The sequence below is a fragment of the Thalia democratica genome, chromosome 2 (assembly GCF_965202585.1).
Source record: "Thalia democratica chromosome 2, ktThaDemo2.hap1.1, whole genome shotgun sequence".
Classification (NCBI taxonomy): Eukaryota; Metazoa; Chordata; class Thaliacea; order Salpida; family Salpidae; genus Thalia; species Thalia democratica.
This window is the reverse complement of record NC_139166.1, coordinates 85,142,327-85,214,415: the sequence shown is the minus strand read 5'-3', so window position 1 is coordinate 85,214,415 and position 72,089 is coordinate 85,142,327. Positions and strand designations below refer to the sequence as shown.

General features: G+C 26.2%; 3 protein-coding genes across 3 annotated transcripts in view; 2 read left to right on the top strand and 1 right to left on the bottom strand.

Annotated features, from left to right (window-relative positions):
* The first annotated feature begins 13,592 nt into the window (after nucleotides 1-13,592).
* On the top strand, nucleotides 13,593-15,141 carry LOC145829507 (40-kDa huntingtin-associated protein-like). Its single transcript, XM_082937327.1, has 2 exons — nucleotides 13,593-13,783; nucleotides 14,064-15,141. The coding sequence occupies exons 1-2, from the start codon at nucleotides 13,608-13,610 to the stop codon at nucleotides 14,848-14,850; spliced, it is 963 nt and encodes a 320-aa protein (XP_082793453.1). The 5' UTR covers nucleotides 13,593-13,607; the 3' UTR covers nucleotides 14,851-15,141.
* A 1,361-nt stretch (nucleotides 15,142-16,502) lies between these two features.
* LOC145829495 (large ribosomal subunit protein bL17m-like) lies at nucleotides 16,503-20,124 on the top strand. Its single transcript, XM_082937309.1, has 3 exons — nucleotides 16,503-16,707; nucleotides 18,488-18,613; nucleotides 19,609-20,124. The coding sequence occupies exons 1-3, from the start codon at nucleotides 16,526-16,528 to the stop codon at nucleotides 19,781-19,783; spliced, it is 483 nt and encodes a 160-aa protein (XP_082793435.1). The 5' UTR covers nucleotides 16,503-16,525; the 3' UTR covers nucleotides 19,784-20,124.
* Nucleotides 20,125-53,532: 33,408 nt separating this feature from the next.
* Nucleotides 53,533-72,089, bottom strand: part of LOC145829058 (large neutral amino acids transporter small subunit 2-like) — a 22,177-nt gene continuing 3,620 nt past the window's right edge. The window contains exons 5-13 of the mRNA XM_082936796.1: nucleotides 71,174-71,299; nucleotides 68,698-68,812; nucleotides 67,100-67,144; nucleotides 63,900-64,023; nucleotides 63,090-63,193; nucleotides 62,005-62,101; nucleotides 58,510-58,659; nucleotides 55,428-55,608; nucleotides 53,533-55,056 (exon numbers count right to left, since the gene is read on the bottom strand). Coding sequence (XP_082792922.1) covers nucleotides 54,995-55,056; nucleotides 55,428-55,608; nucleotides 58,510-58,659; nucleotides 62,005-62,101; nucleotides 63,090-63,193; nucleotides 63,900-64,023; nucleotides 67,100-67,144; nucleotides 68,698-68,812; nucleotides 71,174-71,299 — 1,004 coding nt within the window. The 3' untranslated portion in view covers nucleotides 53,533-54,994. The remainder of the gene's footprint in view (nucleotides 55,057-55,427; nucleotides 55,609-58,509; nucleotides 58,660-62,004; nucleotides 62,102-63,089; nucleotides 63,194-63,899; nucleotides 64,024-67,099; nucleotides 67,145-68,697; nucleotides 68,813-71,173; nucleotides 71,300-72,089) is intronic.

The window sequence follows — 72,089 nt, the reverse complement described above, 5'->3', positions numbered from 1 at the left end:
ATTCAACATGCTTGAAACAAGCTTCTCAGTTTTAATGATTTTAGTTGTTAGAATACCCATGCATCGTTATGAAGCATTTTAATTGCTTAATTAAATTAATATTGTGTGTCATTCAATTTAAATTCAATAACAAATGTTAAATGTAAGAGTTTATACATTGAACACAGTAAACCTTTAGTTTATAAATTGAAATTTTATTTGTAACTGACCTCTCTTTTTAAACGAAGTATCAACGAACACTTATATACTTATTTAAATCAAAAACAATTAAAGTTTTTTCAAATTTTCATTTGATGCATAAAAAATAAATTGTTTTCTATAGTTTAATACATCTTAAGAAAAAAGTTATACAATAAAAAACACAACTATATCTGTTCACATGTTTTTACAAGAAACCGCTAATAAGCTATAACATTTATGAAGAAAAATTTTAAAAGCGCGTTGCAAATTCCTACTTTTTTCTGTTCATAGCTTCTTTCGATAATTTGTGCTACATTTAATTTGTTGAATACAAAGCGCTTGCAACAAAATTAGTAAACCACAAATAATTATGTTTTAAACTTCAAAATGTTTTCATAAATTTAAAATTATTGAAATAATCTTTTTATTAACCGATTCTTTCTTGAAAAATTTTTTTTTACAAAATTTTATAAAAGGAACATTTGTATGCGTAAAGCCAAATATGTTTTTCAAACAAAGTAGTTTTTATCGACTAACACTAAATTCTTGTTTTCTTTTCAATAGAAGTACAGTTTAAGTAAAGGTCACTTGGTATCAAAAACATGATAGCATTTAATATTTGAGTTATTAGAAAAAGCTGGCAAGATTAGTATTTTAGTATTGAGAACTTTCAATATTTTCGTTTGATGTTTTAGATTTTTATGCTCCTTTTATAATTTTTAGCTAAGTTTAAACAATCTACGAGAAAAAAGAGCAACGACATACAAACGTATTTTGTTAAGTTTATTCAAATCATCTTATGATAACTGTTTTATTTGCTAAATTATATTACAAAATACGTTGTGTTATAACATTTATAAAAACAAGCACACGCTTCTACTACTAATTACTTGCTATTTCTGGCCAACAGTTTCTAAACAAAGTTTACTTAGTATTAATTGTTTGCAATTTTTTTATGTACTTAAAAAGATATTTTTTGGCTTTATTGGCTTATTTAAAATATATAAACGAGTTTAAAGTCAATATTTAAATTAATATAGTATATTTTATCAATTAAAATTAATTAAAAATGTCTTATTGAACCAAAAAATATCTATTCAAATTAAAAAAATATTAAGAATATGTTTTCAGAAAAAAAAAGTTTTGTTTCAAACTTACATAATGAAGCATTTTAAAATATGCACTTTAAAAAATAAATTCGAGATTAAGTATAAAAATGGTAAATTTTTTAAAACAAAATTTATCTAATATCAAAGCATTTGTTTTTTTAACTCGAAAACTAAAAAAGTTGAATATAAAAAGCATACATTTATCTTAAATGAAAATATAAGTATCCAACTTTGTTTTGAGGCACTGCTCCATCAATCAATGCTAATAAAGTTTATGGTTTATTTTTATAATAAATAGCTCTTATGTTGGCACAGAATAACGATGCTAATTCGCTTTACAAAGCTGCTTTTCATTCATATAAACAACTTAGAATTGTTTTGTTTACTTTTTAAAAGTTTAATTTATAGTTTTGTAACAACGAAATATTTTTTTTTTACTTATATATATGTTATAAAAGCTTTTAATTTTTAAGTAGTTTATTTCGGTTTTAAAATATATCAATTCTTAACTAACTTACTAGTATTATCCATACAGTCTCAAAACAAAAATTTTAAAAATTTTGTTTAACATGTATTTCTATTTACAACTTTTTATTTCGCATATTACAAAAGTGTTATCAGCTAATTAATAAGCTTTAAATATCTGCTTTCAAACACAAAAGCTTGGTTAGTGTTAGGCCTTCATTTGAAGAATTCTTACTAAATGTATTTAGTGCACCCTAAAAATGTAAAGCTTTAAAGTTTAAATTGAATAGTTTCAAAAGTTTTGACGGTTTAAAACCATTGTGTAAAATTAATAGATTTATTAGTTAATATTAATTATATAAGATTGCTTGTTTAACTAATTTTTAGGTAGTAAAAAAGATTTTAGGTAGTTAAAACAATTTACAAATAAGAATAAAAAACTATACACAATTTCATCTACATTATTCTAAACAAAAAAGGGAAATACATAAAAAATTATGTTAATGTTTCACATTCGTAACAAGCTGTAAAATTAAAACTAATTTAAAGACAAAGCGTATACCTAACATATAAATTTAAGGAAAACTTTTTAGTCTACTTAGTTTTAGTTTTTTGAATAGTTTGTTAAAATTAGTATTATTTTAAATATTTTACATATTAAGCAAGGCTCGGCAAACTGCGGGCCGCAATGAAATTTTAACTTTGAATAGGATTTGGCCAATAAAATTTGAAACTTACTTTAGAATAATTCGAGTTTTGAAATTAAGGAAAAAAAGTCTTACGCAAATTTCAAACTAATATGAAACTTACAATACTTTTTAGGTGCTTTATCAAATTTTAAAACTACAACTGCAGTTCGCAACTGTTTGTTTTTTAATTTTGGCTCGCGACCACCAAATACCCGTTAAAATTTTAGTTTTGAAAAAAAATGAAATTTGCAACTAATTTTTTACCAACTATTTAATCTTTTATTTATTTAGAATCTGTTATTTTACTATTAATTCAACTTTACTAGTAATCTTACGAGCCATAAAAAAGCAGCTTTTAACAATTTTTTTTAACTTGAACTTGATTTAAACTTCAAATGCTTTTTCATTTTCAAATTAAAACATTGATAAAAAACGGTGTAGAAATTTGTTTGTCATTTTGTTTTAATAATTCATCTTCAATTGTCTAAATTAAAAAACAGTCTAAACGATGAAAAAATTTATACTACTCGCTCACTACGAAAATAAAAAAACGAAAATTTACTTAAATAAACTCCTTTTTTTTGATAGGTATTGTTTAGTAATCACTTTATTTAAGGACTCCAAATTTTTAATTATTACTTTTTCTTATGAAAATGATCAAGTTTAGATCGTAACAACACTTTTTAACTTTAATTTTATTTAGACCCTTACTAAAAATTTGTTTTGTACTGGTAAATTTATATACTTTTTATATCATTATTATTTTTTTTTTATATGGCTGTAAAACTGATAACTATTAATCATAGTTAGGTTTATTATTTATTATATTAAAAAGTAATGCTGTAGTTAAGAGTTATAATGTTTGCTTACGTAATTTGTCTTTATAAAGTTGAATTTATTAGTATATAGTATAGACCAGGGGTCGGCAGGTAGTTGGCGCTCGCGGGCCAAATTTAAAGTTTTCAAATTCTTCGCGGGCCACAGTTTTAATGATATTTGAATAAATAGTTTTGGTCACACCAGATGTAGTTTTACTTTTATTCACTTTATTACTTTAAATGACTTTTAGCTACACATAGAATGCATATTTAAGATATAAATATCTATTAGAATAGAATTAACATTGTTTAATATACTTAAGTCTTAATAAAATATGTAATTTTTTAAACACTTAATAACTTAAACTTAATAAAATATTTTTATTATTTTACTTACAACCGAACTCTCTATAAAAACTGAGCTTGAAAAAATTTATTGGTCACTTTTATACATTTTCTATATTAAGAACCACCTTTTCATATTTTACAAAATGTTAACTTTTGAAAAAAAAAACTTTGCGTCTTAAATAGTTTGCATTCTTTAGAAAATTCACTAATTAGTTATTTTAATAAATTAATACCTATTTATACTGTAGACTAGGTAAATCAAACTTTTTAACATAATTAATGCTGGAATACTTTAATAAAATACCTTATTAGTAATTAATTAGTCTTTTACACGGTTTCCACTTTAAAAGCAAAAATGTCTGATTATATAAAAAGTTTACTAAAAGTTAAAATAGCTAAAAATGTTTTGTTAGTTAAGGTTGAATACATAACTAAATATCATTATTTAAAAAAAGGACAATATGTATATAGACAAAAAAATTACAATTAGTAAACTACACTACAGTCATAAAAAATATTCTGAAAATTCGACGTTTTATTCAAAGTGTTTGAAATAAAAGTTTCAGATAAACCTGAGTTATATAAAATTTTCTTAAACAGCTTTAAACTAGTCTGAATCAAAAAACATTTTAAATAGCCTGTTTGTTTGGCAACCCTGTTTAAAATAAAGTTTACAAAAAAAAAAAAAAAGAAATACCGAAATTTATTAACATTGAATTAACTATAAAAGTAAAAAAAAATTATCATCAGCTTGAATGGACACTTTAGATTTAAGTCATTTTTAACAAATGTATAAAAATCTATTAAGCTATTAATAAAATAGAAATACTAATTTTTTTATTGAGTGTTATAGCAATTCTTTATCTGCAATAAAAATATTGCATTTAAAATAAGCAAATGTGAATTATAATACGAGCGATAAGAATTATAATACGTTAGTTCGGAGTTATTGCGAGAAACAAAAATAAAATAAAAAACCTTATACGTCAGTTTCAACACGCACATTATTATTTTTAGTAACTACAGACTGATCAGAAAAAACTGTTAAGGCAAGTTATAAAGTAGCAAAAGTAATCACTAAAAAAAGATACCGTTTGTAGTTAAAAACTTATTTCAATAGTTTGTGTTGGGGCTAGTAAAATATTTTTGTTTATATCAACAAGAAGTCGTGTTTAGGAAATTTCTGAAGATTATAAAGCCGCATAAACCAAATTAGGACTTAAATCAATTTCTTAAGATGTGAGAACTGATACAACAGATATTGCTCATTTCAGAATTTTTATTACAGGTGGTTTTACTAATTTTGACATTTAAGAAGAATTTCTAGGTTTAGTTCCAATACAAAACACAAAAAAAAGTAAAGACATTTTAAAAGCAAAAAAGCAATACACCAATATAACACAAATTAAAGTACAACTTTTGCTTCAATTTTTAGTATATAATTAAGTTGAAAGTAACAAAAAAAAATGTATTAAATTATATAGAAAAAATAAAAGATACTGTTAAGCTACTTTAATTGTATTTTTAAATAAGAAATATTTGTATGTTAGGTTTTTTGTGTCAAGTCTAAATTTAATTACTTTACCTGTAAAAATTGTTTAAAATTCCAGATTTTTCGATAATTCTCAAATTCAAGGCTTTTACAGATTTTTAAAGCATAAATTGTCAAATTCCAAGCTTTTCCGGATTTTTTTTCAACACTAATTGTTCACACTTATATGTATACAAATAGTATAAACAATAATTCAAATTATATCAGCTGTAAGACTTAAAATCTAAAATTTATTTTAATTCAAACCAACACTGTGCATTAAACAAAACATACATTATAAATTTAATTTACCACACTTTAAATCAAAAAAGTCAGTCCGAGTGACCAAAACTAGCCTGATATTTTAGCATACAAAAAGCAACTCAAGCCAAAAGCTAAAAGAATGATTTGAAGTCTTCAAATTGTCATAATCTGAGTGTGTGGCAATTTTTCTTTGTTTATTTAATCAAATTAAAACTATTTTGATTAAAAATGTACAAACTTAATAGTTACCATTTCTCAATCTAGTTTGTAATAAATAGCTATTTTCAAAAAACAGCAACTGTTTATATTAGTATGCAACGCATAAAAACTAACTTATTTCGCCAAAAAACTATGTTTGAAAAATCAAAAACTATAACTAACAAAAACTTCTTTAACTTATGTCATATATATTGTTTTAAATATGTCTGTACACACTTAGATATTACATGTAGAATAAATAATGTTAGAATATTATGCATAAACTAAATTTTATCTCGTTAAGTATTAAGTAAAAAGTAGTTTAAAATATGAGCATCTTTGTTCATTGGTGTGCATAGGAATTAATTTAAAATGCTAAGAAAACTTCTAAAAAATCAAAGGCGTCAAAACAAAATTAAATTAATCTTATTTCTTATTATTGTATTGTTATTTTAAATGATTTTGTGCACACTAGAATATAACATTTAGTAATAAAACATCTGTAATAGAAACTTTGGCATAAAAAAAAAAAAAAAAAAATTGTAAAGAAATAACATTTTAGTTAATTACTCTGCATTACTTTGGTACAAAACAGAAAACATTTGCATTTAGTTTTTACCAAATAGGTATTATATAACTATCTTACTAGTTCAAAGCACTTTTTACACTCTTTTTTCGGAAAATAGTTTGATGTTGTAAAAAGAAAGTTATTATGAAACTGAGGAAAAAACACCTGGTGGAATGCTTAACTGTCTTTTTCACATTTTTAATCTAAATCAATAAAGTCTTTAAATTGTTTTAGAATGTTGTACAGGAACTTAAAATCAAAAAATATTCACTTAATATATATTTTTGCGCTCAGCGGGCCACTTTTACATGCTTGCGGGCCGCCAAACTTTCTTTCGCGGGCCGCATTCCATTTAAAAAAATAAGATACTCGCGGGCCGCAGATTTACCCTTTGCGGGCCGCATTTGGCCCGCGGGCCGCAGTTTGCCGACCCCTGGTATAGACTATATATAAATAACACAATTAAAAACAAGTTGATATTCTGTTTTTAAACTAGAATATTTTTCTAGAAATTAAATAACAATTTGCAAGCTAATTTACTTCAAATAAAATGTCATAATGTGTCTTTTTTTATTTTTAAATGTTTGTTTTTCTAATAGGTACAAGTTTGAATGTAAAACAATACTTTTTTTTACAAAATAAAATAAACAAAATAAGTAGTTGGTGTTTAGCTTAAGGACCTAAACGTCTTTTTGCCAACTAGGTCCTTGTAAAATACTTTTGAGCGTTAATTTTCGTCGGGTTAAATAAACTTACTTTGGATTTATAATATTAATATATTAGCTTGTATACATAAACGGTAGACATTTTAAAAGCACAAAAAATATTTTCGGAAAATATTTGTATTATTTAGCCTTTATAATGGGTTGAAAGTTAAGTAACCAAAAAAAGTTTGCTATTTTCTATATACGTAAACAAAATCTTACTGTTATTCATTATTTTACATTAAACTTAAGTTAAGCTTCAAAATAAAATTGTGCAGAAACAACTGAGATTGCCGCTTAAAACTGCGCTTTTTGTAATTAAAAAAAAAAAACAATAAAAAACAATTTAAATGTGTTTTTCAGTACAAAAAAAAACATATTAATATGATCAGAGACCAGAGTTAACAAAAAAACCAAAGTATTTTTTTATAGTTTTACAGTATAGTTAGCTAGGATAAAAAGAATAATAACAAATAAAAACTGCGTGCTTTTAAAATCACATTCAATAATAAAACTGTTTGTTTCGATCAGAAGATTGTTTTTATATTTTTTATTATGAAAGTCTGTTTTAATGCAATAATAGTTTTGTTTTAGTATACTTTAAAACAAAAACAAACAAAAAAAGTTTGAATACCGATTAGAAAAAAGTCCCATTCTGCAAAATTGTTAAAGTGATTTTCAAAACAAGCAAGATAAAGTTTGAAAAAAGTAAAATATTTTATGTGAAAATAGGGGTAGGGAGCACTTAGGTGATGTTTGCTGGACTTATGAATCATTATGATTTGGATGTGTTTTTGCTTCTTTATAAAGATTCTAAAAAAAAAATTAAAAAAAAGCAACTGCTGCCCAAAAAACTAATTTCAACCCCAAAAATCACAAACTTTTTGATTTTTTCACTTAAACAGTAATAAAATCACTTATACATGTCCTAGACTTATATTTTATGTCTTAAATGAAAGCTTATACTTATTAACATATATTTAAAGACATATTAATTGCTTTTTATGTATTATGATGTCATAATCACCCTAAATGTGCAAAATTTGTCTGTAAAACGTAGCGGTAGGTTGTATAGCACATTTTTTGGTCATAATAGTAATATGTTTCGGATGTGGTTTTGCTTAGTTTAAAAGAATCTAAAAAAAACTATAATTTTGCAAAAGAAAATAGTTGCTGCCCAAAAACTGATTTCAACCCCAAAAATCACATATTTTACATTTTTTGACTTAAGTAATCAAATTACTTATTCATGTTCTAGACTTATAATTTATATATTAAATGAAAGCTTATTATAATAGGTTTAATTTAAAGACATTTTAACTGCTTTTGCTGTATTATGACGTCATTATTACACTAAATATGCAAATTTTATCTGTAAAATTCTGACTTTATTTTTTAATAAACAAAGCAAATTATTTTGCTGTTTTACTTTTAGTTTTTGATTTAGAATATGAAATGTGTCAAGTCAGCTAGGCAAAAAGATATTACTGATTTAATGTCATTTCAATTGCATGTTTATATATATATATATATATATATATATATATATATATATATATACATATAATACATTTTAAATCATTTTCTTATTTAATATAATTCTTTATTATAAATTATGATTGTTGAGAGCATTTTATATAAGTAAATACAATAACAATTAACTGCTATAAGTTTAAAGTTAAAGAAGATTTGATAAAAAGCTTTGAAATTAGAGAATTGAAACATTTAAACAAACTAACAAATTTAGTTTTAATTTATTTAGATGTACAATGCTTTACAAACCTTAACTAATAGTAATTTGAAAACAATAACATACTTAAAGCTAATAAAAAATTAATTTGGATAAACATTTATTGTTTAATTAAATAAAAATTCTTAAATTTAAAGAATAAAATTACATTAATTTTAATAAATTTACATGCATTTTCTATGATATATATTTATAGATCTTTTACTGTTAGACAGGTGCTCTCAATAATCATAATTTCTAATAATGGAGAGTGAATTAAAATGTATTTTATATTTATATCAACACGCAATTGGAATGACATTACATCAGTAATATCTTTCTGCCTAGCTGACTTAACACATTTTATATTCTAAATCAAAAACTAAAAGTAAAACCACAGAAGAATTTGCTTTTTTTATTAGAAAATAAAGTCAGATTTTACAGACAAAATTTTCATATTTAGTGTAATAATGACGTCATAATACAACAAAAGCAGTTAAAATATCCTTAATTTATGCCTATACTTATAAGCTTTCATTTAAGTTATAAATTATAAGTCTAGAACATGTATAAGTAATTTTATTACTGTTTAAGTCAAAAAATCAAAAAATATGTGTTTTTAGGGTTTGAAATCAGTTTTTGGGCAGCAACTTTTTTTTTTGCAAAATTGTAAATTTTTTTTAGACTCTTTTTAACTAAGCAAAAACATATCCAAATCATATGTACTTATTTGAATTTTACAATATGCAGGGTTGCCACACACTCAGGGAACTCAGGGAATCTCAGGGAATTTTTAAACTGTAGAAAATCTCAGGGAAACTCAGGGAATTTTGGCATTTTTCTTTTAACTCAGGGAAACTCAGGGAAGTTTTGATTTTTTCTCTAAATTTCAGGGAAGTTTTTGAAAATCTCAGGGAAATTTTTTTCTAGACCTAGAATGAGGTTTAGTTAATCCAGTTTTAATATTTTGTTCAAAAGTAGTAATTTTTATTATTTAAGTGGTTATTTAGAATTTTTTTAGCCTTGCGGCTAGTTCTTCAATATTCTTAGTATTAACATTGTAGTTTTTTTAAGTTTTAAATTTATATTTACTTAAGTAAAATCAAACAGTTTAGAGAAATGAAAGTTGTTGTTAACTATTCATTGAAAAGTTCTAATAAACTTTTTACTTTTAGTTACTTATGTAGTTTAAAAAACACTATGTTGTACTATTAGTTCTTATTTTTTAAATAATAAAGTTATTTGTTATTTGTTTACAACTACTTGTTTTCAGTAAAAAAATTAAAATGAATACATATTAGTGTTGTATTACTTTTGTTTGGAAAATAGAGGTTAAATTTTTGTTTGTAAATAATAATTTCAAAAGTAGTAGCAGTAATGTTAATTAATTTTTTAGTGTGAATATTTTAATATACTTTACAACTTTTTTGCAGATTTAATTTAAAAGCATTTTTAAGTATTATGAGTAAAGTACAGTTTAAAACCTTGTTTAAAAAAAGTTGACTTAACCATGAAGACTTCAAAGATTGGTTACTTGAGGATGTAGACAAAGAGAAGTTTAAATGTAAGTGGTGTGGTGATGATTATCCAACATGGGTATAAGGGCATTGAAATCGCACAGTATGTCGAAAAAACATCTTAAATTGAAAGCCTCTAAGAGTAAAAATAATGCAATTACTTCTTATTTTGGTGGGGCTAATAGTTCAACTAGTATATCAGCTGCAACTTCTTCAACAGCTGCTGAAATTTATTGGGCTCTCAAGTGTACGAAAGAAAATTGGTTTGTTGTATTGAAAAATACTCAGGGAAACTCAGGGAAATTTAAGGTTACTCAGGGAAATTTTTGGTCACTCAGGGAAGATTTTTTGGCTCAAAGAGTGGCAACCCTGAATTCAGGGAAACTGAGGGATTTTCAAGTTATAGAAAATCTCAGGGAAACTCATTGAGTTTCGATTCTTTTTTTAACTCAAGGAAGTTCAGGGCAGTTTTGATTTTTTTAAAAAACTTCAGGGAAGTTTTAAGATTTTTTAGAAAATCTCTGGGAAAATTCTTTCTAGATCTAGGATGATATTTAGTTAATAAAGTTTCAATATTGTGTTCAAAAAGTTAGTTTTGTTAATTTTTAAGTGCTTGTTTATAATTTTTTTAGCCTTGCTGCTAGTTCTTCAATATTCTTAGAATGAACATTTTAATAAATAATAAATTTTTAGAGATTTAAAAACAACTTAGGGAAACTCAGGGAAGTTTAAGGTTACTCAGACAAGTTTCTGGTCACTTAGGGAAGATTTTTTGATTCAAAGAGTGGCAACCCTGAATATGACCAAAAAATATGCTGTACTTTCTACCCCTACATTTTACAGTCATGATACATCAAAAGCAGTTAATATGTCTTTATATATTTGTCAATAAGTATAAGCTTTTGTTCAAGACATAAGTTATAAGTCTGGGACATGTATAAGTGATTTTATTTCTGTTCAAGTCAAAAAGTATGTGATTTTTGGGTTTGAAATTAGTTTTTTGGGCAGCAGTTGTTTTTTTGATTTTTTTTTTCATATTCATTATTAATGAAGCAAAAAGACATCCAAATCATAATGACTTGAATGAAAATTACAATATGACCAAAAATATGTGCTATACTCCCTACCCCTACTGAAAAGAAAAAAAGTTTCCAAAACTATGATCAATTGAATGGAGTAGCAAAAATGTTTTACTTTTTGATAGAAAGACCAATGTTATTTGGTCATAGGAAAAGAAATAAATTGTGCCTAATGGCTTAGGAGTCCTAATGACAGCTTTTGAATCTCTGTAGGTTGAACTTGCAAGATTTAAACCCAGTGTTTGACAGATATACAAAAAAAATCCTTAAGTTTAAAAATAAATTATGAAATCAAAATTTCAAACTGATGGTTTTATTTTAACTCAATAGTTTGGTAACTACCTAGGATGATATCGCACTAATATTGATTCAGTGGAAATTATATTTTTTTCAATGTCTATTTAAACCATAATTTTAGACTAAAACTAATATTTTATAAATACATTAACATAATTTAACTTATTTGTTATAAAATAATAAAACTTGAATTTTTAATGCTTTTATTTTACAATATACAACAATTACATAAATACATTATTTTATATCAAATACGATATTGTAAAATAAAAGTAATTAAACATTTAGATTTTATTATTTTAAGATAAATAGATTCAGTTCTACTTTATATTTATACAGCTTGTTTAAAACAAAGCATCTTTTAAACTTGACATATTAGACTTAAAGTATTGATTTTTAGCCTAAAATTATTTTTGAAAAGACATTAAATATGATATAATTTCAGCTCGATATTTGTGCAACATCATCCTCCAGTTTTTAAAGAATAAAAAATCTTAATTAACTTTTGAGTTATTTTAATTTTTATAAAAAGTTTCCAATACAAACGCATGAACCACAAATTTTTTAGAGTTAATTTTCTTGGAAATTTAAAAAATCACTTAAGTATATTTTCTCCTCATTTTTTGAGTTAGAGACCTCAAATTTTTGGGAAACGATCTTTTTATAATTTAAAAGACTTTGAATGTTGCGATTTTAAAAACATTAAAAAAGTAAAATTTTAAATATAAAAACAAAAAAAAGATGTTTTTTTTTATAAAAACTTAATTTACAAAATAAAAAAAATACTGGATTTAATTTTTTGAAATTTGATAATATACTCTCTGTGAAAATTTGAAGAACATTGCTTAAAAAATGAAGGAGGAGATATATTTTTAGTGAAATGGTCCTATTTGCATTTTTATTTTGCGTCTTCAATTAGAAACCTATTGAGGTCACCAACTTTGATACATATCTCAATAGATACTTTGATTTTTTCAAGCGGTTAATAATGGCTTATAGCTCAGATAAAACTCTATAAAATAAGATCAACTTGTAAAAATCAAGTTAAACCCCCATGTCCTTAATTTTTATTAGTGGTATTAATTTTGTTAAAAAGTTATAAAGTTGTTTTATTGGCTGTGTTTTAGTTTTTTTTCCATTAAATTTTTAACTATTCAAAACATAGCAACGTTTAACCTAATAAAAGTTTACATTTGAAGCAGCTTATTTAAGAAAAATGTTCTAATAAGCTAAAGTTATAGTTATTCAGATGTACAATAAAATCATACAAATACACTAAATGTTTTTATCGTTTTTGTCCAGAGTACAAAAATAATCGTTACTTAGATGTTTTGTAAATTTTTCACTTCTTACAAGATGTTTACAAACAATAAATAACTGTTAAGCAAAATAGTTGTAATGATACTTTGTTGTTATGTTGTTTTTCTTTTCTTTTTAAACAGTCAAAATTAGGCAAAATTGTAATTATGTGAAAATTAATTAAATTCCCAAAAAATGAACTGCTCACAAACTCCAGACAATAGTAAAAATTAACCTGTTTTTTTTAATAAAAATAGTTTTATGAGGTGGCAAAGCTTGTTACAGCATCATAATACTAATAGCTTAGTAGTTTTTTACTCAGTTCAAAAGAAAGTCTCACATGTATTTAGTAAGTAAGTTAAAAAACAAGAGCACAATGTTTATTTTGTACAAATTTAAACAGTTTCATATGGTATATTAAAAAAAACATAATCAAATAAAATGTAAGCTTAAATATGAATAATTTTATTTATTTTGTTTCTATTTCTTTTAAATTAAATATTAAACTTTTGTAAACAAAAAAATATAATTCTAATACTGAACTAGTTTTCGATTATTTTTTAGTACACTAGTAATTATTTATTTTAATATTTTAATGTAAGTTGTTTTATGTTTTACTACATTAAAACTATTTTAATAGAACTTTTATATGTATTTACTTGTTTTGCATCACATTAAATAAAGGTTAAAAGTCTCAAACAAAAATACTAACAGTAGTGCAACATAAATACTTATTCTATTAAAGCTTATATATTTTATATTGTAACAATTTATTTACACTCTTTTCAGCTTTAACATAACAAAAAAGCATTATGGCGTCAGAATCATCGGAGTCATCCGACTTCTTCTCAACATACAAGCAAATGTCAAACAAGTTCAAGAAACGGTTCATGAAGAAGCAGACTTCTACTGATGTGACTGGGGATCTGGAGAGAAGTGCAAGGAAGTTGGAAAACGAAGGATGCCACCACTATGCTGCAACTAGCAGGTTTGTATTAAAACACTTTTTTGTTATTTTAAGTGGTTAAAAACTTATTTGCAGTAGCTTAGTAAATTAATTAAAGATACCACTGGAAGCATAAATATAGTAAGATGGTTGCAGTAAAGCATACTTTTCAAAATAAGAAGCTTAAAGACTTTTTAAATGTTGAATGCTTTTATAAAATGTTAAACTTTAGCTATTGGGTAGATTGATGTTTGAAACTTAATCACAATTAAAATATTTTGATTTATAAGTCTAAAAATTAATATTAATATATTTGATACAGGTTGCAAGTTGCCAAGCTTGAAAAGAAGGCCAACAACATCAGGAACCAAATAGAAGCCATCCTGACTGCCGGAAGGAACTTCATCAAATCTGACCAGTTCACAGACGAACTGAGCTGCCCTAACACCAAGGAGCATTTGAGAATGGCCATCGACTGCTTTGACCAGGCGGTTAAAATATACAAGTACCACAACTACGACCACCAGGCTGGTAGCTTACTGGTCGAAATCGCAGACCACATGAGTTCTAGCGGGTTGAAAAGTGAAGCTCTTGTCAAGTATCAGAATGCTGTGGAGCTGTTCCACAGTTACCCTTATTTATGTGCGGAGACTTTACAGAAAGTGATAGATATCCAGGTGGAGAGCAGGAACTTTGTGAAGGGGTTGGAAAGCTCAACCAGGGCCCTGGAGCTGGTGGAGGAAAAAGGAGGTTTCCATGGTGATGGGAAAACTCTTACAGAGTCCTTCTACCAGCTCCATCAGCATTTCGAACTAACAGTGGTTTTTCTGCTGATGATACTGAATATAAGCCCCCACAAGCTGAAGAAGAAGCACTCGCAGGTGCTGCAGAAGTATGCTTGGAGTGAAGAGGGTGAAAGTAAAGTGGCAAATGAGATGGAAGCTGAACTTTTGATAACTGTAAAGTCGTTTGTCATGAGTTGTTCCAGTCACAACAATAAGTCGCTCTTATTCTTGGAGGAAAAGTTGGAGCAGTTGGTTTCTCCTAGTTTGTACAAACTTGTCAGAATTGCAGTGAAACAGATTGTTGATCCAATTTATATTTCTTAGGTATTTAATTTAACCTTTTATTTTAAATTAGTACCTCAACTACTGTTTGATAGGTATTTGTAACTTTGTATTTCATTTTTTAAAATTAAACAATTTTCTAACAAACTTCCATTTTAAATTAATGTTTTCTGAATAAAAATTCTACCGAAAGTTTCTTACATTATGAACTAAAAAAGTTAATAATAGTTATGTTGAAAAAAAAATTATAGGGTGTTTTTATTGTATGGTTAGTACTTGTGATTAATGAAATAGCATTAAAATTCTTGCACAACAAATTTTTTAAAACTTATTTTAATTTACAAAATGTTACAGTGCAATTTTTTATGTTTATATCTGTAGTTTAGCAGTTGTATGAAGTTTTTTTGCTTCTAAAACTAAAATCAAACGGAAGATTAAAAATTAAAAATTTTATTATAGTATGGAGAATAATTTTATTTAGTCGGTATCAAAAGTTGTTAATAAAAAAAAATCTGTTTTTAAACCTGGTTAATAGTTTTTGAAATTTTTAATTGACCAACTATTTTATACCTTATTATATTTCTGATAGTTTAAAATATGAAAATATAAAGAAAGCAACACACTGATAACTGCATTTTTTTTTTGTATTTGGATTGTAAATTATTAGTATTTATCAATTTTTTCGTATTTTTCGCAATTCTGCTTAGAAAATATTTTTAAAAGTCGCTTCAAAGTTGTTTTAGACAAACATCATCTTAAACATATTTGTAACAATCTTTACATATTTTTTACAATATTATGTTTTCAATAGCTTTATTAAACATTTCGCATTAATGTAACTGACCATTGGATTTTATCATTTGACAGTTTTTGCTTCTGTTGTTATATATTTAACATTTTGATTTAAAAAAGTTGGTATTATATTATTTTTCTAGATTGTAAATCATTTAAAATGTTTTTATACAATAAACGCCTACTCATATAAATAAGCATGAAATTATTAATTACCTGTTTTTAAAAATAAACCCAGGAGCTTAATTTGAGTTTGTAATTAATTTATTTTTTTCATTGAAATTGCATCATTTTATTTTCTGTTTCATTCCTCAGGGTTACCACGCACCAACTACAACTAAGCTAATAAAAAAAAATCAAAACTCAGGCTAGTTTGGATTTTTTTTGTTTGTCATACTAGGTTTTTTGACTTTTAAAAATGTTTACTTTTAAAAATTGTTTTTTTTTTGTTAAATTCATTTTGTATTACTTTGGTATTTTAGGTATTTGTTCTTGTGATTGACAATATCTTTTCCAGATTGTTGCTTCAATTGTTATAATTAAATTTTTGTAAAAACTCAGCTTATTTTTGAACACTTAGGCTGGATTTTTGTATCAAATAGAGTGGCAACCCTAAGTTCCTGTATTTTTTCCACTTAAGATATAAAGTTATATAAAGAATTTACTATCATTTATGGAACAGAGGATAAATTTATTTTAAAATGGAAAAAGTGCTTTAATAGTTTTCAGTTCTAAAGCAAGTTAATTTTCATTATAAATGACGTTACCTTTTTAAAGTTATACCCAAGTCAATTTTTAGTATGACCCTCTAATAGAATGCAACAAATGAGCAAACGAGAAGTCCTTCTTTCATACCTCAAATATACAAAGTAAATAGTTTAAAACCTTTTTTTTTCAGAACCTTTTTTTAACACAAACAAACAAAATGCCCCGAGGAATGCCGCACGGGATGCCGTTCAGGAAGCTCTCCCCCGATGGACCGTGGAAGAGGTTGGAGATTTTGAAGTCGCTGGTGAACGCGCTGGTGAGGCACGAGAGGATCGAGACGACGTTTCCCAAGGCGCACGAGACGCAGAAGTACGCGGAGAGGCTCATTCACATTGCCAGGTGGGTTTTGTTGCAACTTTACGAGCTTTATTTGTGAAAGTTTATACTAATTTTTGTATCACTCAATGTGCTAAAAATGAATTTTTCAACATGTATGATGTTATAATAATTATATGTTGTTTCGCTCATTCAGATTGCAAGGAGTGTTTTTGTTAAGGAGGGTTTTGTTGCAAGTTTCTATTAACTTACTGATTTCAGATAAGTGTAATATTGTTAGCGATATGCAACGTAGTTATGAGTTGACTCATTAAATTTGCAAGGTTGATTTTCAATTTACACATGTGTCAAGTATAATAATGTTATTGATAAGCAAAGTGTAAGTTATTATGCTATAAATTAGGTACGTCAAGGTTGCTGATTTATTGAAGTGCTTTAGCTGAACTTATTGAAATTGCGAGGTGATTTTTAATATATTTTTTATAAGTTTTGAACTAAACCTAAACGTTTTGCTAATAAGTACGCCGAGAGGCACAATGAAATTGCAGTGTTTTATGTATATTTTAAGTTTTAACTTGTATACAAAATAAGCATGTTGCTACTGAATTAGTAAATGTGATTCTTGGGTCAAAGGCTCTTTGAGATTGCAAGGTGATGTTTTTGTATATTTGTTGTATATGTATAAGTTGTTTTGATAAAAATTTATATTGTTAGTTGTATCAAATGATAAGTTAAAAGAAATTAAATAATTTGCACATTGAAATTGCAGGGTGAGTTTTTGTGTATATTAGATTTTATGCTAGTTTTGATTAATAAAGGTTTGTTATATTGTTTGTATACATCGGTTTGTATGTACAAAATGGTAAGAGCTATTTTGGTTTACTACTAGAGGTTAAAAGGTAAATTATTAAATACATTTAATTTAAAGTTTTAAGTTACAATTGTTCAGGTTGTACTGAGTTAGTAATTGGGATCATTTTTTATCTTGTTTTGTTAAAAGAGGTAATGTTAGGGTTGCCATTCCATTGGTTCAATGAACTATTTAAATTTGAAATTATTAAAATATATCTAATTAAAGATGTGCAAATTAAATATTTTATTTAATACCAAGTTTCGGTGGCAAAAAATTGCGACCTTTTTAAGTACAATAAAATAGTTGTATTTAATTTGCACATATTTATTTAAATACGCTCTTTACATCTTAGTATGTTGAGTAATCTTTTTTAGTTTAGACAAATAACTATTTAAAAAGATCTAAGTAAAATAGTTGTTCATATCTTTAAACTACTTGAATCTGACTAGTTGTTTCACTTAAATTTTTTTTATAATGGTTTTAATACCTTATAATAAACTTATACTGTCAGCTATAGTAAAAATGTTTGTTATAAAAATAGGCAAATTTATTCTTAGTTCTGTAGAAAAAAAACAAAAAAGGTTGTTTTTAAACTTATTACAATGGGTCGTTTTAGTTTGCAAAGTTACACACATTACACACATTAACGTTTAAATAAACTTTCTTTTATTCCAGTACTAATTTTTTATCTTTAGCTTATTTGTAATTATTTTGTATAAGAACTAATATTAAAAGTATCGGTGTGTACATTGATACTTTTTACAGCTGTAATAACTGAAACTTACACTGTACTTTTAAAATAATGTTATGTTTTAAATTGCCTAAAGAAGGAAAACTTATAAACTTTTTCTTTGTAATTCAATTGAACTCACGAATCGTAATTTTCATATCTTAATAGCAAATAAACCACTTTAACCGATAAACGTGAGCCATAAAAAAACTGATTATTCTAAATTAAATAAAATATGATTGAATAACAAATTCCATCAGATACGGACCGGAAGACAAGTACTGCCGCGAGATGATGGACTTTTGGACGGAGGACCAGTATGCCAAGGACAAAATTTACAACCATTTGCTGCCCAGGTTCAAGGAACACAGTGACAAGTTCACCAGGTTCGGAATGAGAATTTCAAATATACTTCTCTGAGGAGTAATTAAGTTGTATATAGCTTTAAATTAATTAATTTCTAAACAATTATGCTTAATTAGTTAACTTTTTGATTAATTTAAAGTAGTTTCATTTCAAAATATGTTTTACAAAAAATCAAACATGTTTAAAGTAAATGCATACATAAAAATTATTCACTAAAACAGGGTTGCCAAAAAACCTGGAATCCTAGAAAGCTGGAATTTGAGAAATTTAAAAAAAAATCTGTAAAACCTGGAATTTTTAACAATTTTAACATGTTAAGTAGTAAAATTTTGATTTGACACAAAAAATCTATCATAATTCAGATAAAAAAAATTGCCATCCCCAAATTTTTTTCATTAAAAAACATATTTGAAGTAGCTTTACAGTATCTTTTTAATGTTTTTATACTATTTAACACAGTTTTTTACATTAAACTTGACTTTAAACTAAAAGTAGACCCAAAAATAAGTACTTTTAGAAACCTGGAGGAAATTTTTTAAACCTGGAAAAAAGTTTCCAAAAACATTTGGCAAACCTGCTAAAACAAAAGGCACTAGCAGATTTTTTTAATTTATCACGATTTAAAAGAAATCTAAAAGTAGAAATACTTTTTCTTTTATAACAGGGCTGCCGCAAACCCAGCCAGGTTTGAATAATTAAAAAAAATTAAGCTAGTCTAATTAACTTTAAGTTTATTTTTAATTTTAGATTTTTTTCATCAAAATGTTTATTTTTACTTTTGTTATTACAATGGTATTTTTCCAGCTAGATTAACAATAAGTGTTTTTAGCTATTGGCTTTTTAAACATTTTTAAAATTTGTCTTAGACTTAGGTTGTCTCAGGTTTAACTTTTTGCCTCTAGAAATGGCAACCCTGTTGGAAAACTTATAAAAATAAACAACTTAACTAAGTATTGAGCTGAAATCATAAAAAGGTTGTATATAAATAGTATATGAAAGAAAAAAAAATAAACAGAATAGCGCTGCTGCCGAGGGAAATATCTCACGACGACAATGTGGTCAGGATGGCCGTTTTGGAGCTCAAGGGTAATCCCCTCCCACCACTCCCAAGCACAAACGCGAAAAACCCCAACTCGCTACAAAACGTTCTGCTGAAAGCGGCCAAGCAGGACTGGGAGAAGGCAAAGTAGAAAAATTTGAACGATTAGGAATTTTTATTAGAGATATTTATGTTAGATTTGTTGATAGAAGTGATAACAAAAACTGGTTGATTAAAACTTTAGAAGTAATTTATAAATAATATATAAGTTTAAGTTTTTTACTTTGAAATATTTTTAAGTTTTTAAGATACTTAAGATATAAAATAGTTGGTAATTGTGAATTTGAATATTTTATAATTTAATTTAGATTTATTCCTTTGAGAAGTACTACAGTTTTTTTAGTTTTTAAGAACTCGAAATATACAAAAACTGTTGAGTTTCATGATAATAAAAATACTTTTTAAGGTTTCAACACTGAAATTTTATTTACAATTATCGTTATAATTTTTTATTATTTGTTTACACTATTATAATAACTATGATATTATGCATGTTTTTCAAAGGTTTGAATTAATAAAACTATAGGTTATCAAAAAGTTATTGAACTTGTCTTAGCAACCAAATATTTTTTAAACAAAACAAATAAAAGTAAATTTATTGTAGTTAATAATTTAAATTAAATTCATACTAAAAATTAAATCATATAAAGATATAAATGTACCCTTATTGTTCCTCGAAAATAGTTATTTATAGGCTGATTGAATTAAAACTACATAATTTTTTAGTGATAGTAAATAAATATTAAATTAATTTTTTTTAATAGTTACGTTATTTTAACTTTCATAATTTAGCTGAAAGTTTATAATTTTTCATGTATAAATTTTTAAAGTTTCATATAACAGGTTTAGATCACAAAAAAATTTGAAATCTAAAGTTATCTTCAAGATAGAATTTTTACCAAACTTTTAATGTTTTTAAAAAGTTGATTTGTAGTTTCATATAAAAACAAAAGAAAGTTATGATCTTACTCTTTGTTGAAGATAGGCAGTTTTTTATAAAATACGATGTAAAAGTTTTTTGGCGTGCTACAATATTGAAAAAGTCTTTACTTAATAGTAAAACAGTAGTATAGCAGTAAATATTAATGAAAGAAACGGTAAACAGTTAAATCACAAACAATAAAAGAGCATATTTGTAAGCTTATGAATTATAATCTCTTGAACTTAATATGCCCTAGAAAGAGTCTCTGGCTAAAAATTTTGCTTGGCGACCGCTGCTATGTGTACGTATTAAAAAAATACTGAATATGTTGTTAAATAGTGAGCTTTAAATTTAGATATGTTTCTAACGACCAAATGTACTTTTAAAAGGTATCTTTTTATTTTCGTTATTTAAGGTTTAAACTAAACGGTCAAGAAACTTGTAAGTCGTTTTAAGAATAGTTTTATTAAAACAGCTAGCATCCAGAAATTAAGAATTTCAGATAAGCAATAATTTTGCATGTACAATTTTAATTGTAAATATCAAAGACTATTTTTTACTACTCTTTATTTTCAATTTGAAAACTTTGTGACCATTTCAAAATTGAGTTCTTGCCTGGTTTTTTGCGACTTAAATTTTTCACTGTTACGTTTGCTTTTTCTTGTTTTTTAACAGTTTGAGTATACTTTTTACTAACACTCAAGTTCTTTAAAAATTTGCTGATATAGTAAGTTATTGTAGAGATGGGCATCTTTTATTTAAAGCTTTATATGACTACTTGTCCCTTGGAACTTTTTTTTCTAGTATATATGTAAAATGTAAGAACACATTGAAATTTTATTACAAAGGACAGTAAGTTTTTCATACACTTGTTGCTAAAACAAAAGTTTACTACTTGGATAAGATGTAAGTTCTTAGCTTTAACAAACAATTATAAAAACACATTAAAGCTACGAAAAGTATAAGAAATTGAACTTAAAAACTTCACATACTTTTAAAAATTATACATACTTTTATTAAAGTTACTAAATAAAATATAGACATTTATTTCTTAAATAACAAGATTCTTAATTGTTTGAGATAAACTTTATAGCCTTACACTTAAGGTAACCAATGGCTACTTTAAAATTCAAACTATTTTTAATCTGAAAGGTATTACTAACTTGATAACCGACTAAGTTATTCTACCTTTTTTAAATAAAATTATATATTTAAAACATATACGGTTAGCTTCATTAGAAATTGTTTATATATGCAAGAGTGTAAACGAAAATGAACTGTTAAAAGTTCAAGTTTTTGTGCACATTAAAAAAACATATTAGTGTACCTTTTTTACATTCTGCTAAACAAATAAATAAAAAAAACTTAACAAGAAAAAACAAAATTACTATCATCATCAAATACAAACTCCTTTCTGCAGTGAGGGCAGCTCGGATTTTGATCCAACCATCTGATCATGACACTTTATGGTAATTATGGCCACAACTCAAAACCACCATTTTGTCTCAAAACATAAAATCCCCCAAACAGATCAAGCATCTTTCCAGGGTCCCGTCGTTCTCATTGATTCTCTTTTTCAAACTGATCAAGTGTCTGGTCCTTGACATCTTAAGATTTCCTTGGACCAACCAAGCTTTCTAAAAGTTAAAAAAAAAACTTATCTTTGCATTTCGTATTTGTAAAAAAAAATACTACTCTGATATTAAAACGCTTACAAAAAGATACCAAAGTTCCTAAATCTATTAAACGTATTTTAAAGCTTTCACTAAACTAGCATATACTTTTTCAAACTTTTTGTAGTTTAATACAGAATAAGAAATATCAGATAGGCTATATACTGCATTACAAGTTGTTTTGTTTAAAAAAGCATTTGTTGGTACATTAAAAAATTTGTATTTTGTCTTGTAATCTACTAAATAGTAATAAAAAAGTATTATGAAGTTGTATAATTATTATAAAAAATGGTTTTATTAAAATTTAATATTGATATCTACCTAAAAGTATCTTTAACAAATTTAATTCTTGTTGTTACTTTAAAAAAATAGTAATCTAGTTGTATAGTTAATGTTTTCTTTGTTAAACATTTTTCGTGTTGTTTTGTCTACGTTAAATTTTTAACACAAAAGTAATTTTAAGTATTTTCTATTAGAATTGCGTCAAGATTTGCACAACTTTGTTAACTCAGTATTTTTTTAAATTGAAGTAAAGTATTAAAAATTAACTAAAACAATTTAAATCTACTCAACATGGCTGTAGTTTAGAAAATTTTGAAAGTTAGGTTAATTCGCTTGAATGAAAAGTAGTGATTTTTTGTATAAAAATTCTTTTATACTGTTTTATTATTTTATTATTACTTTCGTTTATTATTTTAATAAACAACAGTTAAAAACAAAAATCAAGTAGCTATTAAAAATGTTCCAATGTATATATAACTTTAATATATGATACAAAATGTCCTGCATTCAATGTTTTATCAAATTACCTATATACGGACTCTTCATCTAAGTTTAAAGAAAACGATTATTATGTGTTTGTGGCACAAAATTGTCATACATAAACATATTAAGAAACATACAATCTTTACTATATTAGAATGTAAATGTTGTTTATTAGATTATTTTTCTTACATCATTCATTTGATCAAACACGCAAATTAATTTAAGTTTCGTTAGTGTAGTACTTAACAAAAATAATTATAATTACATTAAGAATTTAAGCTTGAATTGCAAATTATTGTAACATGATAAATTTATAAATTTGTAAACGATTGAAAGTTTACAAAAACATTCAAATTTGTTTGTTTATATTGCTTGCGAACATGTAGATATATGCAAGGATTATTCCTTGGGCACAACAGGTCTCGAAAAATTTGGTTTTGGAGACAAAGTTAATTTTTTAATTTATTTATTTACAAGGCAACATTGTTTCTCCCCTAAGGGATCTTCAGGCCTGTAAAATAAGATAAACATAAGACGATGGACAACTTAAGAAAATACAATAATGCAAAAAATTATAATTGAATTCAAATTAAAATTAAAAATGTATAGCGCTATTACTAGATAATTAGTTAACAAAATTAAAAGTTTTATAACAATGAAAAAGACTTTTTTGAAATTTTAAATATGATTTATACTTACAATAGATGATTTGTTCTATATAGATCAAAAACAGAACTAAGTGATAGAAAAATTAATACGCTAAGTTTTAAAATAAAATTTCCTAAAGTGCGGGCAGGTGTAGAAGAGCTCTTGTTTTTTGTTTAAAATTCGTTTCTTATTAGCAAGTGCTATTTCTATTTTTTCCAAATTGCAAGTCTTACAGATTTTACCTATATTCTTCATTTCCCTGATCTTGTGCATTATGCTCCATCTTAAATCGTAGCTGGTGTTATTGTTTTTTAGTCTCCAAATGTACTTGGAAAGCTCTGTTCCAAGCTCTGTTCCAAATGTCCTATTGTAAGTATAAATCATATTTAAAATTTAAAAAAAGTCTTTTTCATTGTTATAAAACTTTTAATTTTGTTAACTAATTATCTAGTAATAGCGCTATACATTTTTAATTTTAATTTGAATTCAATTATAATTTTTTGCATTATTGTATTTTCTTAAGTTGTCCATCGTATTATGTTTATCTTATTTTACAGGCCTGAAGATCCCTTAGGGGAGAAACATTGTTGCCTTGTAAATAAATAAATGAAAAAATTAACATGTAGATATTTAAAATAGTTTTATCACAAAACAAAATGGTAAAAAACCACTGATAAATACTGGTAAAAAAGTTAAAAAATATCTGATATTTTTCCTAGCTAAACCTTATTATATAGTGTTACTTTTTAAGATGCTATTTCCGAACTGTTTAGCGTAAAAAACAACATTAGAGCAGTTAAACTTATCATGTAAAAATAAAGAGTTAAAGATAAAATATAAAGTACAGTAACCTCTCGCATCTTTACGCACTCGTGACGTTACGCACTCTCGTTTAGTTACGCATTTTAGAATTCGAAAAAAAAATCAAAAAAAAAAAAAAAAAATATTGCACAAACTAGTTTTTTTATATTTTTAATGTAAAATATGTTTTTAAATACTAACTCACTTCACTATATTTTTAGAATTTGTAAACTTATGTTACTTGACTAATTGATAAACATTTAGTTGTACCTCAGTATATCATAAATTTTGTCACAAATAAGAGGATAAATTAAAATTCTGAAAGAAACATGACTGTGTTAAATAATGAAAGTATAATGAAATAATGAAAGTTTAAAACACAAAAAAATAATACAGCACTCTTGCCCTATATATGAACAAACATCTTAAAAAGAAATCAAATGAAACTTACTAGCAAAAGTAGCAGTGATACTTTATAAATATAGAGCTTACACTTAACAGAAATGCTTAATTATAAATTGAATTTGCTATGTAGGATAGAATATAAATGTAAAGTATCAAATAAATTACATATAAATAAAGATAAAATCTACTTATTATTAAAATAAGTAAAATGTTTCTAAAAGTATTATTATTTTAAATAAATTTAAAACCATGTTTTTAAGTATACGTATAGTTTTATCTTTTGTTTTCATATTTATAAATAAATTAAACAAGATTTTAGAAAGTGAGAAAGTCTGCTTTTAACTAGCAGCAATATCAAAAAAAGCCATTATAGTAAGTATATTTGGTACCTCTCGTATCTTTACGCAATTTTTCTGTGGACACAATGTGCGTAAATAAGCGAGAGGTTACTGTACATACATAACATAATATTGTTTAAGAGGTGACCAAAAGCACTTAAAAGTATTGATCCAAGAAACTTCTGTACGAAAAAACCTTACGTTTATTGCTGTAGAACAAATTAGAAGTTTTTAAGTAAATAAATTTTATTTTTATGTCAGATATAAATTAAACTTCACATTCGTTGCAAAAAATTGTTAAAAAATCTTAGAACTGTTTTGTTCAAAGATTCTTAACAGCTTTAATTACAAGAACTAGCTTGTTTATTTATTTTGTTAAGTTCATAGTTTTCAAACATTTACTTTATAAATGTCGTGTCTAAAACTCCAAGTAAATAAAATAACTTACTATTAATTAAAATTAACTGAAAGTTTTTTTGTGATTTCAGTTAATAAACGGTCTAAGTAAAAACAACTAGCTTGATAACTATCATTTTACATTTAAAATAATTTAAAATGATACTTTAAAATAAACTATTTATTAACTTTTAATATTAATAAGACAATTTAGTGTCATTAAAGCTTATACTTATTCATTTTAACATACCAATACATAAAGTAATGAGATAAAAAAGCAATCGACTAATAAAAATGATAAAGTCAAAAAATAGTTTTTGTTTAGTAGTTAAAGTCTACTAAAAACTGTTATTTAGCACGGTACTAAAAGGATTTTTTCTAATTCAACCACTAATAAAACCTAAATTTAGATTAAATAAGATTAAACAGAGTGAATAAATATTTTACTATGAAGAAAAATAAAGTAGTTTATAAAATTCATATTTAACAAATGATGAAATTCTTAAAAATTAAAAAACAATGTATGTCAACTTAGGTGAGAAAAAAAATATCTTTCTAACCAAATTTCTAAAGTAACGTCAGTAAAATTCTTGTAACTAGTCTTTATATTAATAGCAAACTACAAAAGAACTTCTTATATAATATTTAAAAAGGGTTGTTATCGACACAAAAAATAAGCTCTATGTCAAACTCTTTGTTTACAAATAATTATCTTAAGCAAGGGACTAGCGAATTGAGGTTTGCGGCAGACTCAAAATTTAGTTGTTAGTAATTTATGTACAATGTAGTTTTTAAAACATTTTTCTTTTTACTTATAGGAGTGTTTTTTTTTAACTAATCTGTCGCACTTTTTCTCAAGTTTACTGGAAAAACTAACTTGAAAAAACCGACCAAAAACTTTTTTTTTGCAACTTCGGATTGTTACTAAGAAGTTGCTGACCTTTGGCTTAAAGTTACTAACATACCTTATTACAAAATTATAGATTACCTTTCAGTGATTTTATCATTAACTTTAAATCCAATACTTTATAAAAAAGAAGAAGCACTTTTAAGCACATAGTAAAAGACTGATTTAAATGTTCGAAACAAAATTAAATTTCTATCATGTAAATATATTTTCTTGTTTAAAGTTAGAAAAATTAAATTACATATAACATTAAGTCTGATAGCAAAAGTGGTTTTTTGAAGAAAAACAAAAAAATTCTCAAATTTTTTTGTTTCAAGGACCAAAATACGCAAAAAGACCTCTCGATCATCGAATCACATACCCAACTGTTACATACCCAACAACGATAGGTAATCGAAACAAAAGTTTTGCAAAATTTTTATTAATGCAGAATTGTATTTGAATTTAGTTTAAGTAATAAGTCTTTATAAAAATAAAACAAGTTTATAGATAAATTTTTGAGCTAAATATTAATTTTTTTTACTAACTTTGTAACCAGTAAGCTTAAATTATATATAGTTTTTAAAATTAAAACTACAGTTTAAAGAAATATGACTTTACACACCAATCATTAATATTTTACTTAGTAAGTTATTTAGTTATTTAGTAAGTTAGATAGTTATTTAGTAAGATTTTAAAACTCAAACGTAAAATAAAAACTCGTATAGTTTTAGTTTAAGTAAAGGTATTAGTTAAAACTTATTCTTTTAGAAAATGAACAACTCTTTTTTTAATACAATAAAACTAAAGCTCTTTTTATAAAAGTATATAATTACTAGAACTATCAAGATTACGTTGAAGATTAAATCTAATAAAAAAAATTATTAAATGTGGTTACCAAATTAGTTACAGCTTAATTAGCTCTACTTAAATAAAATAACATTTGAATTTAGAACAGATAAAAAGACTATAACATTTAAGAAAAGGTTTAAGTAGATCAATTTTGTTTTATAAGGTTAAGTCGACTAAAAAATTATATAAAAATAAACAAAAGTAATGGTTATACTTGTTAGATAAACAATTAAGCTTATCAACTGCAGCAAAAGCGAAAAAAAAAACTTGTATATTTTTTATTTATTTAATAATCTTACTAAATTAGCTCATCAGTACAAGTATATTTTTTTTTATTAAGATTTAACTGATTTAAAATAAATTTACTCTTTTGTTATAATATAATAGTCTAAATTAAAATATACATATTTTAGTTATGATAAATACAGTATAAAAAATACAAATGAAACTTCTAAAAAATAACAAACTTTTAATTTCAAGCTAAAACTAGATAAAGTTGACTTATATGATAAATTAATATCGTATGTTTTTTTAGCATAAAAACAAAAACAAAAGATGGATAGCAATTTAGAGGACCTAGATCAGATTGTAAATAAAATGTATAACCGTATCAGCTTAGTTGAGCTTAAAAAGAGAAAAGGTAAAGAAAGCTCTTCGAGTTCTACTAATGTTTTGCAAGCACCCAAAAAGCCAAATAGGATTAAAAATATAATTATGAAGTTTGAAAATCATAAAGAATCAGTTAACTTTGTAAATACGAGAGACTCAGTAAAAATTTTAAATGACAAGGAAAGAGTGGAAGTTTTAAATTTAATAGAAACTGTAAATACAGAAGATTCAGTAGAAGTTGCAAATACAAAAGACAAAGCAGTGGCAAAGAATACAGAGGATTCAGTAGAAGTTATAAATACAGAAGGTACAGTAGAAAATGTAGGTACAGGCGATTCGGTAGAAACAGTAAATAAAGAAGCTTCAGTAGAAGTAAAGAATACAATGGTTAAACTTGAAAAAATAAATACAAAACATTCAGTAGAAGCAGCAAATATAGATGATTCAGTGAATATAACAAACACAGAGGACAAAGTAAATATTTCACCTTTTACAAATATCCTCGTTGAAATGAGCGATTTCAAACAAACTAAGTCAGGAAACTGCGGGCTGATATCTGCCCTTACCGCTCTTTCGCAATCACAAGAGTTCATGGAAGAGGTGATTACTAGATTTGATGAGACGAGCAACAGAGTACTTCTGCTGAACATGTTCAAGAATGGTAAACTTGTAAAAGTAGCAGTAAACTATTGCTCTTTACCGTTGTCTGATGAGCTAATCAGACAGCATCTAGTATATACTAACTTTTACTTTGTAACCTTTTTGAAGAAAGCGTTTAGGCAGGTGATGTGTTCAAATTCTTGCCAACTATCTGAAAACACTTTCTCAATAACCGCTTTTACTGCTTTTAGCAACAACATGACTAGTATGAACACTTATGAGTCTTACCAGGCAAAACGAAATCTTTTTAAAAACATAAAAAATGAATGTGACAAAAAAAGTTCACTGGTGTTAGAAGTCTTTCCCGGTTTAAATTCAGACTCATCGGCTGATTTAAAGTGCGGGCATGCTTATACCATAATGGGTTACAATAAACAATTTAATGCAGTTAAACTGTACGACGCTAACTGCAGCCCCAATTTGTTGTCAAGCATGGAACTACCCATCTGTTTAGACTTAAAAGCAAATGACGAAATGGGTGAATTTTTAGTTACAATGGATAAATTTGAAAACCGTAGAGTAACTTTATCTTCACTTCATTCTGAGGAAAGATACGAATCAAAAATTACAATAAATGAATCTTTTGAAGTTCCAGATGATAATAAGTTAGTCAAGGTAAATTGTGGTTCTACAAAAGTAGTGGTAAACGAAATGTCCGAGATTTTTATTAACTACATGAGTTTCTCTGACAGCGATAGCTTGTACAGAATGTATTTTGAAACTACATTGAAAAATTTAAATAAGAAAAATTGCGTAAACATGAAAACAAGAGGTACTTTTGTAGAAGGTCTTGGAATTTTGGCTGACGAAAAGTTTTCTCTCATGCCTGGCACCTACGAATTAGATTTTGTTAAGTGTGTAGAGTCAGCTTGTTTTAAGGCTGGCAGAGCAGAGAGCTGCATAAAAGTGGCGTCGAACAGGGCTTGCAATTTCGAGAAAATTAATTTTGAAACTGAATATTTTCCAGAGCATAAAGCTTTCAGAGTTAAAAGATTACCGAATTAAAGAATTTCGAGCTATTATTAGAAGTTATTATTTATTTCGGTTATTTTTAAATTGCCTTACTTTTACTTTAAATTTCTCTCTTACTTTTTTAGCTTAAATCGTTACTGATCAATTATTTAAAGTTTTAAATTTTTTGTGTGTTATGAAATACTAACTTTTTTACCTTCATAAGAAAATTTTGTATATGATTAAGAATGATTTTATAAAGTTATTTCATTCTATTGGTTTAAGACTATTGAATACTTAAAAAAAATACTTGAAAACTTATCTTTTTGTAGATTTTTGATTAATAGATAGAAATTAAAGATACATCACTAAAGTATTAAACAAACGTGCTCAAATTATAAATTATTTTTTAAGCTACCTAAATGATGATAGTTATTTTTTTTCAGCTTAAATACATTGAATAAGTAAAATTCGAATTTGTAATCACTGTTCGTTTCACAGACTTTGGTTATAAAATTTTACAAAAGTTAAATAATTGAAAAAGTTATTTACTAAAGTTTAACAATAAATTATGTTTAGATTTGAAATAACTTGTATTATAAGTACTCGCTTGACACACAGAAAAATATGTTAGTCAAATAAATAAAGAGTACTGTAAAAACTTGTTATTAGAAAAGAGAACAAGTCTTTAGTTTTTGTTAGAATTTTATAGTTTGCTCTAAGGTAAATATTCAAGTAGTATTTAAAATTCAACACGTTATTGTTTTTAATTTAGTCTTCTATTTAAGGTTTTGGGAACAAATAATCTTAAATTGATAAAAAATATTAAACAAAGTTTTAGTTTAGCAGAACGTTGTAGAAAATCATACTGATCGTTAATTTTTCCATTTTGGATTTAGACTCATCGGCTGATTTAAAGTGTGGGCATGCTTATACCATAATGGGTTACAATAAAGAATTAAAATATTAAATGGACTTAGTTCTTGAAAAAACACTTTGTTAGTTTTGCGATCACCTGCTTTTTACGAAAAGTTAAGGGTCTAGTATATATAGTATAGTTATCTTAATAGACAAGTTTTTGAGAACATTATGAATAAAAATTTCCTAAGTAAACATACAATTTAGTTAATTTTCTTTTCTATTCTTTCATTTTATTGGTTTATGTATTTTTTAAGTTTTATATATTAAGATAAAAAAGTTCAGCTTAGAGCTCGTAATAAATTGTAAAAGCATGTGATGTGCGACTTAATATCCGAATGGATTTTTCGTACACCTTAGACCAAACTTTTTAAGCGCTTTTTTTATCGTTGAATAAACAATATATGAGCAAGCTTTATTACAACAAACTTACCAAAACTAGTGCAGACTAAACAATATTCACACAAAGAAGTATTTACTTTTTATATATTTGCCATGGATACCAAATAGAGCGACGCGATCTTTACAGAAAACAAAATTAAAACTTCACATAAAAAATAAAAATAAAGTTATAATTTAATCAACTGAACTTCGATCATTATAAATTTACTCTACGGTGTAAATAAATAACACCACATATGTTTGCTACAATTCAAAAGTTTTGTTTCTCCAATTAAAATCCTCTAAACATTTTACACATTCTTGTAGAGTATTTGATTGTTTTATTATTTTTTGCAAATCATTTTATTATTTATATCTAAAAGATTGATGCGTAGCAGTTTAGCTTTTCACTTTAGATTTTTTTAAATAAAGCTTAAAACTTTAAAAATACTAAAAGTCTAAGCCTTAAGTAATGAAACTGGGGTTTAAGATTTTTCTGATAAAAAACTATTATCATTGTTTGACCAATAAATAAATGGTTTTAACTGCTTAAAAACAGTCTATCTAAACTTTACAATGGAGAGCATTAACTTTAGAAAGATCATAACGTTAACTTGGAAAAATAAGGCAAGTAAACTATTTGTCAAACATTAAATCAAACGTTACAAAAAGTTCAAAAATATTAAAAGTTAAGACAAATAAAATAAAATAATGCTTAATATAATAATATAATTTAGAGAATTAAGCGTTACTCAGATTGTCACTGGATGGAAAAGTAGCTTCTAGTTCTTCATTAAGAATTTCACAAACATAATAAACAACAATATAAAAAAAACAGTAACAAATACATTTCAAAACTGCTAAAAATTTTTTGTATCGATAAACTTTAACAAACATTTACAGCTTATTGTATTTCACTTAAATTGATTAGAGTTGTACTACTTAAAGCATGGACGGGCAACGCACGATCCGCAAAATGTAAACTTTAAATGTTTTAAGGTTTTTTTTTTTTTTGAACCGAGAGCACGTAAGTTTTTTGAAATTTATAGTAAAATGCAAAAAATTATTTTTTCGAGGTTACAAACTCACACCATGTATTTTAGGGTCAGAAATAAATTTAACACATGAAACATAGTTTATTGTTATTTACTTATGTTTTATTTTTATTTCTGGTAAATTTAGCCCGCTGACTAAAATTTTGCTTACCACTGACTAAAAGTTTACATTTATTATATTTAATTTATAGAAGAAACGATTTTCTGATTTCATTTATTGTTACCAAACAATCATTAATGATTTAACTTTAATACTTGTTCAACTTGTACCATTTTTTTAGATTCAAAATGTTTTTGTTCCATTTAAGTTGTATATAAATTTTTTTGGTAAAAATTGTGAGAAATAAAATTTTTTTGGTTTATTGAATAACCTTCACATATAAAAGTAATCTGACATAGCATTAAGATAACAAGTAGTTTATAAAAAAACAAAATTTCATGTATAGGGTGTATATTAGAGCTATAAGCAATTCACAAAATAACAAGCTTAACATTATAAAACATTTTTGTTTTAGTTTGTATAGGATGGGCTAGTGGTAACAGCTAAGATTTAAAACTTTTAAAAACATAGGTTTAAAAATAGGGTACTGCATTACTACTTTATTTCATTTACATGATAAAATTTTACTACAGCAGCCGACCCGAATCGGAGACCATTATTAAAAAGTTTCTAAGAATATAAATCTACATATAAAAACAAAAAAAATCTACTTAATAAATTAATAAGTATTTTAAGAAGAAATATAGTAATGGACTGTACATTTAAACGCTTTCTAAAGAGACATACCAAAAACTGCTAAACATAATTAATTCGCTTTTACGAAAAGGTTCTAAAGAAGCTTATATTTCAAGATACAAATACTAGCTATTACAAAAAATAAAATAAAAAGATTTAAAGCATCTCGATTTGATGGCTCGATCCTATAACTTAACGAAAATAAAACATAGAATCATGCATAAAACTCAAGATAATAAGTTTGCAGCTAACGAAACTAGAAACTTAAATAACTCGAATTAACTTTACAGGGTTTACAGGGAATTTGTTTTCATAATTGTTAGAAAACTTGATGCCGAGACAAGTAACTGTGTTGAACAGACCGATGTGTTAATTATAAATAATGAGTTAAACTCAGTTATAAAAGAATTAAAAGCTTATAAGACTCTGCAATAATTTCCCAAAAAAATATTTAGCCAAAAAGCTAGAAAATAAAATTCAATTTATCTTCAAACACTTATACGTTACGGAAACTATATATATAATATACATAAAGTTTAAACACTTTAATTTTACGACTTCTGTACAAGGGTAAACTTTTATTTATATTATCGTTTCTATACCATATATCCTCTTATACTTCTTTTAGAACAGTTCGTTTTAATATTATAAAACATTACTTATTAATTATCTTTTATACTTTTAGCGTCTTTTTGTCTGTTTTTTTTTTTTGATAATAAAAACTTGTATACTTAGTACAATCCTGCTTGTCTTTTCATTTCATCACGTGACTAGTAATTTTCAAAACAATATCAAAAGCGTTGTTCGTAGTAATTTTCTAAATTCTCTCTTAGCATTAATCAACAAGCATACAAATTGTTTTTTCAGTAACTTTTGTCAGGTTTATTTTATATGCTCAGATTAAAAACAACATTTTACTTTAAAAACATGTAATGATTTAAGATATTAGCTATTACAATAATTATTGGTTCAATTAAAAAAAAAAGTTGATGAAAAAGCTTTTTAAATGCATTTTTGAATTGTATGAAAAAACAGATTTATAAAAATAAACATATAACACAAAATTACACGGAAAGTTAAATATAACAAAATAAATCGTATATATGATGAGCAAGTTAACACGATAACAATTTTTCGACGAATTTAATGTAAAAATTAAATGTTGAAGAACAATAGTGATCATATTTATTAAATAAAACAAGTTTTTTTTTTGATGATTTAAGTATTTTAGAAAATTTTATGCATGTTTTAATTCAAAAATATTTTGTAAGAAAATAAATCATACCATTTAGAATATTCTTAAACAAGAATTTTTACCCATTTAGTGCTAAATTTCCAGAAGCAATTGTTAAAATATTTTATAATTTTTAAGTTGTATGAGTATTTTTCAATAAAAACCACTAACCATTAATTTTTAGTTAAGTTTGTAAAACAGTGTTCAAAGTATTTGAAAAAATCAAACTATTTTTTAACTCGTGTTTTACTTTTCTTAAATATTCTTAGTATTTAACAGAATAACAAAAACTATATATAATTTGTTTTTGTATAAAAACGAACTTTAAATCTTTTTTTTAAAAAGTTAAAGATAAGTAAAAGCAATAAATACTGTTTAAAGTTTTTTTTAATATACACTTGAAATACTTAAGGTAAGTATTTGTTTCTAAATTTTAAAGCTTATCAAACACAAACACTTTTTGAATAAAAAACTTTGTTTTGAAAGTTATTATTCAGATAGGCTATACTTGAGCATTGTTTGTAGGGTAGTTCAATTAAGATTTTGATTATAAGTTCAATCAAAGTTAGTTTGAAAATATTTAATTAACAGCTCTTTTATTTAAAACGGTAAATAAATTTAAGATATTGTTTTACAAAAGATATAAAAAGAAAGTAAAATATCTAAATTAACATATTTATAATGAGATTCTTAAACATAATTATTGAGTTGTATAATTTCATAGAATCTAACCATGTTTATAATCTAATTCTTATTCGTTTATCTATCTATTGTCAATTAAAAATAAAAATAAAATGTTTTATCGGTGTTAGTTCAAATCTTAAAACTTATAATAATATATACCCTAGTTAAAAAGAACAAAAGGTAAAGGGGAAAGATTCAAGTTCTTTGAAAAGTGTCTAAAGTAATAAAATTTTCCTGTTTTACAAAATTCATATGCTTTTTTAAAGGTTGTATTTATTGTAAGAAATCTAATTTTAGCTTAACTATGCTTTAATCATTCATATTTTATATTCTTTTATAAGTATATACAAAATGTTTAATTATAAAATTTTAAAACTTTAAGCTTGAAGCAATACATCTAAATGTATGAATATACTTATCTTTAACTTGCATGAATTTACTTAAGTAGTTAGCTTTTAAAGTTCTATAAATCAAACTTAAGCTCTTCTAAACTCAAAAAGTGAATTACACAAAACTATTCAGTTGATTTGCCTGCGAGTATTTTATTTATTAAGATGCTTTTGTTCTTAATGTTGCATTAATAAAGTAGTTTTTTTCTTAAATTGTGGTTTAAACAGACACAAGTGAAAAATATTTTTTTGTAACATTACAGTTTTAAATGGCTAGAACACGCAGAAATAGAAATCATAATCCAAACTACGATCAAGATAGCAGCTATAATATAATAGAAAAAATAGAACATTATGAAAAAAAAGAATCTTTTATCATTAAGATTGAAGATGCTTCTATTATCAATGCTGAGTACTTCAAAAAGATGGATTTAAAGTTCCACTGCATTTTAAACATACTAAAGGATTAAGTTAGAAATTGCTTGTTTTTTTACTTGTTTTTAAGTAAATGATTTAAAGTAGTTTTTAATTGCTACTTAGTCTTTTGTAATCTTAACTTCAAATTGAATTTAAATTTTTAAGAAGTTTTTAGTTTTATGGTGATAAAGCAATTTTAGTAGATTTTAAAACATCTAAAAAAGGTTTTATTAAAAGTACTGATGATCATTATTTAAACACCATTTTTTTTTGTGAAAAGTTTTAGAATTAAATTATATTTGTAATTCAATGAGAGTTGTTAAGTACTTAAGTGTCAAAACCAAATACTAAAAGCACTTAAGTATTTGCAGTACTAAATTAAGTGTACACCTTTCTTTTGTTATAAACTTGCTTATTGTAAATGCTAACAAGAATATTTTAGTTATTGACGTTATTTTTAGCAAGTTTTAAATGCAAACCTTGGAAATTATTTAATTAAAATAAAAACACTCAATACCTAATATCAATAACCAGATTGTGATTTAAGTTATTTTTAATTTTGTAATAACTGAAGTAATATTTGTGCTTGATTTAATTTCATTGTAATGATAAACAGAAACATATTATACTTTTGTTTCTATACAAGTTAGTTTTATATTTGTTCATTTTTTCAAATTTTTTATTACTGCTTAAGTTATTGAAAAAAGTCAGTACTCTATGTTTTTCAGGTTTAAAAGTTTCGAGGTTTAAATTTTCAGTCGAAGATGTGGAGCGTCTGGTCGGCGGAGAGCACAATCGACGTTCTAGATGCTGAACCACAAGACAACAAAATGATGCCTCTCCAGGATTTTGTGGGAAACTACAAAGAACCTTCTCGCAAAAGGCTGTTCAACGCCCTCTCCCTGGAGTTTTCCAACTCGAAGTTGGACGAGCGTGTGGAGCGACCTCGAGTGATAGACCACATCGACCTGATCGAAATCGCCGCGGACTCAAGCGAGAACAGAGAGCCGGGATGTCGAACAACTCGATCACGTACCCGAAGGTTCAAAAGTACCGCCTGATGTCCGTGGCCAAGTGCTACACGGACTTCCACATCGACTTCGGAGCCAAATCCGTTTGGTTCCACATTACCAAGGGCAATAAAGATCTTCTGGTTGATCGAGCCGACCGGTGATAACTTGCAAGAATACGAAAAGTGGGCGAAATCTGCGGACAAAGACTGTTTTCTTTGCCGACCAGGTGTCCCAGTGCCGGCTGGTTCGCCAGGAAGCCGGGGATTTTTACATGATGCCGTTCGGTTGGATCCACGCCGTCCACACTCCCAAAGACTCTATTGTTTTCAGCGGCAGCTTCACGTGTTCGCTGACGATTCCGACGCAGTTGGAACTTTACGAGTTGGAAAACAGGAGGAAAATAAACCAGAAGTTCAGGTTTCCGTTTTTCAAGCAACTGCTCTGGTACGTGCTGGACAATTTTCATGTGTCTGGAAAATCATGGTTTAAAAATGATTGTGAAGAGTCGCAGAAGAATGAGAGCTTGTCAGACTATGAAGTTGAAGGCTTAAAAAAATGGTTTCGTTTCTCCGAGGACTTTCTCAAAATGAAAGAGACGTACCAATGGAAATTGAGAACGTGGAAGATCTGCTTTCGAAAGCTAGTAAAGCTCTGAACAATATGAGTGTTAGTGTAAAGTTGGAGTCTTCAGAAAGTAATTTAGCTTCTCTTGGCGCGAACAAAATCAAACTAAGTGAAAAGATTATGAACCAAAAGCAGACGATTTAAACGATGTGAAAGAAGCAGAAGCAGCAAAACAGTCTGGTGAAAAAGATGGTACAGGTGCAGATAAAGATCATACGCAAGGTAAGGTTCAAAAAATAAATTTATCAGTAACCATGGTCGGTACAAATGGAGTTGGTCCCAAAGCAACGTTAAGTAGCCAGAGTCCAGCAATATACTTAGAAAAAAAAAGAAATATTTTAGCAAGAACAAAAAAAAGTTTTTTGTGAAGATTTGCGAAAAAAGCAAACAAAGAATAAAAAGTCGATTAAACCTAAACTATCCATCAAACCAAGTCTTTCTGCATATAAAGGGTTAGAAAACAGCTCCAGGGGATCTAAAATTACAACAAGCTGTACAGTGTCACCTCTAAGAAAAATAACTTTAAATAGTCTTATCGATGACCGAAACACAAACTAAAAACCTGCTAAAGACGTTAAAGAAAAAAATAGATTTTTAGGTTGTGATATTGTAGGTTCTAATAACAATAAGCTTCGTTGTTTTGTCACTCTCAACGACTCTAAAGCAAACTTACAGTTAGTCAGAATGTCAAAAAAGGATTTAATCAAAGCATTAGAGCAGGGGTCGGCAGGCAGTTGGTGCTCGCGGGCCAAATTTCAAGTTTCAAAAATCTTCGCGGGCCGCAGTTTTAGTTTTAGTGACATTTGAATTATCTTTTGATTTAAGTTTTAGTCACATTAATTAAAGTTTTACTTTTATTCACTTCATTAATTTTAATGATAATTAGCTGCACATAGAATGTCTATTTTAATCATAAATATTTATTGGAGTAAAATTAACATTGACTAATATACTAAAGTCTTAATAAACTATGTACTTTTTTTAACATAACTAATGCTCGAATACTTTAATAAAGTACCTCTTTAGTAATTAATTGGCTTTTAACATGGTTTTCACTTTTAAAAAAAGTGCAAAAACATGCAATTAATCAAGCTTAGATACCTAACTAAAATATCATCAGTATAAAAAGTACACAATATATAAGTGGACCAGAAATAATTACAACTAGTAAACTACACTACAGTCAATTGTTCTAAGAATTCAAAGACTTATTTAAAGTGTTTGAAATAAAAGTTTACCTGAGTTTTATTTAGATGTCTTAAACAAGTTTAACCTAGTTTGATTTTAAAAAAAATTTAAACTAGACTGTACGATTTGCAACCCTTTTTAAAATGAAGAAATATCGAAGTTTAATAACAGTGAATTAAATATATAGCAAAAATAGAATAATAAGTCAGCTTATATGGACATTTACGTTTCTTATACATTTTTAACAAAATTAAAAACTTTTAAGCCATTAATAAAGTAAAAAAACATTTTATTGATCATTATAGTAATTCTTTTTTGCAATAAAGATGTTGTATTTAAAGAGTAAATGTTAAATAAAAGACGAGCTATAAAAAAAAAACGTTAGTTAGGAGTTATTGCGAGAAACAAAAAAAAACAAATAACTATAGTCAGTTTCAACAAAGCGAATGATTATCTTCAGTAACTACAGACTGATCAGAAAAAACTGTTTAAAAAAGTTATTAAGTAGCAAAAATAATTACTAAAATGAAGATACTGTTTAGAAGTAAAAACCTTTAAAATAATTTATGTTGGCGGTAGTAAAATATTTTGATTATATCTTCAATGAAAACAAGAAGTCGTGTTTAGTATATCTCTAAAGATTATAAAGCACCATAAACCAAATTAGAATTTTCATCAATCTGTTAAGAACAGAGCACTGGTACAAGAAATATTGCTCATCTGAAAGTTTTTTATAGAGGTGTTTTTACTGACTTTGACTTTTAGGAGAGTTTATAGGTTTAGTTCTTATTCAAATCACAACAACAGGTAAAGGCATTTTAATAGCAAAAATGCTATGCACTTACATAAAGTTTTTGGAAGTATAATTTTCTGCTCCTTTTTTTGGTATAAAATTAAATTATATGAAATAAAAAAACTGTCTTTAGTTATATAGCATTATGAGTAGATACTGTAAAGTAAGTTTTAATGTGTTTAAAAAAGTGTCTATAAAGTAAATGTTTTGCGTCAAATCGAAATTTCATCATTTTACACGCAAAAATTGTTTAAAGTCACAGGTTTTTACAAAAATTCTCATGTTCAATGTTTTCCCAGAAAATTAAACATAAATTTTTAAATTCCAAGTTTTTCCGGGATTCAAGTTTTTTAGCAACTCTTATTTTTCACACCTATATGTATACAATTAACATAATAGTATTTCAAATTTTTATCAGCTGTAAGACTTAAAGTTTAACATATTTTATAATCAAACCAACACTGTAAATTGAACAAAACATACATTATAAGTTTAATTTTCCACTTATAAAGCAAAAAAAGCCAGCCTAAATTACCAAAAACTAGCCTAATATTTTAGTATACAAAAATTTATTCAAACCAAAAACTGAAAAAATGACTAAATTGACTTGAAATTTGAGTTCTAAAAATAGTCATAACTTAAGTGTGTCTAGTTGTTTATTTGCTTGAATTTACACTATTTTGATTAACGATGCACAAACTTTATGAATTTTCCATTACTAAATTTAGTGTGTATTAATTAGGTAGTTCAAAAAAACAGTAACTGTGTATATATTAGTTCATGAAAATTAACTTAATTTGTCAAAAAAACATTGTTTGAAAAATTAAAATTGATACCTATCAAAAAATATTTTAATTTATAACATGTATTGTTTTAAATGTGTCTTTACACACCTAGATACTACATGTATAAACAAGAATTTTAGAAAACTATGAATTAAGTAAACTTAATCTAATTTAAGTATTAAATAAAACGTGGTTAAAAATGGGAACCGCTCATTTCCAACCCGCGATCATTTCCCACTCACGATCAAATCCGAGAACCGCTTACCAACCAAGGGTAAGGGTTAGGGGTAACAGTGATAGTAAAAGAGAAATTAATAATAAATAAAAACAAAACAAAAATTTTAGAAAATAAAGGAATAAATAAAGAAAGTTAAAAATATTTTCGAGTGGGAATTGTGCTCAGGTGGGATTTGATCTGGTGGGAATTGTCAGTATGCCGATTAAAATATGAGCATCTTTGTACATTTGTGTGCATAGTAATTAATTAAAAGTGCTAAGAAAAAATATAAAAAAATCAAAATGAAATAAACTTTTTTTTTCACTTACATGTTATTTTAAATGTTTTTGTGCACACTCAAATATAACTTTTAGTAATAAAACATCTATAAAAGAATCTTAGGTATAAAAAATATGTAAAAAATACCTAAACTTACTGTTGTAAGAAGAAAGTTATGATAAAACTGAGAAAAAAAACCTGGTGGAATGCTAATCTATCTTTTTAAAATTCTTAAGCTGATATTGAAAAGCTTTTAATTGTTTTAAAATGTTAAACAGGGACTTAAAACGAAATTAATAAAATTAAAGAAAAAACTAAAATGAGTTAAACTTAAAATATTTTTTTTTGCTTAGCGGGCCACATTTACATGCTCGCGGGCCACAAAATTTTCTTCCGCGGGCCGCATTCCATTCAAAAAAAAAACGTGCTCGCGGGCCGCAGATTTACCCTTTGCGGGCCGCATTTGGCCCGCGGGCCGCAGTTTGCCGACCCCTGCATTAGAGGAACAATCTGATGATAATGAGTATTCACTAGTTGTGTGGAAGAAAGTTTGAAAATATTTTTATTGTTACAAGGTTTTAAGCTCGTCAGAAAAAGGAATTTAACTGTTTTTAATACGAAAACATTGTATAAATTTTAAAATACACGTTTAAAATGTGCTATTAATTTTAATTATAATCATTTTATTGCATATAATCTGTTGTAATGTTATTGTTGACCTCATGTTTATAAACAAATCTTAATAAACAAATCCTATGCGCGCTATGTGATTGTTTTGTTTTGTAAGTGTCAATTTTTTTTTACTTAATTGTAATGCTAACTTGTAGTATGCAGTTGAATAAAATAGTACTATTTAAACACTTAAATACCTCAAGTGAAATGAACCATGATATAACTTCAGTCTGTTAATTAAAAATTTCTAAGAAGCTAATCGATTCATATAAAATAAATTAAGGTAATATCAGTACCACTTCTCTTAATTAACTATGTAACATAAACTTCTAAATATATTGTCATTATCTTGTAGTATTTTCATAACCTATAAAACCAAATAATGTAGTTTCCCATTTATTTTTATCAGCGTAGCTAAAAATTAGTTTTTAACTCCGCAGTTTTACCCTTCAAAAACTCTCTTTTTACTCTAATAAAACTAAGAACAGTTATTAACTTTATTATAATCTAATAAGGCGTTTCAAAAAGTAGCCTAAACCAGCTTAATCTCCAAAGCGGATAAATTAATTGTTAGTAAAGTCATAAGAAAATTTAAAAATATTATAAAGATGTAGCTTAATAAAAAAGAAACATTATTTTTTAAAACAAATATAACTTTTAAACTCTGTATCGTATCGATATCACTTGAGAAAAACCATAATGTTTCGAAAGCACTTGGAAATATGTTGTTACTAGTTTAATAAACCACCAACAAAATTTATACTGTAGTAGAAAACTGATCGGATAATTTTTAGTTGGCTAGTAAAAATAAGGATAACTTTTTTTTTTTTATGTAAAGCACACAACTTAAAAAAACACACACTTAGCCAGTTTTAAAGAAGAAACTTGAATTATATTCAGTAAGATTTTTATTGTTTTTATATGACATTAAGAGTTATTCACCTTAAAAACATGACAAGGTTTGATCACTCCTTGCCTTCGGTAGACTGAAACCCGAATTTAGTTTTTATTGAAGGCCGTCAATCAACCAAAAACTTGCAGTCGTCAAACCTTGTTAACTTGAGCTTGTCTCTTGGCTTAGGCTGTTTAGACTGTAGTAGATGTCTTCTTTGAACTTAAAAACTTGATAGAGAAAAAGTCTTTAATAACCACAATTCACTAAATTTTAGATAGATCAATAATTACTTTCAAATAAATTACAAAGTTTTTTGAAAAACTTGATCCCCCTCCAACAAAATAAACTACTTAGCGCACTTCGAGATAAGGTTTACATTATGGCAGCAAACAAGATCAGGGTGGAGCCGAGAAAAAGTATCAAGTGGGAGATCCTAAAACCTCGGATTCGATTAGGCATCAGAGCTATATTCACAGCATTAGAAGAAAAATTGACATCGTCCGTAATTTTTCTCAAAGAACTTCTGAAGATCACCGATACAACGAAGCCGGCAAAAAGATGAAGATTTGTCTGTTCGGAACGAGGGTGAAGATTTCGGGGTTGGGAAAAACCGGAAGTGGGGAATTTTGGAAGCTGCTCAGCAAGTTTCGGTGGAAGTATTATCTAGAAACAGTGGCGTGGAAGCGACAATCGCCAACGTCAATTTCGGCAGCTTTTAGTCATTCTACCATACTTTCCACGGTTGCGACAAAGGGAAATTCCCCATAGCGGGGAACGGATAATTTACGTCACGATGTCGGACGACGACGAAGTTGTCGGCTGCTGCGCGCTGATTACGTCACTAATGAGTGTGACGTCACAAGGAGTCGCGCTTGTCGGAGGAAATGTATTTATTTATGGGATTTTACGGGGAACTGCAAAAGTGAGCTGAAGTTTTGAAGTTTTTAACCTGTTAATTTTTAACTGCAACAGCAACTTTGTAGTAAAATCTAAATGAAATGTTGAAACTGATATAACAGAGTTAAAATATATACGTTGTAACTAATCAAATATTCTTTCTCCTGTAAGTTTACTTTTAGTATTGATTTTTTTTTTACAATTATTAAAATCTTGTATTGAACGCTGTTACGAAACGCTCAATAACAAACATGTGTAAATTTTTAAATAACATTTTTGCATTGTAAAATTTATGTAAAATTTAACTTAATCTGCCATGTAAAGCTAAAAATTATTCGTTAAACAGACTCCTATGTTATTCTAAAGTTATACTTCTCTTATTATCATAGTTTTCATCTTGATAACTGCTTAAGAATTTAAAAAAAAATGCTATACTAATATACCTTTAAAATTTATAAAGTTTTTTTGATTTTTTTATGGTTAAAACTAAATATAAATAAATTCTTTAAAGTTATTGCAACAATGACGCCGTTTTATTTAATAAGTTTCGAAAGAAGCTACATGCATTTTTTTAAATCAACACTATTTTTACTTATTACCACTGAGTGGTACCCCTTCTAGTCCTTCTGATGCGGACAAACCCTTTCTCCGGCCAATTCTCGACTTCCAAGTTTATCTGCTCGAATATGCAAGCGCTTTTCGACGCCACTTTGATGCAGCTTTTCTCAGTGCCAGCCTTAAAGCAAGCCGTTTTCACGCATTTGAAGAAATCGAATTCGTAAGTTCCTGCAACCAGAACAAATTCTTCTTCAGCCACTATTCCCAGGCTCCTCACAAAAAGGCCTTTTTTTCTCAACAGCAAGATTTTTTGCTCGTCAATGTTCTTAAACGTGGTTTCGAACAGCATTTTGTATGAGCTGTCGTTGTCGGAAAAACTCGCATAACTTATGAAAATCTTAGTCGGTTCGCTCACTTCCAATCTCACACTGCCACAGCTTATCTTGTACAGGTTGTTTTTTTCTGCAACTTCAAACGTTTCGTTCAACGCAATCGTTGATTCGTATCTTTCCTTGGAATGGAGCGAAGACAAGACTACTCGACGATCTTCTAAAAAACTCGCTGCAACCCAAAACATTCCTTTTCCCGGGTCTGCATCGTCATATAAAAATGATGGTAAATTCTCGCGCGGTTTGCGAAAATCGGGATTACGAGTAGCATCAACAAGTTTAACTGCTTCGTAAGTTTTGTCGTATTCCAACACGGTATAAGCATGTCCACATTTTGAGTCAGCTGATGCGTCCGAATCCAAACCGGGAAAGACTTCTACCACTACTGAACTGTTTTTATCACATTCCTTTTTAATGATTTCGAAAAGGCTTTCTTTTTCTTGGTAAGGCTCCCAGAGCTTTATACTGGTCATGTTGTTGCTAAAAGCAGTGAAAGCAGTTATTGAGAAAACATTTCTAGATAGCTCGAACGAGTCTGAGCACATGAGCTGAACGAACGCTTTTTCCAGATAAAAAGCCAAGTAAAAGCTGCTGCTGCCAATTATCGGTTGTGCTTTAATTAGTTCGTTCGATGCTGATAAGTTAGTATCAATTACTACTCTCACAGTTTTACCATGCTTAAACATATTTAACTGAATTTTTTTGGAGTCTGTTCTGTAAAAATTTGGAGTCAACCCTTTCATGAACTCAGGTACACGCAAAAACGCGGCTAATGCAGCTACCAAGCCAGATTTGTTTGTATGCACTTGTTTGAAATCAATTTTATCAGGAACACTGTATGTGACACACGAGCCCTTGAATATGTCCAGCGGCATCAAGTCTACTGAGTCTACTGAGTCTTTATCATCTTCAAGCTTTACTGGATCACTTACATGCTGTACTGGATCTTCTATATCTACAACCTTTACTGGACCTTCTTCATCTACAATCTCTACTTTATCTTCTTCATTTATAAGCTTAAGCAGGTTTTCGTGTTCATCCAGTTCCTTGTTAATTTTTTCAATCTCATCTAACTCTTTATAAGCTTGCAAAACATCTGTGAAACTTGAAAAGCTTTCTTGGCCCTCTTTACTTGTAGATTGGATAAAAGTATTAAAATTATCAATGTTGATTTCATCTTCAATCTGATCAAGCTTAATTTTAGGACCGACTGATTTTTTAAATCTATCATGTTTTGTAACTTTATCTTCAAATATATATGGAATCTTTGGAAGTTCCACTAAACTATTACACCTTCTATGTGCAGTGGTTTTATTTTTAGTCAGACTTTGCTCCTTCTTATTTCTAAACAACCTTTTTGATTTATTAAGTACTGCCAGTATACCTTTTTTCTGATCTTGTTTTAAAATAATTCCATCAGCGCTTTTACATTTATCAACAAGAGTGGCCTTATTTTTATTCTGGCCATGATTCTCAGTAAATTCAATTGAACTAATACGCTTATCAAGTTCAGATATTTTATTTTCAAAATAATTCGAGTCAATGGTAACTTCAAATGAACTCTCACAATTACCAAGCAAAGGATTTTTGTCTCCAATTAGATCTGGCTTGTTGAAAGGCTTTAAATCCATAGTAATTTCAAATGGGCTTTCACATTCATCAAGCAAAGGTGCTTTGTCTCCGGTCTGATCTGGCTTGTTGAAAGGATTTAAATACTTTTTCATTACGTTGTGATGTTATAAACGCTAACAATTTTTAATTTTAAAACTTGTTTCAATACACAAGTTAACGTTATAATTTTTAATTAAAAGTGCGTAATTTTTGACAAAGAATAAAAATTAAATTAAATTGGAAAAGCAAACAAACAAGAGTTTATTTTAATAAATGACCTCGGTTGGTACAATAGTAGTTAAAACAAATTTTCTGTTTAGCAAATAAACTTAATTATTTTCAGAATGAAAATTAAGCTGTCAGTTAAAATTGAATTAGCTATTTGTCATTTAATTTAATGACAAAAAGTAATCATGATATTTTACAAAAACTTAATAATAAAGAGATATCTTTTACTTATTGATATTTAATATTTATAGATATTTTTTTTTAATTCTCTTAGAAAACGCTTTCTAATATTTAGTTGTAAAATAAACTTAGATAATAATCTTAAGTAGACCTTAAAATACTTATGACACAAAGTAATGAGATTTTCAAAAACTCAGTTTATCAGATAACTTATGAAAATTTGAACTACACAAGTATATTTGAACAGTTAAATTAATTTCAGCAATAAAACAGCTAATTAGAAAAAAATACTAACATTTTATTACTGCATTAGAAGAGTTTAGAAATTAAGTTGAATATTTAGTGCCTACTTTAATGAACATCAAAACAATTACAAACAATTAGTTCATTTTAAGATATTTAGACTGAAAATTTGTATTTTACATCACTACTTAGTTCTAAATAAATTTTTTTTGGTCTATTTATATTTTCTTTAATATATAAGTCTTAAAAATGTAAGCTAAAGCTCTATATTTTACTTATATCGTAGAGCTTTAAGAAAATATTTGCATTATAGCATACACATATGACTAAGTTTACAAGTGTTAATTTTTTTTTTAGATATCCAGGATTTTTTTACATGGTTTATATTTATACGCTAGTTCTAAATTAAGTTTCTAAAACATCTTAAATGTGGAATACAAAATTTAACTTTTTTCAAATACACTTTTAAATAAAAACAAAACCTGTTATACACTGATTACAATCGTGGTATTTTCCAATCTGATAATCTTAAAAAAATATTTGTTACAAACATGTTAATTTGATATTTTTTGTATGAAAATTATATTTGAACGTTTGAAGTTGTATTATATTTTAAAACATACATAAAATTAAAAAACAAATAAAGTAAAAAAATAATTTTTAACTTTACTTAACCAGAGTTTTACTTGATTATTCATTGGAAAGTTGTATTTTAATCGTTTTAGAGTTGCGTTTCAAATGCATCATAAAAATCATTAAAAAAGAGCTTGCCTAAAAAGTCTTTAATGAAGTTTTGGAAAACCTAAATTGTTTTACAGTCTATGAATCAAAAAACAATAATTTTATTTTAAAAGTTTAAAATTTTTTTAAGATTTTTAAACCTGCAATTTACTTTATCATAACTTTATCCACAAAGTAGATAAAACAAGAAACCAAATATGCGGATCTTATAATAATCTTATAATACATTTTGTAACATCATATGACTTTTCTTTTTGTAGAATTAAGATAATGTAAGTAATAAGTCTAAAAGTCTTAATTTTGTTCAGATTGTAATTAAACTAATTTGGTAAACACGTTTATTTTATAAGTTAGTGCAAATTACTTTGTCATTATATTTTGAATGGTTCAATTATCTAAAACTTAATCTATTTTAATATTACAATAATAGTTATTTAAATATCTTATCACGCTGAATTATTTTTTTCACAGAGCAAATCTATTTTAGTATAACGAACCAAAATAAAATGTCTAAGTTTACCCTATGTCTAATGACCATAACTTTTATAAGCTTTTATTTCTATTAAGTTTTTGTAAAGATATATTTCTATTTCGTGCCTAATAAGACTAATAGTAGCTTGTTTCCTTACAAGCTTCTGCTTAAACTTGTGGTCTAATTTTTAAGTTTAAGTAAAATTTAATGTTGTATGGTTATACTTTGCAATAAAATCTTACAATAAAACAGAAAGTTTTGAGCTTCATTTAATTTAATATGACGTGTTCTGTAAAATCACAAAAATTCATTAATACGTATCAATTATATTAGAAAAGATCTATTCGGATATTTATCTGACCCTTCTATAGAAACTATACATATAAGAACGTTTTAAAGTTATCTTTAATTTAATTAACAGAAACAATATATATGCGAATAGAAAAATTATTTGATCACAACATATATTTTAAAATAGAACTTTTATTTAAAACTCAAGCACTTTATTGAATTATTTAATCTTCGATTTTTTTTTATAAACTTTAATTAAGCAAGGTAAAAAGTTTTTAAAATATTTTTTAATTTATTTAATACCAAGCCTCGTAGTTTAAAACACAACTTATTCGTGGTTATTAGTTACATTAAAAACTTTTTTGTTTGATATAAAGCAATAATAACAATGTAAGAAATATTTTTGTTTACAAGGTATTAATGGTACAACAACAATTTTAATCAGTTTCGGTTCAAAAAGTGTCAATTCTATAAGCTAGTTAGTTGTGGTGTCAATTACTTTCAATAGATAGTATAATTCTTTTTTGGTTTATTTTAAGTTATATTATGTGTAAAGTACTGAAAAAAAGCAGATAAGAATATAGATAAAAAGCACTAAAATATGTTATAAAAAAACCAAAACTGTTAGGTAGTTGTACTAAACTAGTTTTGTTAAAAAGTTTTAGATTTGATTTATTCAAAAAATTAGGTTCAAGAAACTAAAAAATTTCGAATTTATCTATGAAAAACAAGTTGTAAGACAGAGGTCAGAAAACTTTGGCCGGTAAAGGGTAAAAGTTCGACCCGCGAGCACTTTTTATTTTTATTAGAATTCGGATCACTAAAGATAAAACTTGCGGCTAGAGAAAGAATTATTCGAAACTTACTCTAGTTATTCTGAGGTTTAAAATTAAAAACTAAAAAAAGATCATAAGTAAATCTACAGGAAAATATGAACTCAAATTTCGGGGCTGTTATGAGGAGCAAAAAAAGAATTTACATCTACGGCCCGCAAATACTTTTATTTTTTTAAATTACCAAATACTGCCGACCCCTATTTGTAAGAATAGGGAGTTTTAAAACAGTTTTTTGTCAAGTATCAAAAACCATATTTCAAATCTAGGAAAATTATCGTATTAATGATTTTTTTTACTTTAAAGTAAAGTAGTTTTTATATAAAAAACTTTGTTCTGCATTCAAAAAGGGATTCAAAAATTTTGTAGGTATAAACTTTACCTAAATTTGAAACAATCTAACTTCCTAAGTGGGTACGCTCTAAAAATAAGATAAGTTAAATAACAATCTCTGTACTTTACATAATTTGATAGTTTTATCTGATAAACATTCTATAAGAATTAATTTTTTTATCGTTTATCGCCAAAAGTAAATTGGCTCTAACAAAAACAAGTTTCTTAAAATTCTATATTTTTTAAAAAAGCTTGAATCTCACCGAAACTTTTTTTTGAGATACTTGAATGTTTGAACAAAATACACGCAAAGCATTAAAGATTACATTTCTAAATGTAAAGAAAAATGTTCTTGATTTAAGACTTAGAAAACCTATCAAAAAGTTGTCTTCAAACAGCTTATAAAGATAGCACTCTTTTAAAAACAGTTGTTAAATTTAAAATAATAATAATAATAATAATAATAATAATAATAATAATAATAATAATAATAATAATAATAATAATAATAATAATAATAATAATAATAATAATAATAATAATAATAATAATAATAATAATAATAATAATAATAATAATAATAATAATAATAATAATAATAAAACGCTGAACACCAAAACCACAAAATTGAAACCATCATTTTACTATGATCAGTGATGTCAGTTTTGCCCAGTCACGGCATATGTAAGTCCAGGTTTAGACATTGTTACTTTTTAGATGTCTTCTTTGCTAGCCAAGTCTTATAAGTATTAAATTAAATATTCAAGATATAATCTAAAAATTTTTTATACTATTTCTAATTATTTTTTTTAGTATGCAGCCTATTAAACACTTTTACTAAACTTTTTTCGTATACTTTTTTTATATTAATAACAAAGTGTTCATTTTTACGATCAAAAATGTTATATAAGTATGTTTTTTTAGTTTACAAAAGTGTTTTGTTGCTTTTGAAAATTAACTATAACGAAAATAACTTAAGTAAAATACCGTGTTTCCACGAAAATAAAAACTAAATACTTTGTTTTTTTACATTTTAATGTTTTTAAAGTGGTAGAAGGTATCGAAATGTTTTACTTTAACTAAGTAAAAATGAATTTTTGTATTATTTAAAGTACTCTTAAAAATAAAAACCATAAAACTTTTTTAATCATAGTAAAATATCTTAAATTCTGAAGTCGCGAGAGTTTGGGAGTATCACTTTATAAACTTTCTCAGAAAACATTATTAATGAAACGTAACTACAGTTACATTAAAAATTTACAACACTAATATATTTTAAGTATTTTATCACTACTAAGTGTATATTCAAATGGCAATATTTCGTCGTTAACGACTTTTAAGATGCAAAAACCCTTAAAATGTTTGAGTTTAAAGTCTGATCAAATGTGTTTACCAATAAACAAAATAATTAAGTATTTTTCTTAGAAGAAACAAAGTTTAACAACGATAAAACAAAACTTTAATAATTAAATTCAATGAAAGTGTTCTTAACAATCAAAACTAAATGCTTATTTCAGAGTTTATATTTATTTTTAGTTTATTTTTTTCATGGTAGGTCTAAATGTTTTTAAATTGTTTTTTTTAACATTTAACAGTTCAAAAATAGTTTTTTTAGATCTCAAGGCTTTAGAGTGAGTTTTAACTGAAAAAGTCATAGCAGAACATTTTTACAACCATTTACCCAATTTCAATAGTTTATATTACTATTTAAGCCAGGAGCTGGATGAAATTAAAGTATTTGTTATATTTTTGTTTTGTTACAGATCTATTTCAAATACCTGCATGTTTGCAATCAATAAACACAAAAAATTTTTGTTTAAATAATTGTAAAGCATTTCAATCGATTATGTTTTATATTATGTTATGCACACTACACTTTACAGTAAAACTTAAGCTTTAGAACTTATGTTATTCGTACATATGTTGTATTTTTTACTACACTGATTAATAGTTTATATAATGAAGTGAAATTTTATCTACGTGCTTTTTCGAAGAAATGACGTATGAAGAAATCTAATAAACAACAAACAAATGTGGTAAACAGTAAATGTTTTTAAAATTGTTTTGGTGTAACGATTTTGTGCAACAAAAACAAAAACATGTGCTTTTTCTAAACTTTAACCAAGACTTTATATATAAGTAATTCAATAAAATGTCAAATACTTTACATTTTGTATTATAAACTTAAGTTATATATACTAAATTAAGATAAATTTAAGACTGTTTTGGTTCAACTTTTAAGAATTGAATTTTACTTAAAATGATAAAAGTAAGTAAAATGAAATAATAAGATATAAAAGAAGTATTTCAGACAAAATAGTCAATAATTTTTCATGTTACACCGATTTTTATTTTCTTGTTGAGTAGACTTAAAATTGTTCAGTTTAAAGTTTAATATTAAAATAAAACATTTAATTTGAAAAATTGTGCAAATCTTGACGTGATTTATATGGAAAAACACTTAAAATTACTTTTGTGTTAAAAACGTAATGTAGACAAAACAATACGAAAAACGCTAAACAATAACAACAACAGTAACTAAATTAAATTAGTGAAAAGTAAAAAAAAAGTTGCGAATTTGTTAAAGAATTTTTTTTTAGCTTTAGTTTTGTTTAAAACTTACCTACATAATCATAATGAAACTTAGCATAACTTCGATAGTAAATTTTTGTAGGTTTGAAAACAAAAACCATAGCGTTTTGTTTTAAAATACTTTTAAAACTTTTTTTATTCTTATTTGTTGAAATAAACGGTCTTTTAAACAAAATAATTAATCATATAGTTAAAAGAATATACGGTAGTTTATGCTGTATTAAGTTTGATAAAAAAGTAATAACAATAAAAACGATTAGGAAAAGTACTTTTAGTTCAACGAAAGCTTTGATATATATATATATTTTTAACGACTTTGTTATGTTTTGCTTTTAAGCAACTTTCGCAATAGTAAATTATTTTTCACAAAAAATTAAAGTTAGGATATATTATTAGTTAATATTGTTACTAACTTTTTAAAAGAAAACATAAAAAACATAATGAAAAAAGAAAAGGAGCAAATAAAAACTGTCGAAAAGCTTCAAAGAAAACAACTAGAGCTTTTTGAGAGCTTGACTGAAAGCACAAACTGTGAAAACATCATTAATTTCATGTTTTGGAGCAAACAAATTGCTAAAAATGACCGCCTTTTCAAAACTGCACAAAAACTCAACTTCAAGATAGACGAACACTTTGACCCTGACATACCAGGAAATTATTTATTAAAATGTAAAAAGACCCCTTTTCCAACCCAAAATGACGTCATAGAAACAAAAATCATAGAACTACAAACGAAGATAGAAAGCTTGATCGGCCCAAGAAAGTCTTCAGAGGTCAAGGACCGGAGACTTGATCAGTTTCAGAAGAAGAGAGTTGATGAGAACGACGGGACCCTGGAAAGATGCTTGATCTGTTTGGGGGATTTTATGTTCGGGGACAAAATGGTTGTTTTGAGTTGTGGCCATAATTACCACAAGGTGTGCATGATCAGATGGTTGGATCAAAATCCGAGCTGCCCACATTGCAGAAAGGAGTTTGTGTTTGATGATGATGATGATTTTGTTTATTCGTGTTAAGATTTATTTTATATATTGCTTTCAGATAGCCGTTTATAACTTCAAAAAAAAGTTAGAAAAAAACATTTGTATGTTGTCTTTTTTCTCAATTGTGCACAAAGTTATTGCAACATTTTCCATTCACATTTATTCTGTTTTCAATAAAACTTTTTATTATTATAACAAGTTGTTTTCGTTCGTTTGAAACTAACAAAAGTTATATTTTTAAAGCAATGTTTTTAAATACAAACTTAGTAGAGTGTGTACCTGTTTTACTAACCAACGCTTTAAACTGAAATGTAGAATACGTCGTTAGTTTATATTATATGCAAAACTTAAACTAAGCCTATAGAGTTCAGTCGTTATATTTACTTGGTTTTGTAAACTTACGTCGCTTTTGATTTTATATGAATATGTAAATTTTATAAGGCATTACTAAATCCATTTATGATGCTACTGGTTATAATTTCTAACAAATTAGAAACAATTTAAACACTTTTTGTTGTACCTTTTTAAGTTTACAAGAATTGGGTTTTTGTTATATAAGTGATGAAGCAAAGACGCTAATATGATTTCTGTTAGTTAAAGTTTCACAATTATCCTAAATCTTTTATTTGGTTTTTAAAGAGTCCTCAACGAAGTTAATTAACAATGCACCGTTTTAATTAAATAGCTTCAATAAGTTAAACAAGTTATTGTTTAATGCAGAGATTACCAATGCTTAGTGTAAAAAAAAGCTAGCTAAAGACTAGTACAAGTTTATAAGTATCTTTGACTTGATAATAATCTATCTAACTTAATTACATTGCTCACTTTTGCATTAAATTGGCTAAAAAATCTTAGTACATATTTAAGGAATAGATATGATAAGCTGAGTTCAACAAGTTTTTACGCATTAGCAGTAACAGAACATGTTTATTTTTTTAGTTATAATTTTCTTATGACACCACAATATTTTTGACAAGTATTTATGATTATTAAAACTTCATGGTTTATTTTGCTTACTGCTGTCCTAACTTAGTCATAGAACTTGTTGTCAGTTCACACTACAATGAATAATTAAAAACCTTTTAGAAAACATACATTAGTATATGTAAGATCAAGTAATACTGATTAAAATATTTGTTAACTAGATATTTACAAACTGTAATAAACTTGCGTAAAAATCCTATAAATAGCTAACATAAAACAAAAAACTATAACTAAATTCTAAAACATAGATAATTAAATAAACACATATGTTCAAACTATATATACATTAAACACAAACTCATATAAGAACCAGTATCAAGTTCATCGTTTTATTTCAATGATGACGTAACAATCAAAACACAATTGTGACGTAAAAATTTAAACCAGTACACCTTTCATAAGCACCTCCCCAAAAGTAAGGGAAATGACTCAAAAAAATTAAATGTAAATAAAACTCGTAGAAAAATTCATACGAAAATATAAACAATGTGCCTCTAAAAGTTGAAAAATAAATTTACTTTAAACCTGAAAATTTTATTGCAAAACAAGACTAAGAGAAAATATAATAAAATTTTAAATTTCAGTACACTTTTTGGATTGTACTAAAATAGAACGCGATTTCTAAAAAGAAAACAAAAAAGAATTTGCTAAAACAAAAGTGCAATTCAACAAAGTAGCAGAACTTTATTCAAAGCAGTCTTTATTGTGCAATTAAATTGAAAATTATGTGTAAATTTTTGGAAGCAAATTGTGTACAATATACTAGAATAAAACAAATAAAATCTTGTGTAACTTAAAATAAAATCTAAAAAAAATTGAAAGTTTGCACTGAATTGTTACATTATAAGATCAAATAAATATATGTAAACAAGTTCTACACACACAACTATCACAATTTAAAATTCAATGTTTTTTTATTCATAGAAAGAAAATTTTATAAATATGCATATTGCTGCGTAAAAAATTACTTAAATAAATTGAGTCAAAAATATATTTGGTACCAAGAATATACATTCACTAGAAATCTTCTATTCAATAAATTCATCTAAAATAACTAAATAAATAATTATTAAGATAATAGTTTAGAAATTTTTTTAGGTCTTGAACATTCAAAACCTTCAAAAAACCATGATATGTACACAAAGATACACTTGACTTTATTATTTTAATTGTTTAAACATTTGGAAAAACTTTTTATTTTAGATTTAATGTTTCTGATTCAAAAGTAAGGTAGAATATTTTATTGCTGAATATACTACAGAGATAATTGTTCTATGAGTTAGTACAATGAGGTTTTTCAATGTTAGTAATTTTTAATAAGAATTAATCCGTTTTAATTTACAATTTGGTTTGAAACGGAATTTCGCAGAAGACTTGCTTTAATTTTTTCTTAAACGCCTGGAAATATGTACATGATAAAAAAGGGTTTTGAATAACAGTCTCTTGAACTGTAGTAAAATTTGAACGTTTTAGAATAGAATTTTTTCCTGAATAATTTTTCTGTTACTGAATAATCAGACTTCCACAGACAGAAGTTCTGAGAAAAATGCACCGAAAAATTTAAAGGAATTCAGTAACAATTGTATGTGTTGAGTCATAAACTGTAAGAAAAAAAAAAGATTTCAAATAAACTTTTTAATATACAAAAAAAATGAAAAACTCTAGAGAAAATAGCAATGTGAAAACTAGGTATAGAAAATTTTGATAAAGCTCTTGGTAATAAAATCTGCTCTGAGACCAGCGAATGTGACGCAGTACACAATCACTTGTGACGTCATAACTTAGTCTTCTTTGGCCTGCGGCATGCTCATTGTGATTTTCTGCACAAACTTCGTGAATCCGGCTGTTGATATAATTAGTTAATTATTTTTGTTGATGACAATTTTAAAAGGTTAAACTAAGCACACTGTATATTTATAAACTAATATTTCAAACAATTTCAGAGCACACAAAATAGTTAAACAGGCAAATATTGCTTTCTACTCTTTAACAATTTATGTTTTAGTGAACTAAATGGGCTGCATAGTTTTCAAAAAAAGTAATAACGAATAAAATTCCACAAAAAATATATATACCGCGTTAGAAAATATTGGTATAAAAACTATAATGAAAAACGAAAACTTGAAGTTGTTTATGTGATCCAGAAAAAAAAATATTTGGTTTTTAGAAACTAAAATATTCACTGCATAAAAAATACTATAAATAAAAACAAACATTTGAAGTTGTTGATGGATGGGGGGTGACTCTTCTCGTACACGACGCACGCGTAATACACGGGAATTCCCGACAGCGTGATGGCTGTGCCGATGAGGCACTCCTTCGGTGCCGAGTAGAAGGACAGCACCAATATGAAGCAGCACACTAGCACGAACACACACGGGTAGATTATGTTGATCTGTTGATTTATTTTAATTTTAGTATGCATACAAATGTGTATATTATGTCGATCTGTTGAAAATTTATTATTAATGTTTATTTGATTTATTTTAGTTTTTGTACGAACACACACGGGTAGATTATGTTGATCTGTTGAACAGTTATTATTACTTATTATAATACAAGCACGCATACACATTAGTAGATTATGTTGATCTGTAAATTTACTATTATTAATAATTTCTATTAACAGTGTTTTTTTTGGTTTGTTATGTTTGTTAGTGCGAAAATATATGAGTATATTATGTTCAATTTCTGTTATTTAATAGTTTAATTACATTTTTTATGAGCACAAACATATATGGATTCCTTATTATATACAGTGTTGCCACTCTATGAGTGAAAAAATCTTCCCTGAGTAACCTTAAACTTCCCTAAGTTTCCCAGAGTTTTTTCAAAAAAAAAAAAAAAATATTTATTAAAAAAATATCATTTTAATTCTAAGAATATTGAAGAACTTGCCACAAGGCTAAAAAATTTCTTAATTAAGCACTTAAAAATGAATAAAATTAACTTTTTTGAACAAAATATTGAAACTGGACTAACTAAATCTCATTATAGATCTATAAAAAATTTCCCTGAGATTTTTTCAAAAATCTTAAAATTTCCCTGAAATATTTAGAAAAAACCAAAACTGCCCTGAGTTTTCCTGAGTTAAAAAAAGGGAATCAGTATTCCTTAAGTTTCCCTGAGTGTGTGGCAATCCTGTATCTATAGTGAACACAGTGTTTCAAACAATTAAATATAAAAAAGTATATACATAATATCAAAAAAAAAACTAACATTTTGTTTGTTTGTTTTAGAGTTACAAAATTCTTTGCATAAAACTTATCTACATCCTAAAACCTATATTACATAATACTTAACATAAATGTTGGATTAAAAAAAACAGGAAAGATAAAAGTCTCGTGAATTTTGAAGTACGAACAACAAATCACTACAATGTAAACTTGGCAGTTAACATATCTTTTGTATTCAGATTTACAAAGCATGTCATGTGAGTTATGTGAGTTACTCGACCGTGACGTTTTACGTCGCTTATATAAGTTGACAGTTGTGTTGATTTGTTATTTTGTGGTGTTTATTTAAATGAAACAGTTGTACATTTGAAATTACAAAAACTGTAAGTTACATACGAAAAACTATACATTCGATATCTAAAAACTACTAATCTTAAACATAAATTATTTATGTTCAACCATGGGTAAGTTTATCTTATTATCTGTTATGTATTTAAATAAAAAGTTTTATCAAATGTATATCTGATAAAGTTTTATCACTTAATTCAAATAAGATAAAATTTTAAAATTTTGACCTTTAAAGTAAGAATTTCAAAGTTCAAAACTTTTAATTTTGTGCGACAAAGTTGATAAATAATTAAATTTTTTAAAGCAAATAAGAAAAATTACAAACAAAGGATAAGTAATAGCACTTTATATCAATGTTTTTGGTCAGCAAAAATAAAACTGATTTTTTAAGTTTGGAAAAATAATAAGCAAAAGCAATAGTTACTGTTTCATCTTTAAAACAAAAAAAATAATATCATTTTGAAAAAGAAAGTTTTAGAAATATAGAGTAACCTAGGAATGAGACAAAATATAAACAAAAAGTTTAACGTGCTTTATTTTTAAGATAACAAACTTACTAATATAAAGGCCTAAAAAAAAGTTAGCGTTTGTTTATGTTCAATATGTGGTAAGACTTTAAACTTAAGGAGTTTTGCTATGCATTTTATTACTTTTAAAGTATATTTTACAACTGTTTATTTCACAAAATTGTTTACAATGGTTTATTTTAAACTCTTTTTTCAACAACTATTTAGTGTTACATTTCATTTTCAAAATAACTGTAAATCTTTTATTTTTTATAAAAACACTACTTTAAATTGATAAAATCTAAGTAATAGCCACGTATTCCAAGTATTACATGCTAAATACATGATTAAATATTCATCAAGAAAATATTCATTTATAAAAAAGCGTTAATAAACCGTTCAAATACATCAAAGTTAATATCCTTAGAACCGAATGTAATAAGTGAGTGATTTATGTTATAAAACATCTTATACTAATATGTATATTCGACACCTCAGGGCAAATACATACATCACACACAGAAGTTAAACATTTGTGAAATTTAAAACGGATACAATTTGCCGCATTCTTTGCAATACACATCATGCAAATTTTGTGGGTTGAAAGTATGAATAATTTTACAACAAACTTGAAGAAGATTTAAAAACTGACTTTTAAGACATTTGAAATTTTATTAAATACCAAAAGTAAAACATTGGAATCTTTTAAGGTCGAATATATTTACAATTAACCTGTGAACAACTTGAGTCGGTGTGAATTTTTTAAAAAAGTGTAAATCAAACTAAACTACTGATTTTAAAAAAACTTCATAAACAATTTTGATACTAAACTACTTTGTGTGCAAAAAACTTAAAGTTTGCTGAAATACTGAATGAGAACTTTTTTTTAATAATTTCTATTTTAAGCATTGAAAATTCTGGAACTAGGTAACTTGGTTCATTCATTAACAAGGAATAAATTTAATCATTAAACTAAATATCTTAAAAATTAACAAAGCCTTTAATTTAATTAATTATTTTTGATTGAACTACTTTTTAAATCTGCGTCTGCGAGAAAGTAAAAAAAAATCAATAAAGAATATTTGACATACCAGGAAGATTCGAGGAGCTTTAATATCAAAATCACTAAAATACTATAATACAATACTACTACTGTGAATAATTAAATCAATATAAAAAAACAAATAACAAACCTTGATGGGACGCTTGAGTTTTGGGTACTTAATTAATTACAATACTTACTAAATATAAAAACAAATAACAAACCTTTATGGGACGCTTGAGTTCTGGGTACTTGAACCTCCAGTAGACCATGCCCCCCACAGCAACACCGTACCACACCCAGTTGGCGAAACCGACGTAGTTGATCAGATCGTCGATGTTGTCGCTAACCAGCATCAGCACCGACAGTGCGCCCTGTTGATATTATTTATTATAATTTCTAATCAAATCCACATACTATTTAGTTAATATTTTGAGTAACTTTATTTAAATATAAGAATATAAAAAACTTATGAATTTATTAAAAGTCTCAAAAGATAAAATATTATAAATAGAATTTAAATTTTCAATATATCTACTTAATAAACAAAACTTTACTGTTCATACAAGATAAAGAAAATATATTTTGAAGCTTTAAAACTACAAGACATAGACCTAAACAAAATATCAAGATTAGGTACAAAAAACCTTACCATTGAGAATTTTGTTTAGGTATATGTCTAATAACTTTAATGCTTTAGAATTTATTTCATTTATTGTTTGCTAAAATTCTCAAGATTTGGAATAAAAAAACCGTACTATTGAGAATTTCAAAATAAACAACTTAGTAAGAGCACTGTGGGAAACTTTAAGTTTTACATAAGTCTTATCCAGACGCTTTTACGGAAAGTGTTCTCAATTTTTCCAAATTTTGACGACAAAAATATTAAGTGTTAATTTTCAAGTGTTTTGTTGTCACAACATCCTGTTTCTGTTATGACGTCATAATGTTTTTGTTTGTAAACAACAAAAGGCCGCTGTATAAACTAATTTGCGCAAGTGGTTTCTGTTTGTGTTTTCGAGTGTTGTGGTGAAAGCTGGCTTGTAGTTGTTGTTAAATTTGAGTCTACACGGATTAATTTGAAACTTTTAAATCTTAAATAGCTGATTTTACACCATTTTTTTTACAAATACATAAGAGTTTACATTGTTCTAAAGAGCTCTTTTAAAATGCACTGTTTAGTAAGTAGAGATTAAAAATATGAAGTTAAAACATAGAAGAAAAAGGCTTTTGTCTATTTGATTGCTACTGTAGAGCTAATTAAATGAAACTCTAAACATAGAATACACATTTAATAAACTTCAAGTTTGTTTATAACCAAAATTAAACTGTTTTAAACCGTTATGCAATATAACTTCCTATGATACTTGGCAACGTATGACTAAGTGAAAATTGCCATACTTGTGATAATAATATTGATAAAACGCATAATCATTGTATTGAAGCTACACACCCGTTTAAACAAATAATAAGAAACTTATGACTGCTACTATTTGAAACTCCCTTGGCAAATATTCCAAATGACACTATATAACTTTTAAACATCAAAAGAATTCACTATACTTTTGTAAAGTTTATAACCTAATTTAAACTTTTTTTTTTTTTGTGAATGAACTCTGGGCATTTTTAGTTTAGCCCACCGTTTAGTTAAACTTATGTAGGCGTTTTTAGTGAACTATTCAAGTTTGATTTTTCAATGTAGTTTGTTTATACTTATGTTATCTTAAATTATATATTATAAAAATAATCTTCATTAGGTATAACATTTTAGTTTTAAATATTTAATTTTTTTCTATATTTTTAATGTATTTTTAGATTTTAAAAAATAATTAGGTTATAAACATGTTCACACAAGCTAAACATATCCTTACAACCAAAACAATCATGAAAAAAAACGTAGTACAAACTATACAAAACATATATATTACATAGTAAAAATATTTTTATTACATACTAACAGAGAAAAAAATAAATTCGTGCTTGACAAACAATTTACAATATTTCAATTCACATAATAATACAACGTGGTTTTTAAGTAGGTACTTCTGTACGAATATGTATTTGTCGTTTAGACATGTTTTTGACAAGAGTCCACTTACCACATATATGTTACTAGTTTTATTCATAAACGTTTGAAAAAGTATACACTTCATTGAAATTATAGTTTTTCTGTGTAAAATGAAAATATTTCGTAGTGATTGTTTATTCATTCTATGTAAAATTCAACAATAGAAAAAAGTTATCAAATTGCATTAATTGAAAAACTGCTTCTCAGAATTAACAATTTTATCATTATTCCCACGGTAAGGAATGTTTGCCAAACAAATTTGCTTAATCACTCGGTAAATATTTACCTTATTATTTGCTTTCAAGTAAGTGGCAGTAAACTTTCTTTTTCACATTAGATGATCGTAATTACTTTCGAAATTACTTTGCAAAAACTTTTAATTTTAATGGTTGAAAAAACTCACTTAAAACTAAAGCATTAATTATTTGCAGTTGCAAACAACCAGTTACATACGTTTTTACTTAATAACGTTAACATTCTCTTTTAATATATACTTAATGTCTTCGAAATGTTTATTTAAACACATTTCGAAAGAAAAACTTTGAGTCACCACACACACGACACTAGGTAATTTATGTGCGCACGACTGCATTTATTCACAACAGTTCAAAAGTAAAATATCGATTCGAAAGTGAAGTGACGCCATGCTAATCACATTAACATGAGAAGATCTCTTAATTAGGCAGGAGGAAAAAAGTAGGTTAAAAGTGGCAATATGTTTCTATTGATGAAAATTACTGTTTTTTAACGAGCCAGAAAAAAATAATCTCTTTGCTACAATAAAGTAAATGAGTAGGTCGTAAAAATTTAACAGTTGCAATTATTTTTCATAAATGAAAATAGTGTTCATGTCATAAAGTTCTAATTAAGTCTATATTATATATAACAAAATATGCTTTTCTTTAAATTTAAGAAAGTATATAAGATTTTTACAAAGCACATTATAAAAATATATTACAGGATACACTCATATGACCTAGTTTAGCTCTACAAAACTATCATAAAGTGATGTTATATAATAGTGACAAATAGGAAGTACTTGTAAACAAATCATTCAAAAAAAATAATCCCAGTTGTAACAACTATCAACTGTTTTTGTTATTTTAACGTAATGAACTCATTTTACACTAGAATAACTAATTTCGAGTATGTTGCAGAATGCTGTTGATTGAAACATCTGTTGGTATGACAAAACAAGATCATAAATTAGAATGAAAGGACATTTCAACTTTGATCTTATAAGAAAGCTACTTGGGGAATTTATTAGTAGGAGTCTGTCTATGATTTAATTAATTTAAAATCCTGTGTTTGATGTTTGAACTAGCAGAACTATTTTTTCGCTGCACATAAAAATTAAGTTTAATAAAATTCATATTACTTTTACTTAAAGAAGTAGCAAATAGAAGTTGTTATAATTATTCGGACAATGTTTTATAAATAATTACATCAATTAAAACTTACCGGAGTAAAACTGATTATAAACTAACAGTGAAATTTAGTGTTTGTACTGGATTTAAACTTTTAAAATTAATTAACATAAGCCAATTATTTAAAAAAAAGCTTACAGTAAAAGTTAAAGCTGGTTTTAGAGTGAAATTTTTTAAACTTAAATAATTATATTTTTATCTAATATAAAGTAACAAAAACTAACAGTGAAAATAAGAGCTGGAACTGGTGTGAAGTTTTTAGTGTTGATGAGCGCCAAGCTTTCAGGCATATGACCGTGCCTAGCTCCTACGAAGAAACACCTGTGTGTATTAATTGAATTGAAATGTCAGTTTACTTGAACTAATTATAGTTTTATAAAAAGCTGGCAAAATAGGCTCATTTGTTTCAATAGTGATATTTAATTTTTGTTGATAAAAACTAAGTAACTTTTGATAAAATAAAATTTATAGAAATGTAAAACTTTAATAAACACTAAGTACTTTACTCTTTTTGCTGATACTGTTAAACATATATGTTGTTTTATAGTATATAAGTGCAAAATAAATATATAAAACAGGTACTTGTAAATATTATGACAAAAAAATTTAAAAAACCGAAATCAAACAATTATTCATTGAAATAGCTGGTAAGAAGATTAATAACAGGAGAATGACATTATTTATTGGTCGTTACATAAAATAATTATACAAGAGTCCAACAGCTTAATATTACATAAAAACTTTCAACATTTTATTGTGGTTGTATAACGACAAGTAAGAATACCTACGCATTATTGTATTTAATAATATTCAGTATAAGTTTTTAAACTAGTTCTACTTCAATATTGAAACTAAACAATTAATTTAAATTCTTAAAAGTGTCAAATAACCGTACATATTAATCAATATATAATATAAAAATGCTGTTTGTATGAGTGTTAAACATTACTTACGCATCGTTTTACTAAATATTACAGGGTATTTAAAGTAATTACTTTTATTTGATTAGATTTTCTTTAATTAGTTTAGATTAGAAAATAACTTAAAATAACCACAAATATTCATGATACTGAGCAAACACTGACTCCAAAAAATAAAAGTGTGCTTTTTGGACACAAAAGTAACTTATTTAATACTTCATTTTACTCACTTTACTTAAAACTTAAAGTTTGTGTTATAAAAATGTTCTTAAAAAAATCTCATTTGGATGAAATACGTAATAAACCAAAGAATATTTTCAAATTTTACTAAATGATGAATATCAAAAGCTTGTATAAGAATTTTTTTTTATAACAAAATAAACTCTTACCTTGAAGATACTAACAGGGACCCGTTGACCCCACCGAATGTTGACATGGCAACCGATATTGGGATCACCCACGCCATGAACCCTAACAACTTGTTACCAAGCGTCTGTTTGTAGAGATGATAATTTTATTATGTAATAAATTATTGATAAAATTACATAAAAAATGTACGACTCCGAAGTAGTGTTGTAAAAAGAAAGTCATTCAAAAATATATGATATAATTTTTAAAAGCTTTATAGAAAATATCTGAAAAATTTCAAGGATAGAAAAACTTAACAGATTTTGTTATAACTAAAACAAATAGCGTTATTTTTTTGTAGAAGTTAATGTTTTTTTTTGTTTTTTTTTTCTGATAAGCTAGTGAATCAGCTTAAAAATCTAAAGTCTTTTTAATGGTTTACATTTAAAGTTTCTAAAGCACAAAAAAAAATTAGATTTGAAATATATATTACTGTATAAGTGTTTTACTCTTAAAATTTTGAAATGCTACAAACTTTACTAATAGTTTCAACAACTTGTAAAGTCAAGTGTCGGAACACTCAACATACTTTAGTTTTTAATTTATTTATTTCAATACTACAAAATTTGGTTCATACTTTAAAATTTTATTTTTTTAACAATTACGCCTAGAAGAAACCTGGTAAAAACATATGATAAATTATAAATCGAGAATTATATGAATTTATTTATTTAAACAAACAAAACAGTTTTTAATTTCTTTTTTTTTACTGTGAAACATATGAATGAAACTTGGTTTATTATACAACTGAATAGATTTACATAAATACACATACAAACAAAGCAACTTACCACAGCGACAGCGTTGGAGTTGAGCAGTTCAGACGGGCTCATAGCTGCGAAGTAAGCGATGTTGGCAAACAGGTACACGATTGTGACCAGCGGCATTGACATCTTAATTGCTCGGGGCAAGTTTCTGTTTGTTGATTTTCGATCAGATAATATTTATCGTACTTTTATACGTGAGATTGTTAAGAAAAAAAAATAGGAGTCTTTGCTTTGTAAAAACTTAAGCAATAACCCAATTTTATTTTAAGCAACGAAACAACCTCTCTTACTATAAAAAAGAAAACAACGTTAAAAAATATTGTCAATGAACCTGGTATGTTATAAAACGACTTCTCGGTCGTAAAATAATTCTGTGTTAAAACAATACTCATAATTACTACCAATATACCAAAATATATGTTTATAAAAAACTATACCAATGCGAATTAAAATAGCCCTGATGAAACAACTTTATAGGTTTAGCTTAACTATATATAACATCATGCTTCCTAAAATAACTGATCAAAAAGCGTAGGATCAATTAAAATAAGATGAATAAATCTGAATACAAATACTTATATAAATTTAATGAGAAATGATGTTTTTTCCATAATTATGGGATTTACGTAGAAACGAAAGTTCCGCATACATTTTTAAAACATGGAAAACAATTTCTTATGTTGTAATTACGCCATGTGAATTCAAGCTCCTTATAAAGCCGTTGGTGTTACGTCATACAAGGAAAAGTTCAAATACTACAGAATTTTCTCATTCAATTTTGGATAGTAATTTTACGGTGTTATATAACATCAGTTTTGGCATTTCAACACTGATTAGAATACTAGTTATTTCATTTTTAGATATCTAATACTTATAAAAATGTTTACTTTTTTTAATTAAAATAAGTAAGTGTTTACAAATAAAAGAAATGAAAGTTTTCTGTTGATTTTTTTTAATTAAGACTTAAATACATAAAACTCAAGGAGTAATTTAAAATAATTGTACCGGAAACTATTCAACATACATTTCAAAAATTATTTTTTTAAGTTTAAAAGAGAAGTTGATAATTTTATAAATTTTTTCTATATAAACTCAAGTAGGAAGGTTTAATGTGTAAAATAATGAGAAATAAACAAACCGGAAGAACTAAATACAAACATAAGTTTACTAATACACGTTTATTAGCAACTATAAACAATAAAAACGGAAGTTTGGATTAAAACGTGAAATATAAGTTGAACTTAATTATTCTTTAAAATTGGCTTGCATGTTATGTTACTAAAACACTATTGTTTGAGTATAAAAATAGTAACTTCAAATAAAATTTGATGTAACAACAAATTGTAAAGCTTTTTTTTAGACAATTTGAAAAAAATTTCAAAGTTCTCGTGAGTTTGTTCATGTTAAAACATCAAAATATTTATTAACAATTATATACTTTTTTATTTCAGAGAAATAAGTATACAACTTATAAAATTTTACTGAGTAAACCAAATTTTTAATAAAATGAAATATTATTTCTCAAAGTCAAAACACTTTTGAAAAAGTTTAAGTTGTAAATCAAAAGTGTTAATTGTATAGTTATTTTTGAAAAATTATTATATTATGAAGAATTAATAACAATTTGTTTTTTTTTTGAAGTTTTGTTTTACTTCAAAAATTAATGGTTAGCCTAAAATAATCCCACAAATTTACAAAAAAACATTTTAGTTTTGAAGTATAAGTATTCTAAATCTCAATTGCTTCAGCAAAGTTCCACAAAAACACTAAAGAACACCAAGTAGCAAAGAACTTGCTTGCAAAACAAATCTTTGAAACATGTAAAACAACAATTACTGTTTTGTCAATCAAACACCTAGAAACCAAGCACAGTTTAAAACCAAGTTACAATATTGATTTGTGTTTTTTACAACATTGGACTATAACACATATTACAACAATTAAAAAATATATATCACTACGTCTTTTGTAAACACAATGAAACACATTTATAAATTATTACAATTTCACTACCATAAAAAAGTTTTCAACTTAAGTAAAAAACTTTGTTTAGTTTTAACATCCAAAATAATGTTAATTATTTTTCCTTTGTGTTTGAGGTAACATTTCAGTTAAAAAATTTAATAAACCTTTTGGTTGATTTTTGATGTTAAAAAAAAGACTAAAAAATACTCGTTGAGTCAAAATTAATTCCACAAATGTACAAAAACAGTTTTTTTTTTCGAAATAAAAGTGTTTTAAATCTAAATTGCCACAGCAAAATTCCTCAAAATTACCAAAATAACAAGCAATTTGTTTCCAAAACAAATCTTTAAAATACGTAAAACAACAAATACACTTTTGTCAATCAAACATCTGAGGAGTTGTACAACAAAACAAGTCACAAAAGTCTCTGGTGTTTTTACAACGTTTTAAAGTTACTTAAAGTGCTCAAAACACGGGTTTAAATCCATCCTGTAAACAAATTTGTGAAAATTTTCACGTGTCCCCCCGTAGCAATAAATGCATTTTTTTTTTACTTAATAGCTCAAAAAAGTATCTATTTTTAAAGATTCAACATAATAAATGAACAAGTTAATCTAAATGTCCTTACATATACTGCTGGTACTTAAATATATTTATACTTTTTGTGATGTAAAAGTTGATTATTGATAATTTCAAATATTAAATCATGCACAAAATTACCATAAGGTTATTGATCCAACGATAAAAACACGAAATGCTATTTAAGGAAACATTAAAATTCCCAAACATAAACGTATAGCTTTACAAGGTGAAAGGTTAATTTTGATTGAAAAACAACCAAATTTATGTGTCTGTGAACTTCAAATCATGCAAACTATTTATGCTACAATATTTTTGTCATAAAAATTTTTCTTTTTGTTTCTACTCGTGTTTTTACAAAAAAAAATGTTCAGTTTCAAAAAGAGATTGTTTCTCAAAACAACAGTACATACGTGTCTGTGAACCTTACACCTATATATAACAGTCGTTTCATAAGAATTTTACTTTCTACTTGTATTACATAACAATTTTGTTTACAACGAACTCTGTATAGACTTTTTTGATTGACGGGTTGTTTTTAAAGCATGGGGTGATTGGCAAGTTTTTTTGTGGATTAAAAATTATTCACTTTATAAAATAACTTAATGCACTTACATAAATGTCTATTTTGAAAAATATAAAGAATTATGTATAAATTAGTTATTAATAATTAAACCAACTTGTTAGGTTCAATCATTTCTTCTGTGACAAAGTTCAGGTAGTTCCTGTTTTTATTTTAAACAAATTATAGAAAATAATATATAATTTTAGCTTATATTAGCATTTAACAAGTTAAAAACATGAGGATAATTTTATTAACTTTAACTTTAATTCGAAAAGTTATATAAGAATAAAATAATAAAAGAAAACGCAACTGGTTTTAAAATAATATAAGTTCTAAAACATATTACTATTACAACTTTATTTGTAGTAATAAGTAGATATAATTAAAACATAAATTACTAAAAACAGTCAAAGTTTAAAATGACTTTTATTAGAACAATTACTTCAGGAGTTATACAATTATACCAATAATAAGTCGTTTTTATTTATTTATTATTTAAAAGAACAGACATAGTATTTTTTTCATAATACTATAGCTATCTGAAGTCATATGAAAACTTACTGTTTACATTGCAAATTTACTGCTTTTCCATATGATTTATATTGAAATAAAGATTAAAAAGATAAAATTAATTAATCTTTTAACACGTTTCATTATCAATAAATCTATAAATCTACTGAGAAAAAGCACATTTTTTTAAAAAGGAACATCGATTTATCAGCCGCCGAAACTTTTTAATTCAGATACAAAAACCGCAAAGAAACTGACAAAAAACATGTATGTTGCTTATAATTCCAAGAATTCCTATACTTATGTAATCCCAACTCTAAATGATATAATGAAATAGCTTTTAATTAAACTGTATAGAACTTTAATTTCAGGTATTTTCTGTTTTAAACGCATTTTTTCGTAAAATTTTAACCGGTTTGTTTGACAAAAACTGATATCAATTACAGCTAATATTAAGTTGAAGATTATTACTTTAAGGTTTTTATTAAGTGGTAAAAAAAATATATATTAACGAAAGCACTAGATTCAGTAGGGAAGAAATTGGCATAATTAAAATAAATCTAGTATGCATTAATTGTTGGTTGAAGAAACTTGTACATATTTATATACCATAAACCACATTACGTTCGTTTTAAATCATCACTTTCATTTGAAAGCAAATACTTGTTGGGACAAAGTTGTTGTTTTACTTTATGCACATAAATAACTAGTTTGTACAAAAGTTCCAAAAACAAAGGGCTTAAGCGAGCGTACAATTAAACAAAACTTTGTGTTTGTATGTATACAAGCAAAGCGATGCAATTATACAATTAACTGTAAGTTGAGTAAACTACTTGTGAGGTAAATTGGAAATTAAAAACTCATAATTGCCTTTATCTCCAAGTTTCTTGGAGCTTCGTTTTAGCGAATTTTTTGTTGCAAATTTTTTTTCAGAAAGTTTGTACAAGTTCACAAAAGTAACTTAACTACTTTTTGTTTTCAGGTTGCAAATAAATGAAACTTTTTTTAATTGTTTCAAGTTCTGTTTGCTTCTTATGTTTTATAAAAAAGACCCATTACAACTGTTTTCCTGTTATTAAATATAGATTGTACAAGACTTATCAAATTTCATACTATCCAGGATATCTTATAACTTACACACTATTTTTAATCAACTACATATGTATTAGTTTTACTGTTTTTATTATCACTTTTTACACTAACCATCCAGCATATGCGAAGAATCCTTGGTAAGCTGCTAATGCGATTCCTTCAACTTGAACTTTGGTGCCATCTTCTACTTCGAACGCCTTAGAAGGCATCAAGTATTCGCTCTTTCCTGCACAATTACCATGAATGTGTTTAAGTTTTTTTGAAATAGTTATAATATATGAAAAACATTGTTGAACATACAACATATCATGACAAACTCACAACATATTACTAACGCCCTGTCTAGCCTGCTACGTGATATAAACACTGAAACTATTTCTACAACACTTTTTGTTTTCAGTTATTTATCAAGAATAAACTTAATATTAAATTAATTTTTTTTAATACTTATCAATAACTTCTAGTTATTTTACATGAATTACATTATTTAAAAGAGAATATCATGTAGCTCTTATTAATTTAACGATTTGAAAGTGTGAACGGTTTATAACCAAAACTAATTGGCTCTTAATAACACTATAGAAAAGTAATGAACAAATATTTGGCTTCTAACACGATTAAAACTTTTGATTTTAATTGTGGTTATCTTGTATAAACCTAAAAAGTGTATTGTATTTTTGAACAAAACCCTATAAAAATTTACAACATACTTTCGTGGCTTGCTTAAGTATTTTACCAGACATTAAAGAATTTAAGCAAACTGTACTTTCAATCACACACATACTACACATTTCTTAAGTTCTTCAAGAGTCTAGTATCACTGAAATATCCACTACATACTACTTGTTCAAGTTTACAAACTGAATTTTTAACATAGATATATTTTTGAAATTATAAATAACCAGAGGTCACCTACATTATATACTACACATTTTCAAAATCAATATAGTCTAGCCTTCACAACCAAAAGTCTTGTGCTTGAGTTTTTATTTTATTGATGACAATAGATGCCGGATAAACTTTGTGTCAATAACCATCGGAACACCATAATTACCAAATAAAACGTTTTGGTTGTCTAAAAACTATTTTCATCAAACATTACAATATTTTTTTTTAATTTTTTTCTCCGGACGAAAAAAAAATCATCATGACACGTAACTTCTATTAACATTCTTACCCAACAACACAAACAGTTTATATGAAAAGCATGTTATGAGGTGTATGAACTTTACCACAAACAAACAAACCAACGCAATAAGGTTGGTGTTTTCCAACTAATTGCTATTGATAGTGATTCATAAAAATTTCGTGCTATTTTAGGAAAAACTTTTATCAACTGACTTTTAGAAACCGAAAATTAAAAATATTTACGTGGTGAAAATACTTAAAATGTTTACGGAAGCTTTTTAATGGGATTAATGTCATCAATCTTTTTTGAAGATAAACAACTGAGCTTCACACAAACTTGTTTAACTTTTATCTTGGAAAGTACTCAATAACATTTTTTTTACACTTTTAGAATTCAGTCATGTAAAATTCTCAAGTAAAACTAATTTGTCATAATAGTGCCGTTAAATAACAATTTTGAGCAATATTAGAAATAACTAAATAGTAAAGCACATTTGTCAATAGTGTAGCCTATATAAAACTTATCTTGAAATTTTAATTTTTAATGACAAAGCAAAATATAATATCAAAGGTGAATTATGTTAGTAACACACAAGTGTTATTTTGCACATCTGAACTTTATTTTGAAAATATTTATGTCACTAAGTTTTAATAAATAAAAAAGTGTGACTGTTTTTTGAAAAAATAAATTAACAAAAACTACTTAAATAAAAATGCAAAATATGTTATACAATAGCTTTTTGTGGCTTTTACAAAGTTTTTATAATGACCAGACAAAACCACAGTATTCATCAAAGCCATTTTATAATAAAATAAACTTTTAGTCAATATTAAATAAACTAAACGTACTAAACAAACAACACGTTCAATGCATATGTGAAAAACAGTACAATATTTTGAACGAATCTAAAGAAACATGACTTTATACTTCACAAGGTTGCCAGATGTTTTTGGGAAATTTCTTCCAGGCTTTCAAAGGTACAAGTTTTTGGGTCGATTTTTAGTTTAAAGCTTTTTTAAATATGTCTATTATATAAAAATATTAATGAAATGATAAAAAATCATAAAATGTTTTTATGTCAAATTGAAATTTCATTACTTTAGATATAAAAATTGTTTAAAATTCCAGGTTTTTCTAGGTTTTCAGTCTATCCTTAACTCTATCACTTTGATAAATAAATAAAATTTCATAAATATTACATTTTTAACAATTAACTAAGAAACTCATAAGTACTGAATCACTGAAAAAACAGCGTTGTATAATTCTAATAAATCCATGAATGTTTGTGTAATTATGTTTAACTAAAACGAGTTAATTATATATTTCTAAATAACTCCATTAACAAACAAATGAAATTATTTGTAAATACAGAATAACAAAATAGGAAAATGCTCAAAAGCTGCTCATATTTACTAGTTTTTATTTAAATTTTATTTGTGATACAAACCAAACACGAACCCATGAAAATCTGCGTGAGCCCTGCAATGATGATGACCACCAGCGCCAGCAACTTGGCCACCGTGAAAGCGTCCTGCACCTTTGTCGCCCACTTCACCGACTTGCAGTTCACCCACGTCAGTATCACTGTGGCGTTTAATTGTTTGTGACGTGATAATATGCAGGTTTTATTGTAATTTTTCTGAGTAATTTAACTAACTAATAATGGATTTTGAAGTGAGTGGGGATTGTATTATAACAATCAGTATCAGTGTGACGTAAGAAATTTATTGAATTTATTTTTTTTTTAAGTTTATAAAAATTTAATAATTTAATATTCGCTTTGAAGTTAGTGGGATGATACTAAAACAATCAGTATTTCTGTGACGTAATAACAAGTAATTTGTGATAGAATAAATTAATTGTTATCACTATATTTGTTTGTGTTTATTAGTGGGTATAAGTGGGTATTAACCATTGTTGAATCTTTAGACTACTGATTGTTAATATTAAGGTTTTTTAGATTGAAAAGTTTATGCAGCTGTTGAATTTTCTACGACAATTTTTAATTTACAATCCTTTGTTTCTAATTTCCAAGATAAGCAATATTGAAAGAAATTTAAGGGACAAAAAAATTCAGACATCGAATTTTTAAAGTCAAAAATCACATGTGACCAAATAAAAACTTTGTTTAGTATTATTCTTATTAATTCTTACGTGATTACTTTCAAAGGAAAGTTCTTTTACACAGCAAACTTTTTTATATTAAAGATTTCAAAAGGATACATAAAAAATATGTTGAGTTCAGGGTAATACTAAATATCAAAAAAACACTTTAAACTAACAGATGCAAACATTGATTTTATGACAAAACAAAGAACATGCTAGTAACACATAAGTGTTATTATATACATTTGAACTTTAATTTGAAAATTTT

Coding starts and splice junctions, on each gene's coding strand:
- LOC145829507 (XM_082937327.1), top strand. CDS start 13,608: ATGGCGTCAGAATCATCGGAGTCATCCGACTTCTTCTCAACATACAAG. Junction 13,784..14,063: donor CACTATGCTGCAACTAGCAG/GTTTGTATTAAA, acceptor TATTTGATACAG/GTTGCAAGTTGCCAAGCTTG.
- LOC145829495 (XM_082937309.1), top strand. CDS start 16,526: ATGCCCCGAGGAATGCCGCACGGGATGCCGTTCAGGAAGCTCTCCCCC. Junction 16,708..18,487: donor AGGCTCATTCACATTGCCAG/GTGGGTTTTGTT, acceptor AAATTCCATCAG/ATACGGACCGGAAGACAAGT. Junction 18,614..19,608: donor CACAGTGACAAGTTCACCAG/GTTCGGAATGAG, acceptor AAAAATAAACAG/AATAGCGCTGCTGCCGAGGG.